Source organism: Condylura cristata, unplaced genomic scaffold (genome assembly GCF_000260355.1).
Source record: "Condylura cristata isolate star-nosed mole 26May11 unplaced genomic scaffold, ConCri1.0 scaffold00017, whole genome shotgun sequence".
Classification (NCBI taxonomy): domain Eukaryota; kingdom Metazoa; phylum Chordata; class Mammalia; order Eulipotyphla; family Talpidae; genus Condylura; species Condylura cristata.
In genome coordinates, this window is record NW_004567118.1 from 32,326,789 (window position 1) to 32,398,877 (window position 72,089).

The 72,089-nt window shown below is 37.4% G+C and overlaps 5 protein-coding genes across 5 annotated transcripts; 4 read left to right on the forward strand and 1 right to left on the reverse strand.

Annotated features, from left to right (window-relative positions):
- Positions 1-12,126: 12,126 nt before the first annotated feature.
- Positions 12,127-13,080, reverse strand: LOC101632507 (olfactory receptor 1P1-like). Its single transcript, XM_012726176.1, has one exon. The coding sequence runs from the start codon at positions 13,078-13,080 to the stop codon at positions 12,127-12,129; it is 954 nt and encodes a 317-aa protein (XP_012581630.1).
- A 16,724-nt stretch (positions 13,081-29,804) lies between these two features.
- LOC101620785 (olfactory receptor 1A1-like) lies at positions 29,805-30,734 on the forward strand. The gene has a single exon (XM_004684774.1). It carries the CDS (start codon positions 29,805-29,807, stop codon positions 30,732-30,734), a length of 930 nt encoding a protein of 309 aa, XP_004684831.1.
- A 7,576-nt stretch (positions 30,735-38,310) lies between these two features.
- On the forward strand, positions 38,311-39,299 carry LOC101632738 (olfactory receptor 1A1-like). The gene is given in 2 exon segments (XM_012726095.1): positions 38,311-39,229; positions 39,232-39,299. Coding segments are annotated over 2 exon segments (987 nt in total).
- Positions 39,300-52,620: 13,321 nt separating this feature from the next.
- Positions 52,621-53,550, forward strand: LOC101621020 (olfactory receptor 1A1-like). Its single transcript, XM_004684775.1, has one exon. It carries the CDS (start codon positions 52,621-52,623, stop codon positions 53,548-53,550), a length of 930 nt encoding a protein of 309 aa, XP_004684832.1.
- Positions 53,551-63,864: 10,314 nt separating this feature from the next.
- Positions 63,865-64,794, forward strand: LOC101621258 (olfactory receptor 1A1). Its single transcript, XM_004684776.1, has one exon. It carries the CDS (start codon positions 63,865-63,867, stop codon positions 64,792-64,794), a length of 930 nt encoding a protein of 309 aa, XP_004684833.1.
- Positions 64,795-72,089: the final 7,295 nt, after the last annotated feature.

The following is a 72,089-nucleotide window of genomic DNA, read 5'->3' on the forward strand; positions in this document are numbered from 1 at the left end:
TTTACCAGAATCTAATACTTTTCAATATAAGGGTCCTTCACCACTGTCACTAAGTTTACTCCCAGGGATATCATTCTTTTTGTGTGCTTGTAAACAGGAAAATTCCTTTATATTCCTATCTTTTATACTTTTTTTTTTTCATATTAAAGTGAAGTGGATTCTTGTGTATTGCCTTTATATTAAAAGAGAATAAGGGTACTATCCACCACATCAATTTTCATCCCAGGATGCAAGGTATGTATGTATGTGTGTGTGTGTGTGTGTGTGTGTGTGTGTGTGTATCAATGTCATTTACCAGATCATTAAAGAATGATAAAAATCACAAGATCATTTCAATAAATGCCATAAATATATTTAACATCCATTTACAATAAAAACTCTCAAAGAATTGGGAATAAATGGAACATCTAAACACTATAAGAGATGTATATGCAGGTCCTCCCAAGTGGCACAGTGGGTTAGGATGCAGCACTGCAGGCTGGCTGCAGCCACTTCAGTGCAAGTTCCATCCCTGCCCTGGAGGTGACCCACATGGTGTGTCAGACCTCTCTTGATCCGCCCACTGCTCCCCTCAGCAGTGTACTTCATTGATCTGCCTTTTCTGCTCCCTACTCTGTCTCTGGTGAGGCCTCTCACTGCCCCTGCACCTCTGACTTGTACCCCAGTTCTGTATGCATGAATAAAAAAATCTTTTTTTAAAAAAAAGTTGTACATGCAAACCTAGAGCCAACATCATAATTGTAAAAAACTGGAAGTTTTCCCACTAATAACAGAAACAAAATAAAATCTGTACGAATTGATTGAATTTCAGAAATGTAATGGGTTACACAACCAACTTATAAAAAATCAGTGACATTCCTTTACAGTAATGATGAAGCATCAGAAAAAGAAATAACAAAGCTACTCTATTCACAATACCATTTCAAGCAACTACTTACTAAAGAATAAACAACCAAGGAAGTGAAATATTTGTAAAATGAAAAATAAAGTACTTTATTGATGGGCCAGAAGAATGCTATTGTTAAAACTGTCATACTACCCAAACCCAACTACAAAGTCAAAGCAATTTGTATCAATATTAAATGCATTCTTCACATAAATAGAAGAAACAGTTCTAAAATTTAATGTGGAAATGTAAACTGTCTCACGTAGCCAAAGTGATTCTGAGAAAAAAACAAAAACAAAAACAATAGTATCTTTTTTCCTGGTTTCAAAACATGGCACAAAAATAATAGGAATAAAAGTAGTGTGGTTTCAGCACAAAAGTAGAAGATACTGACTAAAGTAACAGAACAGAGTCCAGAATTAAGTCCTAGCACATATGATCAGCTAAAATTCAACAAATTCAGTAACATCCAATGAGGAAATCAACAAGTCTTACTGGGGAAACTGGGTAGAAACATGTTGAACAAAGAAACTAGATTCCTACCTCACAATATGCACAGACATTACTTGAAATGGAGAAAGACTAAACATAAGACATGATGCCATAAAACACTTAAAAGAAAACTAAAGGTACTTCACTGATAGTGAGCAGTCTTGGCAAGTTTTTGGATGTAATGATAAAAGCAAATCGATAGATTAAAAAAATAGTACTCTATCAATAAACGTGGCTACATCAAACAAAAAACTGAACAGGGAAAGAAATAACTGGCAAAATATCACTCTACAGAATGGGGGGAAAATTTGTGAACCACTTAGTATAAGGAGGTACTATGCAAAATATATAAAGAACCTACAACTAATAATCAAAAAGCAAACTATTCCATAAAAATAAACAGGAAAAAAGACATCTTCTCCCATAAAGGTCATTCAAAGTCACCAACAGGCACATAGAAAGATCTCAACACAGTAACCACCTGGGAAATGCAAACCAACACTACAATAAAATATCACGTCAAGATGGTTAGAATAGTTGTCATCAAGAGGACAGAAAAAGGGTGCTGGCAAGAATGTGGTGAAAAAAGAACCCTCACACACAACATGGGAGAATATAAATTAGTTCAACCACTATGAAAAACAAGAAATTGAAAATAGATCTATCAAATAATCTAGCAATTTCACTTCTGGGTATATACTCAAAGAAAGTGAAAATAGAATTTTCTATCTTTATAACAACAAAGTTCACATTAGTCAAGATACGGAAATAACCCCAGTGCCCATCAAAGGATAAAAAAGATATGACATCTAGACACAATGGAATATTCACCTATGAGAGAGGAGGCTATCCTGCTATTTGTAACAATATAGACAGACCTTGAACACATTATAATAAGAAGTAAGTCACAAGAAGACAAGTACCATACAATAAAGTTTATATGTGAAATCTAACAAAGTCAACATGGAAACTGGTTGATAACCAAGGGTTTGGGGTGGTATAAACAAATGGCATTTAAAGGTACAACTTATAATAAATATTAAATAAGTCACAGAGATCTAATGTATAATATTATGAAGAGAGCCAAAAATATTGGTCTGTAATGATGAAATATAATAGCTATTTCTTCAATGGCAATCATTTTATGATATGTAAATATATCAAAGTTATATGTTCTACATGTTGAATTTATGAAATGTAACATCAATTTTATCAAATAAAAAATAAAATCACAAGACTACACAGTATGTGGGAAAAGATGTTTAGAGATGGATGCTAGATATTTAGCATAGGATGTTTAGAGTTTACTTTAAAATATTTCAGCATGGAGAAGATCATGCTTAGTGAGATAAGCCAGAAAGAAAAGGAAAAATACCAGATGGTTTCACTCATAGCAGGAGTACAGTAGACCAGGCGAGAAAATAATAATAATAATAATGAACAGCTATATACCAGGGACATTTTATGGGGGTGGAGTGGGGAATGGGATCAAAAACTGGGGGGAGGGAAATGCACTGGACTATGGTGATGGCACAGGGTGATTTAGTGATGGGAAGCCCATGGGGATTACAACTGAGATGAAAAAAATGCACAAAATGATGTAAAAATAAACTATTATATATAATAAAAAAACTAATAAATATTAAAAAAGATTGAGAACAAAATTCATATTTCAGTATAAAATATGAATTTATAAAATCTGCATAGGAAGTGATAACATTAACATGGAGACTACAAAAATGATGAGCCATTTTCTAAAGCAATTTACTATTTCCTTCAAAAAATTCAGATAAAATTCAAAGAGATAAAAATAGTGAGAAAAGCAATGATAGGAGTGGAGAACTGAGATCTAATTCAAGATTTTAAAAATTCCCAAAGAGATGCAGCATAATATATGTCTGATGCAAACTGTACTGAAATTGAAAATCTAAACCGTCTCTGAATTTTGCACATAATTATTGAAAGATAAATAATCCATGAATTATCATGATCTGGAATATTTATATTTCAAAAGTAAACATTTATCAATCAATTTTAAATAGCAATCAACATACATTGAGGACGTTCTCTCCAGAACAATACACAAAGCTAGTTGTATTATTTAAATCTCACATTATAGGATGAAGTAGAAACTACAAGCTTGTTTACAGGTCTGGATATATATATAGAAACAAATTAAGTAAAACTATAATACGAAATGTTCAGTTTTAAGTGGTAGAACCAAGTCTTAAGTCCAATTCTCTCAAAATGTAAAACTTTGACTCATATCAAGTTGACTCTGCCTCTGTTCTGGGTGATCTCTACATTTTCTCCCTTCAGGGAGGAACTCCTCATATTCTTTGTCCCCCTACAGAGGAGGATGGGATCTTGAGATGCTGATAAGAGCATGAGAATTGAAAGAAAGGCTGAGCCAGGCTCTATGTCCATGCTCTTAAGAAATTACAGGTCAGTAGTCATGGAGGGACAAACTCATGCTCACAGCGGTGAGCAGTAGACAGGACAGCTAGAAGAGCTTTGTGTCAGCTACAAAGTCTCCATATGACAGAGGTACACAGATGCCAGAAAGAGCTTGGTTCACAGGGCTATCCAGAAATATGGGATTCACAGCTCTTGGTGAGGGCAGGTCCCAGCATCCTGGACTGCATGCCAGGCTCTGCTTGAACTAAGAATACAGACTCAGAAGATACCAACTATTGGGCACTCCAGTGTGGCACAGTGGGTTAAAGCACAGCACTATGAAGCTATGGACAGGAGTTTGATCCCCAGCCAGGGAGGTGATCCACATGGCACAGCAGACCTTCCTTTAAGCAGAAGTAGCTCAACATTTATTTATAAGTGTTTATAGGAGTATAAAAGATTTGTTGTATACAAGTGCCCATATTTGTATACCAGCATAAAAAAAACAGGAGTTAAGGGCCCTCCCTAGTGGCGCAGTGGGTTAAAGCACAGCACTGAGAGCTAAAGCCACTTCCACATGAGTTCGATTCCCGCTTGCCCCGGAGGTGACCACATGGCGTGGCAGACCTCTCCTGACCCGCCCGCTGCTCCCTCAGCAGTGTACTTCATCGATCTGCCTGTTCTGCTCCCCACTCTGTCTCTGGTGAATCCTCTCACCCTCCACATCTTTGGCCTGTACCCCAGTTCCATATGAATAAATACATAAATCTTAAAAAAAAAAAAAACAGGAGTTAAAATCTAAAAACATGTCCCACCTCCCCTAAACCTAATCTGAAAATTACTTAAGATTTAGCTGTCTGGAGAGAGGAGCAGGCAGCACCCACAGCTCTCACTAACCTGAATGCATCAAATGACTCCCTCCTTTTCTATCTTACTAATATCACTGTAATTAAACTTCCAATAAGAAGTGAAACCAATTAGAAAAATAAGATTTCACTAGCAGTAGAGATTACTCTCCTCTCAGCAGTGTATTTCAGTTAATCTGCTGTTCTGCTCCCCACTCTGTCTCTGAAGCCTCTCACACCCTTCCCCCCGGCCTGTACCCAGTTCTTGTATGCATAAATAAATAAATCTTTAAAAAAAAAAAAAAGAAGACGACACCCACTACAAGTAAGAGCATCATCTGAAAAGTAAAGTACGTTCCCCAGTTTCCATAATAAGAAGAGAAAGATATTAGAGGTTTGTACAGAAGGGAACTTGCATTCATTCAGTGAGACCCCGACTCAGGAACTTCAAAATCCCCTCCAGAGAAATGAAGAAGTAGACATTGCTGTCTTCCAGTGGTAAATGTGGAAAGGGAGGTACACTGAGGCTGAGCACATTACCCCAAGGTCAGATATTGATAGTAGCAGGGTCTGGATCTCACTTTATCCTAGTATCTGCTCATGTCAGAATCTGGTATCATGTGCTGTAGGTCAGAAAGACTGGGCAGAGCTACTATAGGGTGTCAAATAGCTTTCTAATAGACAACTGCCTTTCCACTCTCCTGTAGTCTCTGCTGGTGACTCCGCAGAGGCCAGGCCAGTCTCCTGAGAACCCTCCAGCAGTGCCTACCTGACATTAACAGTCCCCCACTAACCAAACCCCCCCAATCACAATGATTATAAACCTGACACTGTGCTGTTCTGTTAGCTCCAAATGTGATATTTACTTGAGCACACATTTCCCCCAACTCTCCTGCTCTTGCTCCCCCACTCTGGATGGTGTCAATTAAACCTGCTATCTAAACCACTGTCTGTACCTCACCACCACCCACATCTGTCTTTCATGAAGTCCTGCACAAAATTATCACCATAAATGTTCCTAAGAGGATGCTGCAAACTTTCTGCATCATTTCAAGTATTCTGATGTTAATGGTAACAACTAGTTTTACACACCACTATGACAAAGAATACTCACTTCACTAAGTCCAGTTTCTCCACCTGAAAGAAAGCACTTGACACAAAGTGTTGTTCAATAAACACATGGTAACTAAGTGATGAAGGCAGGAACACTGGAAAATACACAATTGAGTGACTCCATTCTGCCTTCAGAATCAGAGACCCATAAACATAAGAGGAACAACAAGGCAAGGTCATGAATGTGTGGATGTGTAGGGAAGGGGTACTTTCCACTGACCCCACAAATTGTCCTGAACCTTTTAAGTCTGAAACTGGTGAAACCACCCTGTTTTATAGAAACAGTTTGGAGGCACACCTGCTGCAGAATGAGAGACCAGTTGACATGTTCCATTTCTACCCAAAGTGAGACTACTTAGTATCAAGGGTCCATCCCCCAGGAAGGGCTCTCCCAGTGAAAACAGAGACTCCCTAGTTTAGCGTGCCCAAATTTTTAAGCCCCACAATGGGGGCTAGAATATGAAATCCACAGCCAGTCCCAAATATCCACCCTAGGATTCTTCTGTGTATGAAAAAAAACCCACTTCTCTCACCAGTCCAGTCCCTCTCCTCTCCCCTTCCCAGCCCAGTGGGCTGGCTCTAGTCCTTCCTGTCTTTCGTGATTATGAAGCCTTCCTGGACACACCAGCCTATGTCCATCTCCGCGGTCCTCCATCACCTGTCTTCTGTGCCCCTTGTTTTCCTCCAGATCTTCCCTGCATTAGGGCATGCTTGGTCTGTGTCTGCTGTGCCCACAGGGTCTGTGTTGGGCTTGTCCCATCCCAGCTGTGGAGCTTACCTTCTTACTTGTATCTGGTCCATTCATGATCACCAAAGACCTAATGCTTCCTAGTTAGTCCTCTACATGAAATTATTGTGAAAATTCTGCTGAGTACTCAGAGCACCAAAGACCTAATGCTTCCTAGTCAATCCTCTACATGAAATTATTGTGAAAATTCTGCTGAGTACTCAGAGGCTGCCCCACTGTAAGCAGGGAACATAGTAACAGCCTCACTACAGGCTTCCTGCAAGTTTTCTGCACCCCCATGCAGCAGACTGCAGAGAAGGTGTTTCTGGTCATTAACATCAGAAATAGCTTAAGTGTTCTCAGCTCTGTGCTATAAGGGAACTTGTGCTATTCATTTATTTCCCAAGTAACCTCAGTATAAGTCTCTCCTGTGAGAGACAAAAGCTCAGTAATTGCCCCATACACTATAAATTCCCTCAGGAGCAGTTTCTGGGAATACGGTCCAGCAGTAATGGGATTTTCTCTAAGAACCTTACTATTTTTCTGTGTCTTAGGCTGAACTATATAGAAGTCTCCTCCATCCAAAAAATACCCCCTTTATCACTGATATCTGAAATGACACTCTAAGCCACCAAAGAACTTTGCAAAAATTAGTATTTTTTATGAGTAGACAATAGAACATATATGAGTCCAAGGTCATTGCTGGTCCAAATTGCATTTTGTTTCTTATCTTTTTGCATTAACACGACACTGTGATCTATTATCCTTGCTTTGTGGATATTCTGCTTCTCTTGTCTCTTTCCTTCCAATTGTCTACATAGTAATTTAATTTTCTTAAAGTCTGAATCTATCATCTTCTTGCTTAAATCATTTCAAGAAAAAGGCAAGTATCATAATACATGTTGGATGACACCATTGAAGTAAAAATTAAAACATGCAAAACAATGCTAAATATTGTATGAGTGCTGCTTAGTGAAGTAAGAAAGGAAAAGGAAAAATATCAAATGGTTTCACTCATAGCAGGAGTATAAAGGACCAGGCGAGCAAATAATAATAATGAACAACTATATAAGAGGGAAATTTTACAGGAGTGGAGTGGGGAATGGGATCAAAAAAAGTGGGGGGAGGGAAGTGCACTGGACTATGGTGATGGCACACAGGTGATGTGGTGATGGGAAGCCCATGGCGATTACAACTGAGATGGAAAAAGGCACAAAATGATGTAAAAATAAACTATGATATTATTATTTAAAAAAAAAAAAACAGTACCACACTTAAAAATAGGACTGCTGGAAAGATCAAAGAGAATTAAATACATATAAAAACACTTAGACTAGAACCTGACATATAGCAAGTGTTCTATTAAAAAAAGTGCACAATTTTGACCTAAATTATAAAAGTATACATAAAAATGAAACAACAAAGGTTATATCATAGTTAATTCCAGAGAAGAAGAATTAACAGTTCAACTATCTCAAGTTTAAAAAACTTTAAAATTTTTTGTGGTCTTAAGTCCCAATAAAAGTGCATTGAGAATTTTTTCCTCATTCCTTTTTTGGAACTTCATGGCGTCTTCATCCTGAATTTACTCATATACTGTGTTTCTGGAAAATCAATTACTTCTTGAAATTATCATTACTTCATGAAATATATTTCATTTGTTTCTCTTTCTTCATTGTTCTTATTTTCTCGATTTTGCCACTTTTATTTATTATCCTCTCTCATATCATACTGCTTTCCCACCATACTTGTCTTTCTCTGACTTACTTCACTTAGTAATAATATCCTCCTGTTCCATCAATAGTTGCAAAAATCAAGATTTCTTTTTTTTATGACTTGTAGCATTTCAACATCCAGATAACATATTATATTATATTGTGTTATATTATATTGTGAGTATGATCTCACATCTTCGTTAGGCATGCATGTCTCAAGGGATAGTTTGGTTTTTCCTGTATCTTAACATTTGTAAATAATGCTTTGATAAATATAGGAATACAAATATCTTTTCCAATTAAGTTTTTGAGGTTTTTTTAAAAAATTGGTTTTTTTCTTTACTTTTTTTTTTTGAAGAACCCCACCATATTTTCTACCATGGATGTAACAATTTACATTCCCAACAACAGCATAAAAGAGTTCCCTTTTCTCCACATCCTTGCCAGCACTTATTATTTCTAGCTTTTTGATGTAGCCATCTGACAGTGTGAAACTATATTGAGTAATGGTATTTATTTTCATTTCATCAATATTAGTGACTTGATCACCTTTTTATATACCTGTTGGCCTTCTGTATGTCTTTTTTAGGAAAGTAGTTATTCAGATTCTCTGCCTATTTGTTAACTGGATTACTAGCTTTATGGTTACTGAGCTGCATGCGTTTTATACATTTGGATATCAAAGGCTTATTGGATGTATAATTTGTGAGTATCTTTTCCCAATGCCTTTTCATTTTCTTGATGTTTTCCTTCACTGTATAGTTTTCTGTTTGCTTTTCTGATATAGAACATTTGTTCATTTCTGATTTTGTTTCTTTCATCTCAGGAGTCAGATCCAAAATATCTGGCTAAAAACTGTGTCAAAATGGTGATCATCTTTTTTTTTTTTCTAGAAGTTTTGTGATTTCTAGGCTTATGTTCAAGTATTTAACCATTTCAAGTTTTTTTTTGTTAAGTGTAAAAGAGTGGTCTGATTTCATTCTTTTGTGTGTGGCTGTCTAGTTTTCCCAATACCGTTTATTGAAGAAAGCATCCTTTCCCTACTTTCTTTCTCTTTTTTGTCCCTTGTCATAAATTAATCAGCCATATATGGCTTATTGCTAGGTCATTTCCTGTCCCATTGAATTATGTCTCTGTTTGTTTTTATGCCAAATACCATATTATTTTGGTTATTATATCTTTGTAGTATAGTTTGAAATCAGAGTGTGTGATACCCTGGCTTAGTTGTTTTTTTTTTTTTCTTTCTTTCTTTCTTGCTTTCTTTCGCTTCAGTTATTTGCTTCAGTTATTTATGATGTTTGTGGCTCCATACAAATACTAGGATTTTTTTGTTCACTTTACATCATTGGACTTTTGCTAGGATCACACTGAATGCTTTGGGTAAAATGAACATGAACTATTTCTTTTCCTTATGTCCTCTTTGATTTCTTTCATCAATGTCTCATAATTTTCAGTGTACAGGTTATTGACCTACCTGGTTAACTGCATTACTATTCCCCTTTGGTTAAGGTTAACTTTATTCCTAAATGTATTTGGTTAATTTTATTCTTTTTTATACAGTGTAGATAGGATTGTTTTATTAATTTCTTTTTTTGATATTTCATTGTGTATAAAATGAAAGATTTTTATATATTGATTTTTGTAGCCAGCAAACTTACTGAATTCATTTGTAGTTTTTAGAGTTTCCCATATGTAGAATCTGCAAATAGTGATGTTTTATTTCTTCCTTTCCAACCCTATCCAAATTCCAATTGGATGTTTCTTATATTTTGTCCCACCTAATCCTCTCATAAGGATTTTCAACACTACATTGAATAAAAGTGGCAAGTGGATATTGTCTTGTTTCTAAGAAAGAAGGTATTTCACCATTGAGTGAAATATTATCCATGGGTTTTTAATAAATGGCCTTTATTATGTTAAGGTGTGTTGTTTCAAAACCCACTGTGCTGAGAGTTTTCTTTTAACATATATGAATGACAAATTTTTCTATTATTTTTAGAGCATTATTGAAATGATCATATGACTTTTTTGTTTCTTTATGTCAATCTGGTATGTCACACTGACTGTTTTGCAAATGTTAAACGATCCTTTCAACACTAGAATAAATCTCAGAGATGATCATTTTAAATATTAAATTGATCATGGTAGATGATCATTTTAAATATTACATTGGTTTGCCAATATTTGTTGAATTTTTCCATCTATAGTAACCAGGTGCAGAGCTGTAATTTTCTTTTTTCATGTGTTATATCATATGGTTTAATTATCAGGTTGATGTTGACCTCATAAAATAAATTTAGAACCATCCCATGTTTAAATTTTTTATGGAGTTCGATAAGGGCGGTATTAGGTCTTCTTTGAATATTTAGAAGCTACCCCTCTTGAAGCCATCTAACATTGGAATTTTACTCTTAGGGAGGTTTTGGTTGTGAATTCAATCTCTTTATTAGAAGTTGGGTCATTCAAACCTTTCATTTCTTCATGGAAGAATGCATTGTTTTCTAGATATTTGTCTATTTCTTCTAGATTATAGATTTTGTTGGTATAAATGTTTTATGATTCTTTGTATTTCTGTGATATCTGTTGTATTATCTCATTAATCACTCTAATTTTATTTATTTTGAGCCTCTTTTTTTTCTTGGGGAGTCCAGGTAAGACTTCATCAATTTTATTTATCTTTTCAAAGAAACAGCTCTTATTTTCATTGACATTTTCTGTGATCTTTCCAGTCTCTTTCATTTATTTCTGCTCCAATCGTTAGTATTCCCTTTCTTCTACTAACTTTGGGCTTCATTCATTCTTTTTCTCATTCCTTCGGGTGACTTTTCTTGTTTTTTTTCCTGAGGTGTGCCTCTTTTGCTATGAACTTCCTGCTTAGAACTGCTTCTGCTGCAACCCATACATTAAGTTTGTTGCCATTTCATTTTCATTTGACTCAAGGAATTTTTTGTATCAATTGCTTCCTTGAATATCCAACTTTTTAAAATTAGATTTGTTGTTAATACCTAAACCATAGATATTTTTCCCTACAAAATCCAGTTATATAGTCAAGACAAATACCTATAATTTCAATTCCCAAAGGAAAAGTTTGGACTTACACAAAAAATGGAAACAACTACATTAGAGTCTGGACTCCTGGTAACTAATCCCTGAAGCTCTTTAGTGGGTTTGTTCCATGTACCCATTTTACACCATCATTTTTCATCCACTGTGCCTTGGCATAGAATTGTAAATTTTACACTGAAGAGATAAACATCATAAACCCTAATTATATTTTATTTTGTCTTGGCTGAGGCAAAATATCACAAATGTTAACAAAAGAATCTTGAGAAGACAGAAAATTCTTTTACTGTTTACATAATCAGTCATAACTGGCAGCTAAGGAAGACAATTAGTGACAAATTTATTGAATTTCAATTATTCATATTACAGAAAATAACAAATCATTCCAGGTTGTTGAGTATTTTGTTAATAATTACAAAGAATTCTGACTCATAATCTTCAGGCAATAAGTGTTTAAGGAAAAAATTTAATAGTTTAGGTATGTTTGCACTCAACATGTTTACAGTTAAATTTGTAAACTCTCATTCATTATTGAACTTACTTGCTAATATTTTTATCATCTACTCACTTTCAATGACTCCAGTGATAGAGTTTTTGATAACCTAGATGAAAGATTATGCATACTTTTGAAACGATGAACATTACAAAAAAAACATTTCCCCTTTTAAAAAGTTGTAAGTAAAATGAATGGGTAAAAAATCAACTCTTAGTAGATTAAATTAAAGCATGAAGCAAAATCTTGACTTTTTTTTTAAATACTTCCCAACTGATAGTAGGTATTCAGACAGAGAATGATGATAAGGCACGTATAGGATTTAGAAATGAGGCATTTGAGGTAGCAATTTCGCTGAAGTTCCTCAAAAGACAACTATAGTTTCTCTGAAGAAGTTACTGGCCCCTCAAAAAGGAGACTTGTCCCCTGAGAAGCTTCCCCAGAGCTCCCTTCATGTCCTTGTTCCGTAGGCTGTAAATGAAGGGGTTTAGCAGGGGAGTCACCACTGTGTACATCACAGCAGCTGCTGTATTCTTTTCAACTGAGTTGGAGGAAGAGGATGAGGGGCACAGATAAGCCCTGATGACTGTTCCAAAGAATAGGGCAACAACAGCAAGATGGGACCCACAGGTAGAGAAGGCCTTGCACCTCCCCTGGGCAGAGGGAAGTCTGAGAATGGCTGTAACAATACGGATATAAGAGATCAGGATGAGTATACAAGGTACTAAAATGACTGTGCCTCCCAGAAAGAGCATCACAAGCTCATTGACCTGAGTGTCAGAGCAAGACACCTTCATGAGAGGTCCCAGGTCACAGTAGAAGTCCAGAATGATTTTTTTAGAGCAGAAGGAAAGTCGGAATATGAGGAAGGTGTGGGTCATGGCAACAAGATTTGTGAGGGTCCAGCAGGCAGTGATCAGAAGGGTACAGCGGCGGGGACTCATGATCATCGTATAGTGGAGAGGGTGGCAGATGGCCACATAGCGGTCATAGGCCATTGTGGCCAACAGAAAGCTGTCCATGTCCCCAAAGGTCAAGAAGAAATAGAGCTGGGTCATGCACCCCGCATAGGATATAGACCTGCTCTGGGTCTGGGTGTTCATGAGGGCCTTGGGCACAGTGGTAGAGACCCAAAGGATGTCTGCACAGGACAGGCTAGCAAGGAAGAAGTACATGGGAGTGTGTAGATGGGCATCAGTGGCAATGGCCAGGATGATGAGCAGGTTGCCGGCCACAGTGACCAGGTACATGCACAGGAACACTAGGAAGAGGGCACCTTGCTGCTCTGGCCGTTCTGAGAGTCCCCAGAGTAAGAACTCAAAGCTGCTGGTCTGGTTTCCTCCTTCCATGACCCTAAGTTCAGGGAAAGAATTTGGTTGAAAGGCACCAAAATTCTCTAAATGTATTTGACTCTAATGATTGATGAATGTGACATTCTCTAGAGAAAGATAAATGACCTTAGTATGTTGATATGATCACATCCTATATGTACTTATATTTTTATTGTAACCTACTAAATGTGATGCACTAGTAAGTAGAATTCAATAATATATATTTTCCCCAAATTTCCTTAATTTTAGTTTCTTCTCCCTCTTCCTTTCCCTCTTCCCTGATTCAGGTTCTCTACCCTTTCAGCCATCTTCAATTACCTTCGTTTATATATGAGGAAATTGATGTTTAGACAAACTATATAGTAAGGACTTGACAAATTCACATAGTTTAGTGGTAGAATCAAACTAAAACCTCAACTCTAATCTTCAATCTCCATTTTGGGGGTGAGTTCAAAATTTTTTTCTTCCTGCAAAGAGTATCTTGGCAAAAAGAGATATTGTTCATACTTAAAAACCAAAAATAACTCTTAGATTCTGATAAATATGATGATTATTAGGGGGATAAAGGGGGGAATATAATAACATAGTGCCCTGGTAACATATCAGCCCAGGACCTTCGTGGTGAGTGAATGATGTGCACTTTCAAAGTGTTAAATGGTATTCATGAAATTACATAGTCATGCAAGAAAATGGTGAATCATTAAACCCTGATTAATAAAACTACTAGGTCTCAATTCAAACTGTTCTCCACAGAGAGGTATCTTTTGACTTCCTTACTGAAAACACACCCACACACTGACACCCCAGTTACTTTCCAACATGTCATGGTTATTAATTCCATGACACAATATAACATTTTCTTTTATAGGTTTACATTGCTTTGATGGGGGGAGAGGATCCTTATTGTCATCAGTTCATAACAAAGGAAGGATGACATCCTTGGACACTGGGGAGAAGATTCCTGAATGAAAGGAAGATGGGCTAGACAGCCTTCACAGCACTGCAACTTCTCATGTTCATCCCACTGACAAAGTAGCAGGAAGGAAAACTGAGTGACCACTGAAGAGTTAAGGCCAGTAGTCAAGGAGGTACAGACTCATGCACTGGGGAAGACTCTAGGCGCAGAGTCTCAGTGAATTTGCAGAGATGAGCAGGGGAGAGGAGGTCGTGGAAGGGGCTCTGCTCTGTACTCTGTAAGCAATTCTGCCCCCCCCCACCCCCAAGTGATAGGAACAGAAAGAGGGGAGGAGAATAAACTGCTTTGGTACAGAAACAGAGCCTAGACACACTCACTACAAGTAAAATGCATTATCTGAAAAGTAAGTTCCTGACCGAATATCCCTGTCCAGGTAGGGATGATGGGGAGGGCAGCTCAAAAGGGAGGGAACTTACTTCAATGAATTCTTCTAAGCACCCTGACCCAGGAACTTCCTAAATACCCCCTAGAAATACTGGGAGTGGGCACTGCTACCATCTGGTTCTAAGTGCGGACACTGAGACTCAAACTGTGTAAACTGGCCCAAGGCCACACAATGCTATCAGCAGGATCTAGATCAGCTCTTTACTTTTGTGACTGCTAATGCTGACCACTGGTGTCTGGTGCTTTATAAGAGAGAAAGGTGAAGAGACCTGATATTGGCATCAAATAGCTTCCTACTGGACAACTGGTTGACCATGCTGATCCAGGTCTCCCCAGTTGTGGACTCTATACATGCCATCCTGTGTCTCTTGAGTTCCCTCCATCAGTTCCAGCCTGACAGTACTTTCTCTCTATGATCTGTCAATTCATCAACATCATCAGTCTGAAACTGTAGCTGCTATGTTTGCATCAAATGTGATACTAGATTTTGAATATACAGGAACCCCTAGTTCTCATCTGTGGATATACTGCCTGGAACACTGTACTGTATCTAATCACCTCCTACACCAGCCCACCCCAATCTTTCATTGAGTCCTGATCATCCTAGAGGTTTCAGTGCAGTGAGGATCTCTCAAACTTTCAGCTCCTTGCTAGTTCTTTTGATATTAATGTTCACTAGCCCCTTTGATCACCACTATAATTTGTACTACTTAAGTCTAGTTTTACCCTCAGGATCAAAACTCCAGGAAGTCAGTGCCCCTGTGTGTTATTTTCCTCATGTGGTACCCAATTAACAGAGGGGGACTGAGTAGAGGCAGAAACACTAGAAGATTTGTAATCTTACTCCTCTATTTTGTCTTCAGGACACTGATGCCATAAACATGAGAAATAAAAGGTGATTTCCCTGAATTTGTGTAAGTGGATAGAGGGGTGCTTTTCACAGATCCAATATTACCAAAGTTCTGAAGCTTAGATATCTTCAATTGTATGTCTCCAACTATAGGCTTGCCTTATTTCAGAACAAGTAATAGTAGACGTTCTCCATATCTACCCTAACCTAAGCCCACATAATGACAACGATCAGTCTCAGAGGAGTGAGTTTCTCAGTCCAAACCCAGACTCCCTTTTCTCCCAACTTATTGAATCTTCCAAAAGGGGCTGGAAAATGAAATCCACAGCCATCCTAAAAGTCTGGATCCATCTCCTCTATTTTCTTTTCTTTTTAGCATTGTGGCTTTATTTTTTATTTTATATTGTTGTTCATTTTTGTGCAATATGTGATTTCTCTTCTCAGGTGTAACTCTCTAACCTTCCACCACCACATCTTCCATGAACTGAACCATCATCCCTTGCATCACCTATTTTCTGTGCCTCTCATTTGGTGACTCCCATAAACTGCCTAGGGGATCATTTGTCTTCTGGTGACATCATCTTTCCTCCCGAACAGTGCAAGTGTCAAGACTTCATTATACTTGCATTATCAAACTGTTAGGTCTTTTACCTCCTGTTTGATTCCTATACCTCAGAGGTGGAGAGCTTATTCGATTTACCTTCATATCCTCATAACATCAGGATATGTTTTATCCTTGTATTCTATTGCACATGGAACAATACTAGGACTTGTGTTATGTAGCTATGAAGCTTACCTTCTGTCCGTGTCTGTCTTGTTCACTGTAATCAGTGACATATTGCTTTTCTTCAATCCTCTAGGTAAGTGGAAAGTAACATAATAATTAAACTTGTGTACTCAAAGTCTGTCCTGTCCTTCTGTCGAGTAATGAACATAATTAACAGGCTCTGTCAAAGTGGTATGATGTCCAAGTGGTATGATATTAGATATCTATCATGTCCAAGGGTATGCCTTAACTGCAGGAACTGTTCCTATACCACAATTCCAGGATGGCAGACAGGGTTTTTCTTCATTAACATCAGCTATAACCCTAGTGATCTCAGTGTCAGGCTATAAGGGAACTTGTGCTGTCTATTTATTTCCCAAGTATCCTCAGCAAGAGCACACCAAGGGGTCCTGTGGGAGAGTGAAGCTCAGTAATTGTCCTTTGTCCTACACATTCCCTTAGGAGCAGCTTCTGGGAAGGGGGAAGGATGTGGTCCAGCACTATTAGGATTTCCTCTAAGAAAGGTTATCATTAGCTGCTTGTCTCTTGGATTGAACTAGAAAGTCAACTATCTACCCAATCATAGCTCATTTGGCCCTGATACCTGAAATGGCACTCTTTAAAATCACAAAAGATCTGTGAGTATTAGGATTTTTCACAAGGAAGAAGATAAGAGAACTGTATGAAGTCTGGTCATCCCCACATTTTTTCAGCAGTTCTGTGAGAATTTCACTATAAGTTTGCTGGAGGAGTGACAGAGGGATAATAATTGGGATGTAAATGTGAACCTCCAGGCATAAAAAAAACATTGAGGACTAGGGCATGAGTCACACTGAGCACCAAAAGTAAGTGCCGAAGACTGATAGAAGTATGCCAACATACAGGGAAACCAACCTGATAGGTCTGGCAAACCAAACTGCTGGCCAAGTGTGTATAATCAAGCAACAAAACTTAGTGTTTACTATAATTCATAGAACGACATTAAATTAAGTAGATCAGTTAAATTAAGTAAATGGCTGGACAAATGAATGAGTGACAAAAAGGAAAGCCTTTCTTAAGGTCGAAGTTCAATTAATAAATGTAGAACATACTATGAAATTAGACATAAAAATGTGATAACTACTGCAGCAATAATTGTTGCAGGATATTTATTAATTACAAAGTAACTCTAGTATCCCATCAATGAACAATTTCGTATAATCACCTTAGCCAAGGGATCTAGTTTACATCACTAATGTTGGGACAAATTGTGTGCATCTGAGATGAGACCCTGAGGAGGAAATATTATACATTATTCCATAGTATTCCTAATAAAATTCCATCACTTGAATCTACCTATGAGAAAATAACAGACAAAATTCAAACTGAGAGAAATTTGATAAAATTTTAAATGGGCAAAAGATAAGAAGCCTCACCATAAAAGATGATGCACAAATTATCAGTTGGCTTGTGCAAATGTGTGCAGTCTCATTATTTACAGAGAAAAGCAAATGAAACTCACAATGGGTACTGCTATGCACTTATTCCAAAGGCTAAAAATGAAAATGCTGACAATATCAAGTGTTGATAAGAATGTAGACTAACCAGATTTTCATATATTGCAAGTGCAAAGGTACATTAGTTCAACCATTTTTTGAAAAGAGCTGGGCAGCACTGATGTACATTGAATGGGTACAGAGCATAGCAACTCTATATAACCAAGAAAATGACTTAAATATCATTAAAAATGTACAAAAATGTTCATAGCAACTTTACTGTTAATTTCCCAAACTGAAACAATCCCAATAATGAGAAATGAACATGAAATTTTCAGTTCATTCATACTATGGAACTCACCTCTTGAATTTACATAAAATAAGTCTGGAGATGAATATCTTATGACAGGATTTGTTGTGATAATTTCTTTATTCCTACTTATGGCTTTTCTTTTTTTACTCTATTAATCATATACTTTTATGAATAAAGTTATTTTTTGACAGGACCCAATTTGTCATGCTGTGATTAGTTGTATATACATGTTCTATTTAAAAATGTTTGTACCTGAAGACCAACAGACACAAGAAAAAATATTATCACTTTTTAAAATAAGATTTATTTGTTTATACATAAAAGAAAAGCCAGAGGGTGGGGGCCAGAGTATTCACCAGAGACAGAGCAGGCAGATCTACTGAAATATATTGGTGAGGAAAGCAGCAAGTGAGGCAGGAGAGGTCTGCTGTGCCATGTGGGTCACCTGTCTGGCTGAGGATTGAACTCATGTTGGAGTGGCGGCTGACAGCTTGATAGTGCTGTGCCTTGAACCCTGCACCACCACAGAGGCCCTAATTACCACTTTTAATAAGGGAGCTATAGATCAAAACCACTGTGAACTTTCAACTCACATCTATAGAAATGGCACACATTAAAAGGACTCCCAAGAGCAAGTTCTGGAGAAATTCAGAGAAAGAGGAACTATATTAGAGGATAGGTGGGAATGTAAATTGGTGCAGATGCTTTGGAAAGTGACCTGGGTTTACCTTAAAAACTAAAAATGGAAATACTGTTTGATTCAGCAACCTCACTGTTGGGCAACCATCCAAAGAACATGAAATCGTTAATTCAAAAAATTACATTACCAGATTTACTGCAGCACTATTTAAAATAATGGAAATAAATCCCAATAACTATTTTCAAGGAAATTAAACAAATAATTATAAAATTTGTACAGAACTACAAAAGGTTCCATATTGACAAAGCAATCCACAAAGAAGAAAAATGGAGATCTCACACTCCCTGACTTCAAAGCATAATACACAGAAATAATAATGAAAATGAATGAATAGTACTTTAATAAAAACAGAAATTCTAGCCAATGGAATAGACTAGAAAGCCCAGACATAAACTCACACTAATAGAGACAGTCAGCCTTTGACAAAGGAGCCACAACCACATAAAACAGAAAGGAAAGATTTCTTAAGGCTTGACAAACCTAGCTTCATACTTAACTTCATACACAAAAACTAATTCAAAATGTTTTAAAGATGGGTTTGAAAACCAAAACCATTAAAAGAAAAGATGGGGATACACTACAGGATGTACATGGCAAAAGATTTTGGGGAGTATATTTATTGCTACTTTATTTACCAGTGGAAAGACATGGAAACAACCCAAATGCCCAAAAGTGGATGATTGGATTAAAAATATATGGTACATATACATAATGAAATATTACTCAGCAACCAAAAAGAAAAAGAAAAAGAAAAAAAGAAACACATGCCTTTTGCAGCAACATGAATGGAGCTGGAAAAGATCATGCTTAGTGAAATAAGCCAGAAAGAAAAGGAAAAATACTGGATGGTTTCACTCATAGCAGGAGTATAAAGGACCAGGCGAGTAAATAATAATAATAATGATGAACAACTATATACCAGAGACATTTTATGGGGGTGGAGTGGGGAATGGGATCAAAAACAGTGGCGGAAGGGAAGTGCACTGGACTATGGTGATGACACATGGGTGACTTTGTGATGGGAAGCCCATAGGGATGGAAAACAACCGAGATGGGGAAAAAGGCACAAAATGATGTAAAAATAACTATTATAAGGGCCCTCCCTGGTGGTGCAGTGGGTTAAAGAACAGCACTAAGAAACTAAAGCCACTTTAGCATGAGTTTGATACCTGCCCGCCCTGGAGGTGACCCATGTGGTGTGGCAGATCTCTCCTGACCCTCCCACTGCTCCCTCAGCAGTGTTTTTCATCAATCTGCCTGTTCTGCTCCCCACTCTGTCTCTGGTGAAGCCTCTCACCGCCCCTGCAACTCTGGCCTCTACCCCAGTCCCAGTTCTGTATGCACAAATAAATAAATCTTTTTTAAAAAATAAAATAAAATATTATATTTTTAAGGAAATAAAAATATAAAAGATTTTAAAAAAGAAATATTATGCAAAAAAAAATTGGGGGGGGTACTCAAATCCAATAGCCAGGGAAACAAAAGTAAAATAAACAAGTATGATGACATCAAATTAAGAAGTTTTTCTACCTCAAAAGAAACCATCAGAAAAGCAAAAGGCAACCTATAAACTGAAAAAAAGTATTTACCAGTAACATGTAACAAGAGGCTAATTTCCAAAATATACAAGGTACTGATATAATACAACATTCAAAAAAACAGACAATCTAATGAAAAAGAAAAAGCCAAAAGACCTAAATAGACATTTTTCTATAGAAGACATTCAGGTGGCCTACAGACATGAAAACTTGTTCAGCGTCATGATTAGAAGAGCAATGCAAGTCAAAAAGCACAATGAGATCATCACTTCACCCTATTAGAATGGCCTATATCCCGTGGGGATTACAATTGAGATGAAAAAAAAAATGTGAAAAATGATGTAAAAATAAACTTTTTAATAAAAAAAAAGCAAAGATAGAATGGCCTATATCAAAAAGAATGGAAATAACAAATGTCAGTGAAGGTGTAGAGAAAAAACTCTCTTCCACTGTTAAGGAGATTACAAGTTGATGCAGCCTTGATGGGAAATAGCATGGACTTTTCTGAAGAAAATGAAAATGGAAAGTCCATATGATCCAGAAATAGATCTGCTGCCTATCTATTTTAAAAAATAATATGAGGGGCCTCCTTGGTGGCACAGGGGCTAAGTCTCAGTACTATCACCGAAAGGACCTGAGTTTGATCCTCGGCCATGGAGCTGACCCACATGACACAGCAGGCCTCTCCTGTCTCACCTGCTGCTCTCCTCAGTAGTGTGTTTCAGTGGGCCCACCTGTTCTGTCTCTGGTGACTCCTCTCACCCTCTGCATCTCTGGCCTACAACCCAGTTCTTGTACGCAAAATTAAAATAAAAACAAATGTTAAAAAAAAATAATAATGTATAAGCCTATGTACAACTCTGTTCACAGCAGCACTGCTCACAATTGCCAAGTTGTGGAAGCAAACTAAGTGTTCATCAACAAATGAGTGAACAATGAAATTGTGGAATATACACTCAATGGAATACTACTTGGACATTTTTAAAAAATGAAATAATGTCTTCCAGCGGAAATGGCTAGCCCTCCAAGAAATGGTTATGTTAAGAAGATTCAGTCACAATGTGTAAAACAGATGTTGTATGGTTTCACTCCTCTTTTCACAAAAATATATAGGCAGAATACACCAGGAATCAGTCTTGGACTTACTGAAATAATTTACTGGTTACCACAGGAAACAAGAGGAAAGTCACTTACAGCGATAAGAGGCAGAGCCTGGACTGGAACCCAGGCAGAGCTCAGTCTTCACCTGTAGAAGCATGATGAGCTCTCTACCAGGGGTGGTGCTAAGTCACAAACTAGTGAGTCATAGATTAATCAGGATTACTATAAGGTGACACATATGTAAAGTAAATTGATAATAATACTAAGGCCTTTTTCTGCTCTAGCTTCCACCATAACCCTCCTCAAGTCTAATGCTAGAGAAAAGATGAAATGTAATTCCTTTTCTTTGTAGAATTAAACCAAAAGATTTCAGTATTGCCTAGAAGACTGGCCAGCACTCAGCATAATCTTGGTGTCCCCAGGGGTGAGTCTAAGTTTGGCTTGCATGGAATCAGAGAGTGGCTACATTCCAACAGAGGCAGAATAGGTCAGCTCAGGTCTTGGACCCTGGAGACACGATTGTCTGGAAATGCCCTCACCTTCTGAAAAATAACTGTGGGAACTATTCCTCCTGAGAGCCACTGTGTGTCCACAGGGCACAACCGTAGGAGCGCATCACAGGTCTCAAAAATTGCTCTGAATTTGGCCTGAATGAAGATATGGGAGAGTCATTTCTCAGGACATTATAACCTGGTGAATAACTCAGTTTTCTCTTTGCCTTATCACATTCTACTTCCTTGCTGAGGAAACCAGAGTTCACACTTTAGGCTCTGGCCAGGACAGTTCCTGCAGTCCCTGTTCTTACAGCACTGGGAAACTCAAGCTGCCTTTTCTAAACCATCCAAGCCCAGTCTCTTCTGTTCTAGGAACAGACAACCCACAGATCGGCTCTCCGAACCTAGAGCTGTTACTTTTCTCTGGCATAACTGCCTCCAAAGGAAAATTTAACAGATGCTAAAACTTTGTATCTGTGCAAAAGGAGTGAAGGACATAGGACCGGGATTCTTTTTCTGAAAACATCAGAGCTGATTCCTTAGCTAGGGACTGTAGACACTGGAGAACTATTTAATGACTGTGGCATCAAGGGACAGATGACCAGCAATTGCCCTACATGCATTATCTCCTTTGACACTCACAAAACTCCCCCAGAGGTAAGTAGAAATATTTTGTCATTTATCGCATGGAAAATGATGAATTCCGTTGCCTAGAGTCACATAGAGAGGTAACGGCAAAACTAGGACTCAAGCCTTGGCTTGACTCCAAAAACCGAGGGCCCAATATCCAATAGGAAAAAGGCAGAGACAGAGGTAAACAGAGGCAGAGAGAGAACCACCTCTAATAGACGGTTACCCTTTTGCAAGGTTCTCCTGACTCAAAAACAGGATCAGAAAGGGGTAGTTCTGATTTGGTTTTCTCAGGTCTGAACTCCACCTCCTAAAGTTGTGTGTGTGTGTGTGTGTGTGTGTGTGTGTGTGTGTGTACTCACACAAGCTTATTTTTGAGGGAGGAGTGACAAACCTACCTTCCCTCAACGTGTACTCCCACATTCAGTGGTGCATGCTAACAGGCCCTTCAAAAAATTATGTTATTTCTTTGTCAAAGCACTGATGGCTTAGACTGGCAGGGAATCCTGTAAAACCTGACATTTCTTTGACCTTGTCTGTTGCCCTCATGCCGGGAGAAGATATTTTTGACTTTTATGACTGAGCAACTGTAATCAGCACTTCACACTTGTGTGATGGATGCCTCAGAACAAACTTCCTGAGAAGAGAATTTTCGTGGCCCAGCATTGCCTAGGAACCCTGGCTTCTTCCAAGAGCACTGCAGGCCCTTGCCCCGCTTAGCAGCCCCACTGATGTACCTCCTGCTTCTCTTCCTAGGAGTGTGCTTTTTGCCCCCTCTCTTCCAGCAGAGTTTCTACAGAATTCATTTCTCCCTAATGAACCTCAATTCCTCACTTTGTCTTTATCCTCAAGTCCCTGAACTCACGAACTTCTCACCCCCAGTTCCCTGTTTCTTAATTCTGCTGCGAGAATACTAACATATTATCCTTCCCTGGTACTTCTTTTCTTACATTCTTTAACCTTTTATTTTATCTCTTGTGGTTGTTCATAGACCAGATGGTTGCTACAAATTGTCTTCCGATTGATTAGTCCTTTTACTTATATGTACAAATATCTACATTTGCATTACATAAAAGAATGCGTATGCCTATTACCAGAAAAGGTTAGTGCAACTCACATCCATTATCCTAATACATAGCACTCAATAGCTATAGAGCAAGTCTTGCTTTGGTTCAAAACTCTCCACATATAAACACAAACTTTTTTCCAGATAGTTTTCTTCCCACTGTTATCCCATACAGTAGACTCCCTTATCCACAATGTATACTTTCCAGTACCTCCAGTGGCTGAAACCAAACCCTATATAGACAGATATGTAGATACATACCAATAGTAAAGTTTATTTTACAAATTAGGCATAGTAAGAGATTAACCACAATAACTAATAAACAAGAACAACATTCAGTAATAAAAGTTAAGTGAATGTGGCTTCTCTCTTAGTATCTTCTTTGAATGCAATATGTTCAGATTGCAGTTGACTGTGGGTAACTGAAAACATGGAAAGCTAAACCATGGATCAAGTAGAAGCTATTCCTCAATAAAGATATAAACCTATATTTTGCCTGAGTTATAACCCATTTTATAAATTTCTTATCCTTAAGATTTTCTACATCATAAAAATATGGACTTCATCTATTAGGTGACAGTGTGTGGTTTAATTTTACTTATTTTTTTTACCATTTTGATATTTAGTTTAGTAACTCCATAATATAATTCTCTGTAGGAAATGGAAGTCAGTCATTCAGAGCAGGGGTAAACCTGGTGATAGATTTTGAACAAGAACTCAAGGGCAAGGTGCACATATATTGTGTCCTTGGACTCAGGAGTATGAGATGAGAGACGGCATGGGGCATCTGTTTCCACCCTGGTCTAGGGTAGTTTCGTCAAGCAGCCACTCAATTTCCATATTCTGTTTATCCCCCACACACTATTTCTCTCTTCAAAAACCACAAAAGTAATTAATGTAGAGTCATCAACAGTCTTGGAAAGTCACATGAGTGATTTTAAAGAGCTATACATGATCACACTTCCATATTCATAATACACCTCTGAGTTCAGTAAACACATGTCTCTATAAGGAAGCCTGCCTCAGAAAGAGAACAAGGGCAAGAAGTGAAGACAGCTAGAAATAATGACAAGATTGAAGGACATTCACTGAATGTCTAAAAAGGGCATATGGTGGCAGAGGACTATGGAGACGATCTGAGAGCTGAAACCAATTACTATATAAAAATGAGTAACACTGCAGGCCCTCCCTGGTGACACAATGGGTTAAAGCACAGCACTATGAAGCTAAAAACAGCCACTTCACAAGTTTGATCCCTGGCCACGGGGGTGTCCCACATGGCATGGTAGACCTCTCCTGACCCGCCCACTGCTCCCCTCAGCAGTGTATTTCATCGATCTGCCTGTTCTGCTCCCCACTCTGCCTCTGGTGAATCCTTTCACCGTCCTGTACCTCTGGCCTGTACCCCAGTTCTGTATGCTTAAATAATCTTTAAAAAAATGAACAACACTGCAAGAAATTGAAAAATAGACAATAAATTAGAAAACACATAGATAACAATATTTATTGGTTAATGGGAAAGAGCTTATGTTGAAGAAGATAGTGAAGAAAGAAAATACTGCAACTGATGGGCCTTCCTGGTGGTACAGGGGTTAAGGTCTCAGAACTACCAAGCTATCACCAGCCACTGCAGTTTGAGTTTGATCCCTGGCAGGTGCTGACCCACATGGCGCAGCAGACCTCTCCTGTCTCACCCCCTGCTCTCCTCACGGCGTATTTCAATACATCTGTCTGTTCTGCTCCTCACTCCAGTGAATCCTTTCATCCCCTGAACCTCTGGCCTATACCCCAGTTCTTACATGCATAAACAAAAATAATTTTTTTAAATACTGCAGCTTAAAGACTGGTGGAAACAAGACAATAAGAATGAGAAGATATTGGATGCTTCTATAGTTCTCTTCTAATCTTTAGAGAAAAAGAAAACAGAAATGGTGTGCAGTAGAAAATATGTTTTATTACTGTAAAATACTTGTATTTTTACCATTTTATTTATATTTATATTTACATTATTGTTTTATTTATATTTACATTATTGTTAGAAAATATTAAGTAAAATATTCCCTCGTGGGTTTAGCTTTCTCCATGAAGAGTAACATGACACCTAGGTTTCTGGGACCTAGGTTTCTGATGTAGGTGGCATGGGTGGTTTGATGAGAATGCTACATAGGTTTGGATTATGAAATGCTACCCTTCCAGCTTATTCCTTGTGTGTATACCTGCTCTGTGACCAATCATGATCTCCAGCCTCTCAACCTCTGTATTGTGTATCTGGTAGTTAACCCTGTTCTGGCACTTTCATCAATACTATGATGGAGGATTCTAGAAATATTGAGGATCCAAGTGGAAGTTAGCGTCATAAATTCTAGATGTGTTTTGTGTGATTTCTCTACTGTGCGTCAGCCACATAGAAAGAACGAAGTGTAAATATGGATATTATGTCTCAGGCTATGGTTTTGTTGGAAAGGTGCATGACCATGAATTAAAGACTGAGGAGGGATAAATGTGCCAGAACTTGGTTGACTACCTGACAGGGTTTCAGAGGCTGGAGATCATGATTGGGTCACAAAGCAGGTATCCACAAAAGGGAATAAACTAAAAGGGTAGCATTTCACAATTAAATAACATTAGCAAATAGTGCCAAAACCAAAACCCACTTGCATCTACTTAATACTTTGCTTCTTTTAACCTGTCTTTCCCATTGTGCCTCTTTTCCATGTGACACAAAGACCAAGGACCCCTCTACCCTCTTGAATTATTTCACATGAACACGATATAGCTTAACTTCAGTCAAGTAATGTCACAGTCTGGATCTACTCATCATCAAGCTAATACAACCTTCATATTAAATTAATTTTTTATTGTTGCTAAAAGCAAAAAGACAGAGTAACAACAAAAACTCACCACCTAAATGCAAAAGATTGAATATTAGGTCATATTTACTCCAACTTTCTTTATAAATTAAGTTATTGAGGTAATGGTGACTTACAAACTGTATGTACTATAGGGGTTCAGTTGCATAGACCCTCAACTGTCTGTTACCGTATCATGCCTACCACCAAAGTACCAACAACTTGCCTCTTTGTTTAAAAATCAAGCCCTACCATGATATCGTAAACATTTTGTTCTACAGTTTTGTCTTCTATAATTAAGAATGATTTTGTTTGTTATTTTTATTTATGGGTATCCAGTTTTTCTGGTATTCTTTACCAATAAGTCCAACTGCTCCTACATCTAAACCAAATTACATCAACTGCCAATTTTGAATAAACAACTGAACTGCTTTAAGCTTGCTGGTCTGTTACATAGATATATGTGTCCACCCTTGTGCCAGTATTAATCCATAATATAACCCATAATATAAAATATGAGAAAAGTCATTTTCATACTTGATAGGGTATTTTCCTCAAGTTATCTTAGTTTTTTTTCCCCCCTGGTTCTTTATTCTCCTACATGAATTTTTGGGTTAGTTTACTAATTTCCATGTTTCAAAGGAACATGGCACTTTTGATTTGATTTACAACGAATTTGTAGGTTAATTGGAAGAGAACTGAAAGTTTTTCAACATTAAGTGTCCACTAACATTGTTGCCACCACATCTTATCGATGTTTTCTGTGTCACTGTATAAAGTTTAATAATATTTGGATCTAGGCTTATACCTCATCCTCAGTTTTTAGACTTATTTCCAGATTCCTTTCATTTCTGGTATCAGTGGGACTGGAAAGTTTTTTCTAAAATAGAGTTTGCAAATTATTTTTACTTAAGTGTAAAAAAATACTAATTTACATATATATCAAGCTTTCTGAAACCTCTTAGTTCATTTAAAAAGTCTCTTGAATTTTCTTTGTAGACATATGTTCTGCATATTCTGTTATCTTTTTCTTTCCAAATCTTACATACTGTAATTCTTTTCTACAGTTCTTTTCATCAACAGGACAAAACTTCTGTTATCTTATACAGAAGGCACAAATTAAATTCCCTGCTTCATGTGATCTGTGGCTCTATCTCTTTTACAAACATATTAATACCTCCAACCTTAAGGTCTTTTAGCTTTGTTGTAGTTGAAACCATACGGGTTTATCATAGCATCAAGTTCTGGCTTTTCAATCTGAGTTTTCTTCCCCCCCCCTCCCCCCCCGATACCTACATATTCTCAATTCTTTCTTTAGGTTTGGCTATGTGTAATTTTTGGTTACTTTCATAATTTATCTAGTATTTTTGTATTTTAATTTTTAATTACTTTTATAACTTATCTATAGTGTTTTAATTGAAATGGAATCAGTTCATCTGCCATGTTGCTGACAATCCCACCTCTTAACCTTAACTTACTTAACAAATTATCAAATCAAGTTCTCTGAATCTTCCAATTTCATGGAACCCTATTAATTATAAGATATTGTAATTCTGTGTGAATATAGAGGAAGGTATTTCAAGAAAGAAAGTCATTTAGGGTCAAAGATGAAAAAACACACCAGATCTGGGGAAAAGGTCATTTTATCTGCATCACCTGTGCCTAGCACATTAATTACAGTATGTTCTATAGAAGGAGCTGAGAATTGTTAGTTAAATTAATTGTAGATTGAATTAATCATTGGTAGAGGTCTCTTTAGAAAAATTATTGAATTATTTAGGTTTTACTGCTCTATAGTAACAAATACATGGAAAAATATATGATGGTTTTCAAAAATAAAAGTTTATTTCTCTCTTACTTAATAACTTGACTTGGTGAATGGTAACTCTCCTGGATGGGGAAAACTTGTGAGACAAACTTAATTTTAATGTTATTAAAGTAATTAAAAATTAAAATACATAGAAACTCTAGGTAAATTTAAAAAGTTAAAAAATGCATACATACTGTGTGATCACCATCTATTCCATTAAGCCTCCTGACTATTAGGGACAATAGAGAAAGAGACCGTGGAGAAAGCTTAGAACTAGAACACACAGAGGGATGGCTGTAACGCAGTCTTAAGACCACTTCAGAGCATGGAGGATGAGAAATGTAGTCTACCTGAGTGTCCATATAAGATTCGGAAAGGAAAAAAATTAGATGGATAGAACTTGTAGAATATCTGATTGTTTACAAAGAAAAAAGCAATGTGTATATGGGTAAGCAGCCAGTAGTCACTACCACAATTAGTATGCGTCAGGATGGATAAAAGAGGAGTGACCTGCAATCAGCAGTTAAGGGAGCATTATAATATTTCACATAGAAAATGCGGTGATCAAAGCTAAAACTCTTGAAAATAAGTAGAAAATTATGTACAAATTAAGTAAAGGATCAATGAAATCAGATATAGAGATCAGGGGTAAATCAAGTAAGGGTGCTTGTGAACATCTCACATGTGATGTGAACCAGAAAATAAACCTGGATATATTCAAAAGCCTGAATGCAAAGTGTTGGGACATAAAATGAACATTACTTCAAATAATCTCTAAATGTTAAACATAATGTAATTCTTTTAAAAAAATATACACAATGTAATAAAATTAATACAATGTAATTCTTTTCAAAAAATGTTTAAACTCTATTTAGTTTGATGTGCAGAATATACAGTTTGGCCACACATGTTATAGAATGTCTGAGTGTGTAATACAGGGGAGAGGTTAAGCACAGATTCAAGAGTCTATTAAACAACAGATGAAACCACTGTGGGCTTCTACGAGTCAAAACAGAATTAATAAGCAATGGTGAGAGATGGTCAGAGAGAATGTCATTATGACTAGAAATATTAAGGATTTGGAATAGAGCTAAAACCTTTCACAGGTGAATAGCTACTTTAAAACTAAGATATTTGGATAATAATTAATTTTGTTTTGCAATGATTTAACCCAGGAGTCATTATAACTTACAACTTTCGAATGCCAATGTAGATACTTGTTAACTCCTATGTTCTAGCTCATCCTGTATTTGATCAGTAATACAATCTGTAATTGCCTAAGGTATATTGATCATCCTTTGAACTGGAATGCTTTCAAAAGAGAGCCTGTTCTTTCCTTTAATGTCTAACAAAATAGTGTGGAATTCTGGAATTTTATTACATTGTAAAGCCCCTGAGCATTGAGAGTCTATAATACATTTAATAAATGGATGAATAAACTATATTTCCCCAATATTTATAATTTTATACAATGTCTGTCAAAGTACATAACACACCATAAGAAATTTAATTATTTGTTAAATGATTAAAGCTTAGGTATTAGGCTGATGGTGTTGGGATCTGGAATAGACTGCTCTCATTTCTTAGACATCAATGGGTGAGGTTAAAAATAATTGGTGTCTCTGACCAAAAGAATTATCTTCCCCTCCATATTGGCTATCTCTGGAATTTTAAACCCAAGTATAGACAGCTAACCACTGAGGCAAACTGGTTTTTAAGTAAGATTAGTAAACACAGTAACTTTACTAATAATTCTGGATTTCTCTCTCCCCTTTCTTGATGAAGGATCTATGAGAGAAGGCAACCAGTCTTCTAATGTGGAGTTCATTCTCCTTGGAATTAGTGGTCAGCAAGAACAAGAATATGTCTTCTTTATCTTCTTCCTGTTCATTTATCCCATCACGTTAATTGGGAACCTGCTCATCATCTTGGCTATTCGCTCTGACACTCGCCTTCACAACCCGATGTATTTTCTCCTTGCCAACCTCTCCTTTGTTGACATCTTCTTCTCCTCTGTAACTATCCCTAAGATGTTGGTCAACCATATTTTGGACAGCAAGACCATCTCCTTTGAGGGATGTCTAACGCAGATGTGCTTCATGTTAGCCTTGGGTAACACAGACAGTTATATCTTGGCAGCTATGGCATATGATCGTGCTGTGGCCATCAGCCGCCCACTTCATTACACAACAATTATGAGCCCAAGGTCTTGTGTCCTGCTAGTTGTTGGTTCTTGGGTGATTGGAAACTCCAATGCCATCCCCCACACTCTGCTTACAGCTAGGCTGTCTTTCTGTGGAAATCGTGAAGTAGCCAACTTCTACTGTGACATTGCTTCTTTGCTCAAGTTGTCCTGTTCTGACATTCAATATAATGTGAAGATGATGCACCTAGGGGTTGGTGTTTTCTCTGTGCCATTAATATGCATCACCATTTCCTATATTCGGGTCTTTTCCACAGTCTTGAAGGTTCCATCCACAAAGGGTGTGCGCAAAGCTTTCTCCACCTGTGGCTCCCACCTCACAGTTGTTTCTCTGTATTATGGGACAGTCATGGGCATGTATTTCCGCCCTCTGACCAGTTATACCCTAAAGGATGCAGTGATAACTGTGATGTACATTGCAGTGACCCCGATGTTAAATCCTTTTATCTATAGTCTGAGAAATAAAGATATGAAGGCTGCCCTGGGGAAGCTGTTCAGCAAGAGAATCTCCTCATAATCAGTGTGAAAGTATATGGAGCCCGCAGTCACCAAATTAGATGCATTTGAGATCCATTGAAATGTCCTCCTTATAGGCCTCCTCTGGTGGTGTAATGGGTTAGAACACAGCACTGTTAAGCTGTCTGCAGCCACTTCAGGATAAGTTCAATCCCTGGCCAAGGAGATTCCACATGGCGAGGCAGTCCTCTCCTGTTTCACCATTGTTCCCTTCAGCAGTGTACTTTGTTGATCTGTCTCTTCTGCTCCCTACTCTGTCTCTGGTGAATCCTCTCACTGCCCTTGCCCCTCTGGCCTATGCTCCAGTTCTGTATGCATAAATAAATAAAATTTTAAAAAAGAAATGTCCTCCCCAGAACACCCCAAGAAGCCACCCTTTCTTTTAACATCAATAGATTCCTCTTCTTATAATATTATGATGAGGCACCACCTGAAGGCCTATTTGTTCACAAGATGCTACTTGGGACAGAAAAGGTTAATGTGCATCAATGTGTACATCAATGCAGCTGACTTGCAGAGTAAAGTTGAGAATGTCTGAATATTGGCTTCCCATCTACATAGCAGGAATAATTTTTGCTTTGTCTGTGTCAGAGGCTGTGAGGACCATAGGTCTTCATCTTATTATCAATTATTAATATTAATTATGGCCAATTTTTTGACTCAAGTTTAATCACACCTACTTCACTTGCCAAACTTGGAGGCAAGAGTTAATATATTGGTCTTAACAATATGTTGGTCTCCTGATATTGGTCATTAAAGTGCAAACCATAACCACTGGGAGAGGAACAATTTATTAATGTGAATGAATAAAAGTAATTATACATGATCAGAGTCAACATTATTTCTCATCCATCATATACCTGGTATGTCACAGGGTCACTATGGATTCATCCAGGAGACAGAAATCATACCTATTATTTTTTAATTAGTTAGTTTTAAATTAAGTTTTAACACAAAAATTAGAGGTATTGGCATATTCTGAAAATGACTAAAGGAGAAAAATGTGGATGCCAATGCAAAATGTATTTATTGCAAGAAGATATATCCCTGGCAACATGGGAGTTAAAGACAAAGAGCTATTAAGCTATTAGCAGCCACTGTAGCATGGGTTTGATTCCCTGGCCAAGGAGCTGACCCTCACGGCGTGGCAGACCTCTCTTATCTCACCCACTGCTCCCCTCAGCAGTGTGTTTCAGAGGGTCTGCCTGTTCTGCTCCCCACTCAGTCTCTGGTGAATGCTCTCACACCCTACACCTCGGCTTACACTCCAGTTCTTGTATGCACAACTTAAAGTGAAAAGTTCTTGAAGAATGTAAGAAAAAAATAGCACTCAAAAAAAGTGATCGCTAAAGTAAGTAGGAACTAAAGAAAGTGGTTACCAGAATGAGTAGTTTTTGAGCATAGGGATTGAGGGCAGTGAACTGCATGCCAGATAACAAGGCTGAGGGTGTCTTCATGGGGAGAAATAATTTCGGTAGGGTCCCAGAAATAAAGCTAAAGGAATTATATGCTCCTAGGGAGAGGAACCAAGAGAATTCAGCAGCATGAATGTTATAGGCAGAATAAGGGCCTTGATTTTATCAGAAACATGCCACTGTCCCAGATAATGCTACTCCACTAAAATCTGTCTTCTGTATGGTACCCAGATGAGGACAGTTTTGCTTCCTCTTGTCTATGGGCAGCACAAATGGCAATAGTGAATCCATTGAGTGCTTTAGGGTTCCCTGATAATTTTAGCTCATCATGATAATGAAATATAATTCCCCGAAAGAACTTAATAGCATGCGAAACTGATTGTGAGCATGAAAGGATGGTTAGTGCACCTGTGTCACTATTAATGTGTATGCATACACATACAACATGTGCATATTCACGGCTATATATACACACACAGTATCGTATTATGATATGGTTAGACAACAAAATCAGAACTATTCTTCTTTTTTTTTTCTTAAAGATTTATTTTTGCATACAGAACTGGGGTACAGGCCAGAGGTTGAGGGGCAATGAAAGGTTTCACCAAACACAGAACAGGGAGCAGGACAGGCAGATCAATGAAGTACACTGCTGAGGGGAGCAGCAGGTGAGACAAGGAGGTCTGCTGTGCTATGTGGATCACCTCTGGGCTGGGGATCGAACTCACACTGAAGCGGCTACTGCTAGCCTGCAGTGCTGAGTCCTAACCCTTTGCGCCACCAGAGAGGGCCCTGCAGTCCTTTAATTTTCTTTTCATTTGTCCATGTGAATTCACTCACTGTTACTCTCTATTAAAATCATTAATAGGAAAATGGAAAATTTACTTATTATTCCTCCAAATGTAGTTTTCTCTGTGAACAATATACAGCTTTGTGAATGTCTTCAGAAACACAAATGCTAGAATTTCATAGAGTCTACCCAGAAGCAAAATTGCTGCTTTATAGGTATATGAATTCTAGCTTTCCTAGAGATGGGCAAATCTCTTCAAGTAGCAGTGCTAATTTTCCCTTTCTTCCCAACATTACTTGAACACAATGCAAGATGATGAAACCTTGACTCATATGTATTTTAATATGGTAGAACACATTATAACCTTTTTATGGCCACACCGGCTTACTTTTCTGTGACTTGCCCATTCTCCCTTATGTCCACAATTTCCTTCTAGAACTGGCCCTTTTCTCTTCAGTGTTTAGGAACAAGTAATCCAAGTACTAATCCTCTATTGTGAGTGTACATAGCAGATACACCGTTCCCAGTTCATGACTTGTCTTCACGTTTATGAAGTTTCTTATTTCTTAATATTTTATGTTTGTGTAGAAGAACTGGGGAGTAGGGCAGAGGTGCAGATGGATAAGAGGATTTACCAGAGACGGAGTGGGGAGCAGAACAGGTGGATTTAAGAAACACAATGCTAAGGGAAGCAGTAGGAGAGACAGGAGAGGTCTGCTATGCCATATGTGAGTCAGCACCATGGCTAGGCACAGAACACACGCCACAGTGGTGATAGAGCTGAGATATAACCCCCAATTAAGTTTTACAAGCTTTCCCTTGTGTTTTGTACATTTTGATTTGTGTGCCTGATATAAGAAATACATTTCCAATATCATTAATATCAACATTTAATATCTAATTTCTACAATCAATAAATTTCTAATATTGAACATCTTTTTTATTCTAAGATTTAGTTTTTCCTTTTAGTCCTTGAGATAATAGTTTAAAGTGTTATCTATTAAAAATATTCAATTGCCCATAATTTTTCGGAACATAAATTTCATCCTTTTCCTGCCTATACCCAAACCAATCTTTGTTATATATCAGTTTCTCATTAGTTATTGCTTTGTTCTGACCTGCACAGTCTGTTACATAGGACTATTTGTCCCCATACTCATTTAAACTCAGTTTGAATTACCATAAGTCATGATACAAAAATGACTGATGATTTTAAAAACATATAGAAACAAATATTAAATAATAACAACAATAAATTACCATAACATAAGCTTTTTGAGGGCCTTCCCTGATGGTGCAGCAGGTTGGAATGCAGAACTGTGAAGCTGGCCATGGGCTTCAGTGTGAGTATAATTCCCACCCCCCCCAAGGTGACCCACATGGCATGGCAGACCTCTCCTGACCCGCCCGATGCTCCCCCCTTGCAGGGTACTTCATTGATCTTCCCATTCTATTCCCCACTCTGTCTCTGGTGAATTCTCACAGCCCCTGCACCTCTGGCCTGTACCCCAGTTCTGTATGCATAAAAAAATAAAAACTTTAAAAAAAAAAGCTTTTACTAGGTAACATAATTGCTTTTTTCATTACTCACTTGTTGTTTCTAATATTGACTTAGCTCCTCACTCTTCTACATGTATTTTGTCATTGTTAAAAACTAGTATTGCAGGGCCCTCCCTGGTGGCACAGCGGGTTAAAGCACAGCACTAAGAAGCTAAAGCCACTTCCCTATGAGTCCGATTCCGCCTGCCCCGGAAGTGACCACATGGCGTGGCAGACCTCTCCTGACCCGCCCACTGCTCCCCTCAGCAGAACAGATCTGCCTGTTCTGCTCCCCACACTGTCTCTGGTGAAGCCTCTTGCCACCCCTGCGCTTCTGACCTGTACCCCAGTTCTGTATGCACAAATAAATAAAATCTTTTTTTAAAAAAAAAAAACTAGTATTGCAAATAGGTTTCAGCAAATTCATTGGTTAGTTAAAGGAACATTGACATTTTTGACATATTGAGGTTTTCCACTAATCATGCCTTAATCTATATTATTTTAGATATTACATTTTGTCTGTAAGTGAAGTTTAAATATTTGATACATCCAAACTTCCTTTATTAGAATTTTTTTTAATTGTCAAAATTTCTATTGCTACCATAAGTGGGATTGTTGAATTATAATTTCTAATTCATTGTTACTTAAGTACAGAGATAGTTTTGATTTAAATCCTGATTTATATCCAACAAACTTCCTGAAATTATTATATTTTCACTGTATGCAGCCAAGATTTCTTTGCGTTGGCTCCACTTTCCTTACATTTTCAAATATTTTTTGTAGTGGTCTTTTCACATAAAGAGCAACACTTCAAGAATTTCTGCAGAGTGACTTAAGAAGCTTCCTGCTCCATGCAGATCTGTGGTCACCTCTCCTGTACCAGAGGCATTAACATGCCAAACTCCAGCCCTTCGGAACTCACAAGCCACAGAGTGGGTTACAGCTCTTACTCTGTATTTTACTTTTGTTTCTCATACATAGGTTTCCCCAGGTCTTTCTTTTAAGCCTGGCCAATGTAATTTTTTTACTGCTATAACTTATCAAGAACTTTGTGTTTTAATAGGAACACGACCTATCAACCTCAGCTTATACTGCTATGCTACTGACAGCCCTTCTCCAAAATCTTAACTTCTCTACCATCTCAATAACTATAGCTTCTGAATCCTCCAACTTTATTGAGATATCATGACATCCATCCTGAGGAATACAACTCTGTAGGAAGACAGGAAAGGACATGTCAATGAAAAAAATTAATTCCTTTGGTGAAGAGATAAGAAAGCCCATCATACTGGGGGAACCATAATTAGATATGTATCCCCAGAGCCTAGTGTATAATTCACATATAAGTTATAGGTGAAAGGTCACCAAGAACCGCATATAAGGTCTCAGAGAAGAGAGGTTTTATTAATGTCCAGTTGCCAGGTGAGGTTCTGAGCTGAGGGGTAGCAGAGTCGCATTGAGGGAGTTTTTGTAGGCTTAAGTAGCAGGGACAAATGGCCAGGTAGAAAATTTTGGCATGGAACAGAAGCTTATTTTTTTGCCTTGGCTTGCATTAATAAGAGGTACAAGTCATGAGATTATCACTTCTGAATATCTGCTCCTTCAAGCAACTGCTCCTTCCTTTGCCTAGGTTTGCCTAATGACTGATCGTGACAATAGGACATACTGAGAACTTGTGGTTTAAATAGTTATAGTTGACAATAATTTTGAGAAGAGGTCTCTTTAGAAAATTAGTGAATTCATTAGGATAGCCTGCACTACAGTAACAAATACATGGCAAATGTATATGTTTAACAGATTTAAAGAGATTTAAAATTCATTTTCCTGCTTTTACAGGTCCAGTGTGTGTTCTTGGTGGGTGTTGGCTCTCCTATGTGTGGAGAACTAGAGACACAGGCTCATTCCACCATGTGACTGCCAATGCATTCAGCTGTCCATCCATTTGCATTCATCAGGCACAAGGGGAAAGAGAGCCTGAATGCAGCCCAGAACCAGAACATACATGGATAGCAGGCATGTCACATGGCCACACCTCTTTGCAAAAGAGTCTGGGAAATGTAGTCTAGATGAGTGACCAAGAGAACAACTTCTGTTTGGGTATACAGCCAGACTCTCTATAAAAATAGTATGATCACAAAATGCAAGATAAACAAAGAGAAGGAAGCCATCTTATAGCTGTTAAGTAAGTGTTAACAATATCTTACATAGAAAATGTGAGCTAAAGATGAAAGTTGTAAGTTAAAGAACTTAGAAAGTAAGTAGACAAATGAGTTAGTAAAAAAATTTTTTAACAAGGCCAGATGCAGAGGAAAAGGGCAAATTGGATGGTTGTGCCCATGAGCATCCCACACGTGAGGAACCTATAAGATACCCAGATACAACTCAGAAATATTAAATTCAAATGTATGGTGCATACAGTAAAGAGAAAATCATAAGCAACACTCCTTTCTAGGAGCTAAAAGTAAACAGGGTATAGTTTCTCTCCTCAAAACAGCCTGTAATTGACATTGGTTGTATGTGTAGCATTTGGGTTTTATGTGGACAGGTTATCAGGATGGCAAATGTGGAAATATAGGAAAGTAAGTTTACAGATATAGACCAAAGAGGCTACTAACAGTAGATGAAAAACTCAAAAGAGTAGCATGAGTCACCAAATAAATTATAAAACAAAGGAGGGGAAACAAACAGAAAAGTATAGTGATTATATATATTTAAAGGTTTGGAAAAGAGATAAAATCTCTCAGAATAAAAATATATTCTAGAAAATGGGATAGTGCTTCACTGGACTTGCTTTCCTAAGAGCTATTCTCAGCTATCTTTCTGATTTATTATCTTCCAGCACCAATGTCGATACCTGATGTCCCATTTCTCTGGGACCACACTGAGATTGTTTACTGTATTAATTTTCTACTTGCCCATGATGCTCTTGTAGGAAACACTTTCGTTGTAACAAAGTGTTGTCCTTTTATTATCATGTATAATGAAATTAGTGTGCAAACCTAGCCTGTTCATTTAGTTATAAGGACTCTGAGAACACAGACTATGTCTTTTTTTGTTAAATATGAGTAAACTGTATTTTTCCCAACATGTCGCCTCGCAAGGCAGCAATCTTGTGAGCAGTATGGAGCCAAGTAAAAAATGACTCAAAGTCTAAATAGTGAGAGAGACCCACATCTAGAGGGTTCACATTTCTGGAGATGTGACCACTTCCCCCAAGACAAGACTCATTTTTATTTGGGGATCAGATTTTATTTGGGAGTTTAAATTTTTTATAAGGTGGGCAAGTCACTGGAGGAACGTTAGCAATATTAGGCCTGGGGATGCAGAATAGTCTAGCACAGGCTAAGGGGGTAAATAGAGTTATCGTTTGGGGGAGGCACTATTGCTGCTGATGAAAACGGCCTATCTCTGTAACACTTAACTTCCTGTCAGAGTGGCCTAGGGTGATGGTGATGCTACTCTGGCTCTCATGTCTGCCTGCTGTTTTTAGCAGAAAACCTCAAAACAAAACTTTTGTACTGAGAGAGTCCCTTGACTGACCCTACATTATCTTAATAATCAGAAACAAATCTGTATCCCAAGCAACATCCTGAGTACCAGAGATGAGTGGGATTCTGCACCCCCCAATATCCATGATTTTTCATGTGACCAATCAAAATACATAACTTGAGTAAATCCAAGATGTTCCCATAAACAGTATCATATTACATTGCTTGCTTCTTAGAGTTAATGCTAAGCTATGTGATAATTATCCAACGGATGTGCAGGGGTTATTCTCCTGTAACTGACCACCCCTAGATTTAGCAAACCCACCTACATGTACTGGTAATCAAATGAAGAAGGTATTATACACAGTAACTTCATTAATAATTCTGATTCCTTTCCCCTTTCTTAATAAAGGGGAAGAAAACCAGTCCTCTACCCTGGACTTCATCCTTCTGGGGATGAGTGGTCAGCAAGAACAGAAAGAAGTCTTCATCCTTTTCCTGTTCATTTACCCCATCACCTTGATTGGGAACCTGCTCATCATCTTGGCTATTCACTTTGACACTTGCTTTCACAGTCCCATGTATTTTCTCCTTGCCAACCTTTCCCTTGTTGACATCATCTTCACCTCTGTAATTATTTCGAAGGCACTAGCCAACTTTATCTTGCACAGCAAAGCCATCTCCTTAAAGGGATGCCTAACACAGATGTATTTCATGATTTCCATGGCTAACGCAGCCAGTTCTATCTTGGCAGCTATGGCATATGATTGTGCTGTGGCCATCAGCTGCCTGCTTCATTATACAACAATTACGAGTTGAAGATAGTGTGTCCTGCTAGCTGTCGGTTCCTGGCTGATCGGCAGCTGCAATTCTTTTCCCCACACTCTGCTCACAGCAAGGCTATCCTACTGTAGAAACCGGGAAGTAGCGAACTTCTACTGTGACATTGCTTCTTTGCTCAAGTTGTCCTGTACTGATATTCATTTTAATGTGAAGATGATGTACCTAGGGGTTGGTGTTTTCTCTGTGCCATTAATATGCATTGCCATTTCCTATATTCAGGTCTTTTCCACAGTCTTGAAGTTTCCGTCCACAAAGGGTGTGCGCAAAGCTTTCTTCATCTGTGGCTCCCACCTCACAGTTCTTTCTCTATATCATGGCACAGTCAAGGGCATGTATTTCTGCCCTCTAATGACTTGCAGTATAAGGGATGCTATAGTAACAGTGATATACATTGCAGTGACCCGATATATGTTAAATACTTTCAGAGTCTGAGAAATTGGGACATGAAGGTTGCCCTGGGGAAGCTTTTCAGTAAGAGAATCTCCTCATAACATGTGTGAGCTTCTGTGGAAACCAAAGTCACCAAATTAAGATGCATTTGAAATCCATCCAAATGTCCTCCCCACAACACTCCAAGAAGCCACCCTTTTATAGACTAGATACCTCTTCTCAGAAATCCTATAACTATGATGAGATACCACCTGAAGGTAGCCTCACAGGAGGCTACTATTGACACACTCACAGCAAAGGTTCATGTCATATCAATGCAGCTGACTTGCAGAGTAAAGTTGGGAAGGTCTGAGGCATGGCTTCCACATCTGCATGTCAGACTCAGACACCAGCCAAACACAGGCATATGGAAGGAGCAGCTGCCCCAAGCAGTAGAGGATATTCAGGAGCAATAACCTCATGACTTGTTTGTCACCATTTGTTAATGCAAGCCCGGGAAAAAAAATAAGTTCCAGTTCCTTGTCAAAATTTTCCACCTTGCCATTTCTCCCCACTAGCTAGGCCTATAAAAACCCCTCCAACCCTTCCCTCAGTGCACTTCTCTGACCTCAACTCTCTCTGGGGTCAGTGAACCTCACCTGGGAGCACAGAAATAAACCTACTTTTGGTTTTACTGGCCTCGCAGTGTTTTTGCGTCCTCCCTACTGTGCTGAACCTTTCACATAACAGGAATAATCTCTGCTTTGTGACAGAGGGTATGAGGAACAAGTACTTCATGTTCTGAAGTTTATACCTTGTTACTGTAACAGGGTGGTCCGCAGGAATAGGGGAGGTTCCAGGTTCCCTGCCCCACGCAGAAGGAGGGTGGAGCTGAGCAGAAAGGAAAAGAATCTGGAAAGGAGACAAAGGAGGAAGGAAGCAAGATAGAGAGCTAGAAGGAGACCTGAGGGAGCCACATGGAGCAGAGACATGTGAAAAAACTACACTTGCTTCTTGTTACTGAACTGGTTAAAACAGATGTGGGTTAGAGACCTGTGGGGAAGTTAACTATGGCAGCATTTATATTGATTTTGATTTTGCTCTTTTCCTCCCAGACTTGTCTGGCCATTTCTGACCCTTTTCTATGGGTCCCTGCCCGAAGTTGCTCTAGAGGTGTGGCGGGCTTTCAGGCCTTGCTTTGGGCCCATGCCTTTTGGGTAGACTTTCACCCAGGAAGGGATGGGTAACTTTGGGTATTTGATTTAGAAACTCTTATTTTTTATGTTTGCTGTATTGCATGCTGATTGTATTAAAGTTCCTTTCCATTAAAGTTCTTATATGTCTTATCTTGATATGGTGGGTGACAGAACCATTTAAAGCAGACAGGTTTGGGGGTTCAGAGTGTTTCTGTGTCCTTACCCTGTGACATTACCAAATGGCAAATTTGGACTCATGTTTAATTACACCTATGTTACTTGCCAAACTGAATGGCGAGAACTGTTTTACTTAATATTGGTCTCCTGGCCCTCCCTGGTGGTGCAGTGGGTTAAAGCACAGCACTAAGAAGCTAGCCACTTCCGCATGAGTTCGATTCCCGCCTGCCCCGGAGATGACCACATGGCGTGGCAGACCTCTTCTGACCCGCCCGCTGCTCCCCTCAGCAGTGCACTCATCAATCTGCCTGTTCTGCTCCCCACTCTGTCTCTGGTGAAGCCTCTCGTCGCCCCTGAGCCTCTGGCCTATACCCCAGTTCTGTATGCACAAATAAATAAATCTTAAAAAATATATATATATATTGGTCTCCTAATATTGATCATTAAAGTGCAAGCATAATCACTGGGAGAGAGGCAAATTATTAATCTGAATGAATAAATGTAGTCTGATAATAATTATACACGATCAGAATCAATATTATTTCTCACTCACCAGATACCTAATATGTCATATGGTCACTACGGATTCAGCAGAATATAGAATGGGAAAAAATCTTACATTATTTTATGAAGTAAATGTAAGTTTGATTGCAAGCTTGATAAATATTATACAAAACCACAGAAGAATCCCATTTATTAATATTAATGCAAAAATTATAAGGATCCAATAAACTATTAAAAAAGAACAGTGTGTCTTCACTACATAGGTGGGTTTATCAGGAGCGCAAGCTTGGTTAAATATTAGGAAAGCTATGTTACCATCTATGGAAATAGTAATAATTATATCTAACAATATTCAAAACCTATTTCTCCACTGAAAATAATTATTAATTGGGAAGCCAACTAATGGACCTTCCTTAATAATAATCATTTTAATGTGATTATTAAATGGCCAACTACTTAGGAAGGTTGTTGGGTATAGTAACACATTAATATTAGTCAAAAATAAGAATACTCATTGTTAAAATTACCATTTAAATTGTATTTAAGGGAAAAAATTATATTTAAGGATACACCCAAGATCATAGAACATATACGATCATAGGCATAAAAATTGGGAAGTAGGAGGTACAATTATCTCATTTACAAATGAAAATATTCCTGTGTACCCCAGAAAATCGATGAATAAACATAAGACAATTTAGAGGAATAAACAATAAAGATTCATCACACATAAATAAATTATATTTGTGTAGACAAAAAACTCCACCCAATTAAAAGATGTCATGAAAGGAAAGAACCAATTTTCTTACAAATAAAAAGACAAAATAAATGGGGAGAAAAAAGTGAAAAGGACTGTTCAAGATCTATAGAAGAACACTTCAAAACCTGATTAAAGCATCAGTTCAGGCAAGGATAAAAGGATATCAAATAATATTATAACCAGAGGGCATATGAATAATGGAGAAATAAATATTTACATGATGCCAAACTAACATCACACCAATTAAATTCTGCTCACAGAAAGGAGAATGTGACTTTTCAAAAGGAGGATTTGTCACTTCACAACTATCGTAGTAAAACTTACCATTGAGCAGTTGTCATACATGGATTAGAGTGATGTACTTTAAACCAAAAATACTCCATTTAAATGTAGCATTACTGCTAGCACTACCAGTTATAAGAATCCCAAGAAGCAATTTAGCTTCACCAAGAGAAATAGTAACTATCAGATACATCATAAATATACTCTACAGGTGTACCCCCTAAATAACTCACTGTATATAACTCACTGCATATAACTCACTGTAAGCCCCAAATCAATGCATATGTACATTTAGTGGGTCTGGGACGGAACCCAAGAATTTGCATGTGTGACAGGCCCAGGAGATGTTGATGCTGCTGTTAGTGAGAACTTTGAAGCAAAGGAGATTGGAGCAATATCTATATTCAGTCCCTATTGTGGAAAAAAAAAAAAAAGAATCATTAGATTTATAAAAAGAACCAAGAATCATAAAAAAAAATAAATTTTGCAACATAATGTCCTGGAATGGATTCCTATTTTGACAAACCAACTGAAACAGAACAGTTTTGACAATAAACAGAACATCTTAATACCAAATAGTTAAACTTAAAACAAGAAATTATTAATTTCCCAGCTCAGCCACCGGGGCCTCAAAAGCAGGCCCAAGTCCCACACCAGGCTGCACAAGGTCCCATACTTCAGCAGCAACCCCACCAATGCTTGCAGATTTCTCTCAACCCTCTGCGCAGCCACTAGTGCCTAGAGACGCTCATATCTCTGGAAATGCTGTACCTTACCCCAGCCAGACTCACATTTATTTGGTACCAGATTCAGGGAGGGTGGGCAAGTATGTGGAAGAATGTGCCAGATGGGGATGTATATCAGGGATGCATAACCACCTGGCACAAGCTAGGGGGTTGTGAATAGGGGCTGTTGCCTGGAGGCTCTATTGTTGCTGCTGATCAAAACAGCCTATCTTTAATCCCTGTTTACACTTAACTTCCTGTCAAGATAGTCTACCTGGTTACGGTCTAATCTGACCATAATGTCTTCCTGATGTTTTTAGTAGATATCCTCATACTAGACTTTTGTCCTGGTGAGAGGCCCCCCTCCCTGATTCTACATTTTAGCTTGACCAGCAGCAACTTTGGTTTCCAAGCAAAATCCTAAGAACAAGGAGGACCTGGAAATCTACAACCTGAGTTTGATCCCTGGTCAGAGATCTAGCCCCACATGACACAGCTGACTTCTCCTGTTTCAACCAGCTGCTCACTTAGCAGTATATTTTACGTCTGTTCTACTACCCAGTCCGGCTCTCACAAACCCTCTCAAACACCTCCTCCCAAACACACCTCTGGCCTACACCCAAGTTCTATGCAAAACTGATGTTTAAAAAAATCTAAAAAAGATTAAAAGAGATGAAAAATGCTACAGAAAGTAATAAAAGTAGAAAAAAACAAATGGAGAAGCAAATCAGTGAACTTGAAGATAAAGACTTATAAAGAATCCAAATGGAAGATGACAAAGAGAAAAAAGGTAAGGGAATTTTTTCAGCAAGGGAAAAATAGAGAATATAAACAACTGAGATTCCATCCAAGAGCTTCTGCACAATGAAAAAAAAGCTATTACTATGACAAAACTACCCTACTGAATGGAGAAAATATTTGTACATCAGACATCTAACAAGGCTTTGATATCTAAGACCTACAAAGGTCTCATTCAACTCAAGTGAAACAAATAACCCATTTGCAAGATTGCCAGAGGAACTAAATAAAAACTTCTACAAAGAAGATACATAGGTGGCCAATAGGCATATGAAAAAATGCTCATCATCATTTATTATTAGAGAAATTCAAATCAAAACCACAATAGTATACCATTTCACACCTGGGCAAATGACCTCTATCAAAAAGCCCAGAAATAAGTGTTGGAGAGGATGTGTAGAAAAAGGAGGCCTCATCCATTGTGGTAGAAATGTTGACTGGCTCATTCCTATTGAAAAACAGCATGTATGTGTCTCAAAAAAATAAATAAATAAATAAAGATATACCACATGCCACATGATGTAGCAATTCTACTAACAAGTACCTACACAAAGAGTGCAAGAACACTAATTGGAAGAGATGTATGCACTCGTATTCATTGCAGCACTATTTACAATTTACTATTTATGGAAGCAACCCAAGGACAGAGGAGTGCACTAGGAAGATGCAGTATTATATAAATATATAAAATATTATATAAATATATACTCGCAATGAAATACTTTTAAGCTATTTGAAATTGTACTCTTTCCATTGTAACAACATGGGTGGAGCTGGAGGAGTTAACACTAAATGAAGTCAGATGCAGAAAGACGCATGCCAGATGATTTCATTTATGTATGGAATGTAGAGAAACAAAACAGTATCAGACAAAAACACAAACCAATAACCAACTCTAGAAATCTGATGGTAGAACTGAGTTTATTACAGAAAGGTAGGGAGCATTCCTAATGAAATATCATGGAGAACTATGTATACTTTGGTAGTCAGTTTGAAGTGGTAACATACATGGAAATGTGTGATCTATTTCTATGAATCAAATACAGTGTTGTAAACCAATATCACATCAATTTAAAAAGGGATGGTGGAGAGAAAATAGAGTCATCATTATCAAATATACAGGAATAATAAAGATTATGAGAGTATTGTGAACAAATATCCTGAAACACAAGACCCCAGTGGGTTTCTAAAGTGAGGTTTCTAAAGTGGGTTTCTACACTGGAGGGGAGAGTAGAATGATATTGCCAGTGTTTAAAGAAAAACATGGCCAGGGGAGTTACCCTTCAGAAAAGAAGGCGTAAAAAACTTTACCAAGGAAAAGTTGATGGAATGTACCACCACTACATCTGCTTTCTAAGAAATGCTGAAAGGGGTTTTACAAGTTGAACGGATTCTTATTAGATGTCCTTTCTCTAAATTTGAGGAGTTCAAGTACTGGACACTGGAGCATGATTGAACTTGGCCAACTTACAGCACAGAAAATAGGGCAGTGATCCTTGAAACATATCTACATGAAAATGTAAGTAAAAATATGTTGTTACAACACCATGAACAGAATTCAATAGAAGACTCTGGAGGCTAGTACAGGTATATGTGTAGAGTAGAATAGAATAGGAATTACTTAAATGGCAGTTAACTAATAGCTCTGTCCTTAAAAACATTTCAAATATTAATTCATTTGATCTGTTTAACAACTGTATGTTTTAGTCCTAATATCACAATTTAGGAAAAGCATAATAATCCATGTGAACATTGGCAGCCTATTAGAGGCAGAACCTGGACTGAAACCCAGTTAGAGTTCACAGTCTTCACATAATCCTCTCAGAAAGCCAGTGACCTCTCTGACACAGGAGTTCCTAATTCACAGGATAAGGACCACTAACAAGTACAATTACAAATGTGACATATAATATGAAGTGAACAAAGTAACAGGTGCATTTAGCTCTATGAATCCAGAAAAGGAAAAGTGCTCATCATTGGCACACTTTGAAACATTGTATAGCACATATCAAAATTTCCCATATGTCTCACCATAGAGAAGTGTGCAATTAAATTATTTGTAGTATCCACATTTAATACTAGAAAGGCTTCAGTATAGAGTTGAATAGAAGTGGTATTTGCTGCACCACAGTATCCAAAGGGATGGTCCCAATTTCTGCTGAGCATCAAGGAGAGGGGGGCACACCAACAAGTAGGGTAGAATAAGTCAGTTCAGAGATTGAGCCCTGGAGATATGCCACCTAAGAAATGACTTTTCCCATTCTTCCTTCTACAAAAGATCTCTGAGAACAATTACACTGTGCCCCACAGGACTTGGCTGTAGATTTCTAATGAATCTCAATAATTACTCTGACTATGACCAGAATGAAGACCTGAGGGAGTCATGTTTCAAGTGACTTTATAAACTAGCGGATGATTCACAATTTTCTTTACACTATAACTGATTTGCTTTCATAAAGAGGACCCTAGAATCTTTGTCTACTGGCTCCATCCAGGAAATCATCTTCATCCCTACTACTCCTTTCATGAAAATCTCAGGGTTCTTTTCAAATCACTTCAGCCCACAGCCTTCACTTCAGGGACAGAAGACCCAATTCCCAGGTCTGCTTCTGGCACTTTCTTCAGCATGCTGACATCCAAGGATGGATGCTAACAAGTGATAGACCTCTTGGCTGTAAACTTCCCATTCGTGGAGGAGTGAAGGCCACGGGGCTAGGACACTCTTTTGACAACATCTGAGCTGTATCTCCAGGGAGGGGCTATGAACTCTGAACAGACCTTATGGCCTTGACATCAAGGGATAGATAGACAGCAATTGCCCTACATGCATTATCTCATTTAACCTTCACAAAACTCTGACAGGTAAGTAGAATTGTAAGTCATGTTTTAAGATGAAAAAACAAGGAATTGAATTGTGTAAACTCAGATAGAGGTAGGACTCAAAACTTGACTCCAGATGCTAAGATCCTAAGTCTCAAGATTGGATAGGATTGGATCCCATAGAAGAGAAAAAGACAGGGGCCTTTTCTGATAATGCTTCTCCACAGACTTTGTCTAAAAACAGGAGAAAGGGTATTTCTGATGTTGTTGAATCTGAGCAGAGCTCATCCCACCTCCTACTTTTTATAACGCTGTATGTGTAGATACATTTGTGTCACACACTAACACTCACAAAATTAAATTACCTTGACAAGTGGCCAAAATCCCTCTTTCCATTTTACAGTCAATGTTGCATACTCAGGACATTCTATCTCACTGTCAAAGCACTGATGAGCTGAATGATCAGGGAATCTTAAAGCACAGTAAGTTCCTCTTTGTTACACATGCTGCCTGTAGATGACAAGGAGATGCATTTGGACTGTCCCTTCCAAACTATACTCAGCACCATCACATTCATGTGATGGAGTCTCAAAGCAGAAGGCAGATTTTAGTGGCCCAGCACTGCGTGGGAGAGTGCTAAGATTCTGGGAACATCGAGGCTCTTGCTCTACCTCTAGCATTAATGCTGCAATCTCCTGGTTCCTCTCCCAGTCGCACATACTACAGAAATCACTTCTCCCAGTGAAGACACCCTCACCTTTGTCATGTGGCTGGTGGTTCCCTGTCCTCAATCTCTGTGCTCACAAACCTCTCACTCTAATTACCTCTTTCTTTAGTTCCCATGTTTATTTTAACAACCACTTCTTTTCTAGTGCTATTTTTTCCCTATGTTCTTCGATTACTTTTCATTTGATGGTGGTGGTGGTGGTGTCTTTATGCTGGATTATCATTCCAAGTGTTATTAATCAGTCACTCATGTATGTACCCAGATATCTGTGTATTGAAATGAAACACTGTGGGTAGTGCAACCATACCCACTATACTAAGTCTTAGTACTCAATGGATAAGAGTTAAATTCCTTGCATTGCTCAAAATACTTCACAATATAAATTCAAATGTCTTTCCTGATTGAATTCTTCCCATTACCATGTTTGGAGTCCCAACTCCTAATAAAATACATAGCACATTTCTACATTAACAATTTGTCCTTGAATTTTTCTCCTTGGTAAGGAGCTTGGATTTCATGTTTCAATGATAGTTAGACAATGAGTGGATTTAAAAGTCAGATATAATCACATTTGCATTGTATAAATATAGTTGTGGGCCCAGTAAGCAGATGTCTGTGGAAATAATCTTGGACAAACATTATATGTGGCCCCTGAACCCACTCCCCAGTGGAAATAACTTCCATCTGGTCTTTGTCTTTCACAAAAGCCAGTCTCTTTCACAAAACTCTATTGACTGAAATACTGATTTGAACCACCAGGCTCCATGCCACGCTCTGAAACAATTATTATACAAATTTTGAAATCCCTACTCTCAATAAGTAGTACATTGTTAATATATCAGAATGACGAAAAGAATAGAATAAAAAATTATCAAACATATTTAACAATAGTAGTAATTTGGTCATATTTGCTCCAAGGTTCTTAAATAAAATAAATATTAGATATACATCAAACATCCTTTGTTCCTATCAAAAAATACATTTTTCTCCTTCTCACTCCACAGATCTAACAGTAGTTCTTGAGTTGATAGTGTGTTTATAGTCAAGATATATCCTTTTACGATATACATGTTTATTATTTTGTCTTAAATGTGCATTTATTTTATGGTATGGTATGGAATATATTTTCCACGAACTTGTTTTATTCCATCCTTTCATGTTCTTTAAATTTGTCCATATGAATTTATGCAGTTCCTCTTAGACAAAATCATTAATAAGAAAATAGCAAAATTTACATATTATTCCACTATGAGTAGTTTTCTTTGTGAAAATACACATCCTTGTGAATGTCTTCATGAACACATATGCTAGAGTTTTTTTAGTCTAAACTGGAAGTGGAATTCCTACATCACAGGTGTATGAATTGCAGCCTTCCTAGACTGGCAAATTATTCTTAAAATGGCAATGCTAATTTTACCTATTATTCTCAATAATCATCAGACTTTTATACTTTAACACACTGTAAAGTGAAGAATGTTTAACAAATTTTTTATTTGAGTTGAACATATTTTAATTTCTCTATTGGCTACCCCAGTTACTTTTTTATGACTTGACTATTCTCCTTTTGTCCACTACTGCCTACTGTTACTTTGGCTCTTTTCTGCTTGGTGTTTAGGAAACAAGTACTCTGAGTACTAATCCTCTATTGTGTGTACACATAGCATATACTCCTTCCAGCTTATGAATTGTTTTTCCCTGTTTTTATGGTATTTCTCACACCATATTTTGTTATAGATTTTTCATTTTATTATAATTCAACATAGCCATTTTTTAGTGTGTTGTTAGTTTTGATTTATGTGACTGAATTTAAAAGAAACTTATAATATCAAAAACATAGTTTCTTTTTTATTATAAAATTAAGTTTCTCTTTTTCAATGACTCCACTAGATATTATCCTCCAGCATTGCTACTATATATAGGTATTCAATTGCCTGTCACTTATTGCAAATATCAAATTCACCGTTTTCCTGCCTATATCTAAACCAATCTATGTCATATATCAAGCTGATATTTGACTATTTATTTGACTATTTATAGTCAAGCTGATATTTGACTATTTTACCTGTGTAAATTCAACTCCACTGCTTAAATTACTATATAAAGCCTTTTAATAGCTTATAAAGTATTTTCTTTCACCTTATGCTATTTTTCTAAAGTTGACTTAGCTGAGTATTCTATCTATCCATGCAATTTAAGATTAGTTACTAAGTTCCATGTGTAAAATAAAACTTGAACTCATTGATTAAATGAATCAATTTGCCAAATTCATTGATTAATTGAAGAATTGGCATTTTAAATTTTTGAAATTTCCCACTAACCATGCTTATACCCACAGAATTTTAGATATCCATATTTAGTTCTTAAGCTTTTAAATATTTGATATACCTAGAGCATCCTTATTAGAATTATTCTAGTCTGACAAATATTTTTTTGTTGCTATCAAAATAGGAACTTTTTTTTTAAGATTTATGTATTTATACATACGGAACTGTAGGCCAGAGATGCAGGGATGGTGAGAGGATTCACCAGAGACAAAGTGAGGAGCAAACAGGCGGATTGACTGAAATACACTGCTGAGGGGAGCAGCAGGTGAGACAGGAGAGGTCTGCTGTGCCATGTGGCTCACCTCCCTGGCCAGGGATCAAATTCATGCTGAAGAAGCTGCAGCTAGCTAGCTTCATAGTGCTTTGCTTTTAACCCACTGTGCCACCAGGGAGGGCCCATAAATGGGAAGTTTTTAAACTATAATTTCTAATTAATTATATTTAGTATAGATTTTAATACTGATTTGTAGCCAACAAATTCCCTGAAATCTATTAGATTTTCACTTACACAACCAAAATTTCTTTCAATTGGCTCCACTAGGATTTCAATTTCTGCATGGCAAAATCTTTTGTAGTTGTCTTTTCACAAAGAAAACTCTTCCACTGTTTATGCAGAGTCCTAAGTTAAGCTGCTCCATGCAGATCTGTGGCTACCTCTTGGGTCCCAGAGGCATTAACATGCCAGACTCCAGCCCTCAGAGCCTAGTGCCTGGACTGGAACTCCAAGACACCCACCAAGCCACAGAGTGGATTACTGCCCTTGCTCTGAATTTTCCTTTTGTTTCTCATATATTTGTTTCCCCATCTTTCTTAAGTTAGCCCCATGTATTCTTTTATTGCAACAATTCATCAAGGATTTGTGTTTTAATATGAACAGGACCTGTCAACATCAGTTTACACTGATATGTTTCTAGGAGTCCTTCTCAAAACTCTTAACTTCTCTACCATTTCAACTAACTATAGCCTTGGATCCCCCCAACTTAACTGAGTCAATCAACCCCTGTGATATTATGCCTCTGTATGAAGACAGGAAAGGACATGTCAATGAAAAAAGTTAATTCCTTAGGTACGAGAGGAGAAAGCACATCATGCTTAGGGGAATGATAATTAAATCTGTATCCCCAGAGCCTAGCATATAATTCACATAAAAATTAAAGAAGACACTGAGAATTTGTGGTTAAATAATTATAGTTGACATTAATTTTTGAGTAGAAGTCTCTTTAGAAAATTAGTGAATTCATTAGGATGGCCTGTACTACAGTAACAAATACATGACAAATATAATGTAATGTAAATGTGTTTAACAGATTTAAGGTTGCTTTTCCTGCTCCAAAAGGCCCAGTGTGTGTTCTTAGTGGATGGTGGCTACCCTATGTGTGGAGAACTAGAGACACAAGCTCATTCTACCATGTGACTCTGCCAACACATTCAGCTGTCTGGCCATTTGCATTCAGCAGGCACAGGGGAAAGAGAGTCTGAATGTAGCCCAGAACCAGAACACACATGGATAGCAGACAATGCCTCAGTCACATGGCCACACCTCTTTGCAAAAGACTCTGGGAAATGTAGTTCTAGATGAGTGGGTGACCAAGAGAACAGCTTCAGTTTGGGTGTACAGCCAATATCTCTACTACTATGATCACAAAGTACAAGATAAACTAAAAAGGACACTAGTCAAGCCGTTAAATGAGTGTTACAATGCTTCAAGTAGAGAACAACGATGTTGTAAATTAAAGAACAGAGAAAGCAGACAACTTGAGTTAAAACAACAACAACAATATCAGGTGCAGAAGAAAGGGGCAAACTGATGGGTGTTCCCGTGAGCATCCCACATGTGGAGAACCTATGATATATCCAGATATAACTCAGAAATATTAAATTCAAACAAATTGTTACATAGAATAAACACAAAATAATAAGCAACAGTATTCTTTAAGAACTGAAAGTAAAGGAGGTATACTTTTTCTCCTCAAAACAGTTTGTAAATCCCATTGTTCGTATATTTAGAGTTTGGGGTCTGTTTAGACGGGTTAGCTGCATAACAAATGGGAAATATAGGAGAGATCAAATATATAGATGTAGAACAGAGTCTCCCAACAGTAGATTAACACCACTGAGATGTTGCATGAGTCACCAAATAAATAAAATAAAGATAAAATATAGTGATTATATCATTTTTTAAAGATTTATTTTATTTTTGCATACAAGAACTGAGGTACAGGCCAGAGATACAGGGGGATGAGAGAATTCACCAGAGACAGAGTGGGGAGCAGAACAGGCTGATTGATTGAAACACACTCCTGAGGGGAGCAGCAGCAGACAAGAGAGGTCTGCTGTGCCATGTGGGTCACCTCCCAGACTGGGGATCGAACTCATGCTGCAGTGGCTACCGACAGATTTGCAGCACTTCACTTTAACCTGCTGTACCACCAGGAAGGGCCTGATTATATATGTGTGTATGTGTGTGTGTGTGTATGTACATATGTGTATATGTGTGTGTATATATATGTGTGTGTGTGTGTAAGGTTTGGAAAGAGATGAAACCTGTGCCTAGAAATAGGATGCCTGGGGAGGTGCTCACTGGGCTTGCTTTCTGAAGACCTATTCTCAGCTGTCTTTCTTCTAATTATTTTCTGATTGCCCATGATGTTCTTGTAGGAAACACTTTTTTCTACTCAAGTACTTCCTTCAAATACTCTAAAACGCTGTCCTTTTATTCTTTTATGTAACAAAATTAGTACATAAAACTAACTTTTTTTCTTTAAATATTAAGGTACCTGAGAACAGAGACTGTTATGCATGGTGAATATATGGATGAACTGAATTTTTCCAAATACCCATATTTTTTTCACAGAGCTTAAGAAAATTTATAACATGTGCAATACAAAATTTTATTTTCAAGAAAGTAAATCCAGCATCACAGTGCTGCACAGGGTAAAGAGCATGTCATCTTCACACTACTTACCTGATAATTATCCAACTGATAAACATGGCTTTTTCACCTAAGTACTGGCAACCTCTGCATTGAAGTACACCTACATATAGACGCAGGTAGATGTGAATAAATAAGGTAGTAAACACAGTAACTTCACTAATAATTCTGGATTCCTCTCTTTTTAACAAAGGAAACATGCAGGAAGAAAACCAATCCTCTACCCTGGATTTCATCCTCCTGGGAGTTAGCGGTGAAGAGGAACAGGAAAAAATCTTCTTCATCCTCTTCTTGTTCATTTATCCCATCACATTCATTGGAAACCTTCTCATCATCTTGGCTATTCGCTCCGACACTCGCCTTCACAGTCCCATGTATTTTCTCCTTGCCAACCTCTCCTTTATTGACATCTTCTTCTCTTCTGTAACTATCCCTAAGACACTGGCCAACTACATCTTGGACAGCAAAGTCATCTCCTTTGAGGGATGCCTAACACAAATGTACTTCATGATTTCCTTGGCTAACACAGATAGTTATATTTTGGCAGCTATGGCATATGATCGTGCTGTGGCCATCAGCCGCCCACTTCATTACACAACAATTATGAGCCCAAGGTCTTGTGTCCTGCTAGTTGTCGGTTCTTGGGTGATTGCCAATTCCAATGCTCTCATCCACACTCTGCTCACATCAAGGCTGTCTTTCTGTCGAAACCGGGAAGTAGCCAACTTCTATTGTGACATTGTCCCTTTGCTCAAGTTGTCCTGTTCTGATATTCAATTTAATGTGAAGATGATGTACCTAGGGGTTGGTGTTTTCTCTGTGCCATTAATATGCATCACCATTTCCTATATTAGGGTCTTTTCTACAGTCTTAAAAGTTCCATCCACAAAGGGTGTGCGCAAAGCTTTCTCCACCTGTGGCTCCCACCTCACAGTTGTTTCTCTATATTACGGGACAGTCATGGGCATGTATTTCCGCCCTCTGATGAGTTATAGCCTAAAGGATGCAGTGATGACTGTGATGTACATGATAGTGACCCCAATGTTAAATCCTTTCATCTATAGTCTGAGAAATAAGGATATGAAGGTTGCACTTAAGAAATTGTTCAGCAAGAAAATCTCTTTGTGATCATGTAAGCTCATAGATTTGAGACTGCTGTCACCAATTAGGATGGTCTTGGTAATTCATCTCCAGTGTCAACCCAAGAAGTTGCCTGTTATCTTTTGAGTTAAAAATTACTCAGACATATTGCTGAAGTTATCACCTTGGACACATTTCTACTCCTTTTGTCAAAATTGCAGCACAAAATATTGGACTCATGTTATGGTACCAATTGTCAGAGTAAAGTTGAGAAAAACTGTAGCTCAGTTACTACATCTACCTATTAAGAATAATATCTGTCCTGCTACTATCATAAAATGTGATATTTCATGCTTTGAAAGTTATGATTTACTATTCAGGTATCATTTTATGGACCATTATATTTAATACTACCTACTATGCTCATAAGCCTATTAAGGCAGATGCTTCCTCAGTTCAATATACAGTTTACAGATTTGGTCATTTAAAATGCCTCCAAGAATACTGATGGAAAGTGGTGTATAAAAATATTAATCTATGAAATACAATCTGTTAAAGTGCCCATCCACTATATGCCTAGTGTATCTATTAAAGTTATTTTAAAAACAGAAATCACACCAGATATGTTGAAACCAAGAAGATAATACAAGAAATCAAACATATAACTGTATATTGAAAGAAAATAAAGGCTTTAAAAGGCAAATGCTGCAGTAACCCCGTGGCTATAAGCTGAAGGAAGATGTAATTTCCTCTATGTCTCAGGGAAAAAAAGCAAAAGGTGGTGTTACTAGAACATCAGTTCTCAGAAGAAGCTCTGACCATCTTTCTACTGCTCAGATCTCTGAAGGAGCTGTCAAATGGCTCTGGCACATGGTCATTACCAAATTTTGTTCCTGGGGAGTCTGAGTCCTCAATGGCATTGCCTCTTCTCATTGTTGTTGTCACCATAGTTTTTGGATGAGGAAATACCAATTTCACGCCATACATAGGTTTAAATCAATTTTCCTTGCCCTTCGTTATGCATCAGCAACACCATGCCCCTACTAATCAGAATCTATGCCTTCAGTCAATAGAGAATTTCCTTCTTGTGAATGGCCCACAGAGACATGCTACAATTTGGATGCATCTTAGCAACATAATGTTAATTATAAAAATGTAAATCCCAAAAGGTTATTTGTACCCTTTTTATGAGGTAATAAACAACATAAACTATATTTCTTAGAAATACACATAGATGTAATAGAAGTGCATCAAAAATAAGAGACAAAAAATGAACCTAGGATTAAAGATGAAGAATTTAATATGGAAGACTAAGGGAATGTAAGTGAAGTAGCATATGGTTAGAAAAAAAGGATATTACTAAAACCCTAAATTTTAGATCAGGCAGTCAATATGTGCTTATGAGATTGCATAGATAGATGATAGATGGATAGCTAGATAGACAGACAGAATAAAAGCTCTGCCTGATACAATAGTGAGCATTTGCTTGAATCAAAGATTGGATACAGAGGAGGAAAGGGTAATGGTGAGAGCAGGAATTGAATTAGGCAATCCTCTGAACATTCTTGAGAAGAAACAGAAGGTCTAGATAAAGAATCTAGATGCAATGGTTATATGGCAATAGCAAGATGTAATAATTTTTATGATAGTAACAAAGATGATGTCTTTAAGTGTTTTAGGTTGATCTACAAAAGGAAAAAGATGGCTTTAGTGAAAACTGTAAATAAGAGTGTAAGAAAACTAATTATTTTAAAATGTAAATTAATTACAAGCAATTAATTATAAAAAGAATATAAATTAGAGCAAGAGGGCCCTCCCTGGTGGTGCAATGTTTAGGATATAGCACTGCAAGCTGGCCACAGTCGCTTCAGTGCAAGTTTGATTACCTGCCCCAGAGGTGACCCACATGGTGTGGCAGACCTCTCCTGGCCCACCTGCTGCTCCTCTCAGCAGTGTACTTCTTCTATCTGCCTGTTCTGCTCCCCACTCTGCCTCTGGTGAATCCTCTCACTGCCCCTGCACCTCTGGCCTATACCTCAGTTCTATATAAGTAAATAAGTATATCTTTAAAAAAATATATATTAGAGCAAGATAGCAGGCTTGAAAACCCTAATCCTTCTTTCCCTAGAACAAACATATTGATTCCACAACACTTGATGGACAGATTTCCTTTGTGAGAAATACTGAAAGGAATGTTTGTCCAGGTAAAAACAAAAACAGACTCAGTAAAGATAATAGGGAACTTAGGATACTCTCTCACTATGCCATACAATTAGGAAGAAACACTCTCACTCAGTTTTTCCCCTAAGGTAGGAAAGGAAGATGAAATCACAAAAATCCATATTGAATTATAATTAAGTTGTCAAAAGTCAAAAAACAAAGAGAAAATATTGAAAGCAAGAAAGAAGATGTCACATACAAGAGAGCCAACTTAAAACTATATAAGGATTTATTAAATATAAAATACTAACTTTATATTTAAAAAGAAATATAGACTTTCTCAGACAAATAAAAGCTGGAGGACTTCATCACCAATAAAGCTACTTTACAAGAAAAGCTAAAGGGAATTCATCAAGTTAAAACTAAAGACAATAAAGACAACACAGTAGCATAAAAAAGTATAATACTCATTGATAAAAATGAATATATAAACAAATACAAAATGCTATATTATTATAAAGGTATTGAGTAAATCATTTAATACTAATATGAAAGTTAAGATAAATAGTGTTTCAATATCTATTATTAAATATATGTTGGAGTTAAGGAAGAGACATACATGGGAGAATAGTTGACTAGAGGCAGGGCTCTCCCTTAATCACAACTAGGAATCAACTATTATCTACATATAAGCTCATCACCTTCATTGCTCAGATATTATTTTTCCCTGAGTTAGGGGCTTAGTCATTTGTTAAAGTGCAAGGGAGGGGAGCTGTGGCCTTGGCACTGGCCATTCCTAGAGGAGTAACTGGGGGAAGGCAAATACTCTGTTGTGCCCAGATGGCACAGGTGAGCTCCATGGTAAGTGTGAAGTACAATGCTGCTTTCTGACTGAGCCCTGGACAGAACTTTCAGTACCAGATTTTCTAAATGGTGATAGTGCCCCTGAGTAGTGGAAGCCCATCCCTTAGCCCCTTGGGATGTGAGAGATTCTGAGGCTGGAGATAAATCTACTATGAACTTCAGAGACACAGGATACTGAGGCAAAGGCCTGGGAAGCAGGTTTGGGCATGGACTGAAGCCTTGTCTGATGAAGGAAGCAGCAGCAGCATAGTTTTCCCAGCCTGGGCTTGCCCTCCTTATATCAAGGCTATGACAAGGCATTTGGAATCCCACTGCCCACACTCCTCACTGACACCACATGGATCCCCACACTGAAACATCAGAACCACCAACAGTGCTCAAGGGTCCTTTGTCAACACTTTTACTTTTGACTTTTTCCTAAAAGTCATTCTAACTGGTGTGAGGTAAAGTTCCACTGAAATTTTGATTTGCATTTCCCTAATAATAAGCGATGTAGAATATCTTTTCAAGAGTCCACTGATCATCTATATGTCTTTTTGATGAAATGCCTATTAGCTCCTCTACTCATTATTCTATTTAGTTGTAGGGTTTTCAGTTTTGGGGTTGTATGGTTGCCTCTATCTATACATATTCACCCCTAATCTGACACATGGCTTGCAAATATCTTCTTCCACTCAACAGGCTGCCTTTTTTTTTTTTTTAAGATTTATTTATTTATGCATACAGAACTGGGGTACAGGCCAGAGGTGCAGGGGCGGTGAGAGGATTCACCAGACAGAGTGGAGAGCAGAACAGGCAGATTAACGAATACAATGCTGAGGGGAGCAGCGGGTGGGTCAGGAGAGGTCTGCCACACCAAGTGGTCACCTCCAGGGCAGGTGGGGATTGACCTCATGCTGAAGTGGCTTTCAATTCTTAATGCTGTGTTTTAACCCGCTGTGCCACCAGGGAGGACCCTGCCTTTTAATTTTAACAATGGTTTCTTTTTTGCTGTGCAGAAGCTTTTTAGTTTGATGTAGTCCATTTACTTTGCATTTTCTGCTTTTCTTGCTGTTGAAAAGGAATTCACAAAGAAATCACTAAGATCAATGTCAAATGCTTACCAACTATGTTACCTTCTATGGATTTCTGTTTTCAGGTCATACATTCACTTTAATCCATTTTTAATTAATTTTCAGATATGATGTAAGATAGTGGTCTAGTTTCACTCTTTCCCATATGACTGTGAAAACAATTACTCTTGAGAGTCACTTGTGTCCCCTCAGGGCAGAACAATAGGATTGTAATGAAATTCAACAATTACTTTGACAATGGCCAAAATGAAGACCCAAGGGATTCATGTTTGTAGAGGCTTTATAAACTGGTGAATAATTCAGTTTTCTCTGTGCTATGACCCATCCTGCTTCTTTGAGTCCTCACTTTAGCCTTCATCTACGATTGCTTCCTCTACCCCTTCTAATCCAGGATTGAGAAGTCAGTTCCCTCTTTGCAAACCACCCCAGTCCTGCCTCTGGAACAGACGCCCCACTCTCCAGCCTGCTTCCTCAACCCCAGAACGGATGCTAACAGGTGGTCGACCAGTAGCTATAAACTTCCCATTTGTTGGGGAGGAGTGAAGGCCACATGACTGGGACCTTTCATGACATCTGAGTTGACTCCTTGGGTACAACTGTGGATGTTGGAGAGAGAGGTTTTATGACAGAGTTATCAAGGAATATATAGCCAGCAACTACACAAAACCCCAAGAGGTAAGTAGAATAATACGTCATTTTATCAAATGAAAAAACAAAAGGTGAATTGTATTACTTAGAATCAAAACAGAGGTAGTGGCAAAAGGGAAATTCAGACTTGGTCTGAAGACAGTGAGAAAGAGAGAAAGAATCCTGAGAATACTCTCCCTTCTAATAATGGTTATCCTTGGATTCTTACGCAGAAAGACAATGAGGAAAACACAGTGTTGGTCTTGTTATTTCAGGTTTGAGTTTTCCACCTCTGAAGAGTGTGTGTGCTTGCGCACATACACTGGCAGAAGCCTATTATCTTAGGAACTACAACTCACCTGTACTCCCACATTCAACAGTGCGTAGTAACAAGCCCCATCGGAAAATTTCATTATTTCACTGTCAAAGCACTGGTGAAACACAGCACTCAGAGCACATTTCTTTGACCTTTTCTGCTACCCTTTAAGCTGAAGGGAAGCACTGGACCTCTTCTGTCCCCCTCTGCATCACTCATGTATAACAGATATCTCCAAGTACAAACACTATCCAGGAAAATAAATTTTAGTGGCTTAACATTGCTTGGCACTCTGGCATAATTCCAATGAAACCAAGGTTCTTCTCTGCCTCTAGCATTCATGCATCCTGGGTCCATGTGGTTCTTTTACTTCTCTCTCCAAGGCTTCAATAAAAGCCACCTCTCTCCTACACCTCTTACATTGCAAATCCTGAAGTTTCTGTACTTGAAAATTTCTCTTGTCTGGTTCCCATTGTCTTTAGTTCCGACACTGATTATATTAACCTCTTAGTCTTTGTTTTTCTTACATTCTTTGACTCATCCCCTTGTGGTTGGCCATGCAACAGATTATCATTTAAAATGCTGCCTTATTCATCAGTCATTCTATATGCTCAAATGCCTATGTCTGTATTAGACAAATGGTTACATAACTGTCTCAAAACGAGCAGTACAACACCTGTATTAATTTTTACTATGTCATGAATAAAGTGCTACAGCCTTATGTTCACTCAATGTTCTTGACAAAATAAACAAAACTTCTCTTCTAGACAGATCTCTCACTTTTATGTGATTTCTCCATTGTCCTGTGACAAGATGAAAGAAGTGAAGATTTAGAAGACTGTTTTAGGATTGAAATTTTAAAGAGTGCAGGACCACAGGTAGCATACTGGTGAGAGATCAAGTGGCAGGGCTGGTCCTATGATGCTGTTAAAATATAATAATGACAAAGAGAATAAAATAATAAAAATCATCTTCTAGACTTAGAAACTTCTGCCCTTTCCTTTTTTAAAGAAAGAAGTATCATAGGTACTTGAAATTTCCTTTCTTCCCATTCAAAATCTTATTTTTCCCTTTCAGACCAGACATAACCAAATTTCTAGACTTGGCATTCAGTATTTATAGTTTTACTGCATACATATATATTCTTTTATGTATTAAAGTACATATATTGTGTATGTATCTTCCAGTAATTTACTTTCTTCTATCACATTATGTTTTATATTTGTCTGTGTCAATTCATTCACTTTTACTGTTGTGTTGAATTCATTAATAAGTAAATGACAAGATTTATATATTACTCCTCCATGAACAGGCCATTTCTAAGTTTTCTGTATGATAATATACATCCTTGTCAATGTCTTCATAGCACATACACTAGAGTTTCTCTAACTCCTAACACAGAAATAGAATTGCTGATTAAAGGTGGTATGAATTCAATTTTCCTAGAGACAGGCTAATTGTTCTTCAAATAATACTAAACTCTACCACGTCTTCCAACATTTAAATTGTGAGACTTTTATAATTTTATATGCTCCAAGATAAGAATATTAAATAAAATTTTGATTTAACTTGAACATCCTTTCTTTGCTGGCCATACCAGTTATTCTATGACTTGCCTATTATAGAATTTTGTTCATTATTTCCTAATGTAATTATAGTCCTTTTATTATCAATTTGTAGGACTCTCATATATTCTGAATTCTGATCCTTTTTGGATCATGTATATAGCCGGCACCTCTTTACACCTGACTCCATGACTTGTCTTTTCCCTTCCTTTTTATTGCCTTTTTCATACAAATGTTTTAAATTTAAAGTAGCCAAGGTTTAATGCATTTTTCTTATATTTTGCTTTTTTAAAATCCTGGTTTGAGAAGCCAATTTCTTCTCTGCTATCATAACATATTTTCCTCTACCTCTTTTCCAGCTTCATTAAGTTGTAATTGACATACTATGTGTAACTTGAAGGTATACTACCTCTAGATTTTTTGAAGTTTTTATTTTCACAGTCTTTTAGGAATTATTTTTTGTGTCATTATTCATTTGAGGCATCCCACTGTTACATTCTTTAATAAACAGTCAGTTCATCCTTTCCCTGCCAATTTCTAAACCAACCTATGTTATATACCAACTTCTGTAACTGTTTGATTTGTGGCTAGATTCTGTATTCTATTCTATTCTATGTCATTCCCTGTCCCAGTGCTACTCCACTGTTTTAATTACTGTAATAAATCATTTTGGTACATAAAGGGATGTAATCCCTTCCTCCTGTTTGCTGTCCTTCCATTATCTAGCTCTTTGATAGCTCCTACTTTTCTACATGCAAGATTCTATGTTTAAGAGACCTGTGATTTTTTTTTATTGAGTCAAATCCATAGATTAATTCAAGGAGAACTGACACTGTTAACACATTGATCTTTCCATTAAGCTTGTTTATATTTTCATTTTTTTTTTAGATATTCCTTCTCTGTCCTTCAGTAAGTTTTGATATTTTTAAACCATTTGGGCCTACTTTGTTAGGATTATTTCTCTTAATATTATTGGTAATTTCTTCTACTATTTTAAGTGAGTTTTTTTAAATTATATTTTCTAATTTATTTAAATCCAAGAACAATGCTGACTGTTTTCAATAGTGGTTTATATCAAACAAACTTGCTGATATCCTTAGAGATTCCCTTGGGAATTCGTGATTGAGCTAAAAGACTCCCTTGGGTTTTACTTTGTAGACAATCACATTTTTCATGAATTCTATCCTTTTGTTTTATCCTTTACAATTCTAAGGTGACAAAAAAAGTTAGTGTCTACTTTACAAATAGGGCAACACATTTTTTATTCAGAAAAACTCAAATTAGTTTTTTTCATGAAGATTTGTTACACATTTCCAGAACAAAAAGACCCCAGCCTTTAGGGTTTTATTTGTTATCAGAGAGCCGCCCCAGGGGCCAAAACAACATCAACTATAGCTTATAACTCTTACACTGAGATTTCTGTCTATTATTTACACCAAGGTTTTCCCACTTCTTCTCTGAGGTTTACTTATGTTCATTTTTTATTTATTGTTAACTTGATCTAGAATTTTGTGTTATAATTGGAATGAGAACTGTTGATATTAACTTAGTCCTCCTTGCTGCAAAGAACCCCACCTCTAAAATATTATACTTCCATCTCATGTAAACTAACCATAGTCTCAGCCCTTTAGTTTTATCTAGCCCCCTCACCCCTGAGATATTGTGATTTTGTGTGATAGGAAAAGGTATTTCAAGACAGAAAAACCAATTCCTAGGTACAGAGACAAAAATGCACATCACATTTGGAAGAAGCATAATGAAAAATGCATCCCCTATCCTACCATATAATTCACCATATATAATTGGAGACACTAAAAATTGATTATAGATTAATATAATCATTAGGTAGTCTCTTTAGAAAACTTAGTGAATTATTTAATTTATTCAGGACTGTACTAAAAATATGACAAAATGAATAATGTTTTAAAGAAAACAAAACTTTCTCTTCTCCGTAACAGTCCTAGTTTAATGGTGGTTGGCCCTGCTAGATGTAGAAAAAGAGTGACACAGGCTCATTCTACCACATGATTCTACCACCATCCCATTAAGACCTATTGCTTGACAAAAGAAGAAAAGAGTGTGAAAGCACCCGAAAATAAAACACAGAGATGGAATGGCTAACACTAAGTCATGTAATCATATCTCAGTGCAAGCGAGCATGGGGAACGTATTCTGTTCACATGCACCACAAGGATAGTGGGATTTGGACGAGCAGCTAGTAGTCGCTGCCATCATTAGTATGCCTCAGTATAAGTGGAATAAAGAGGAGGGAACCTAGGGCCAAGTAGTTAGTTCTACATTTCAGTTAGACGGTAACAGTGATCTAAGCTACTGTTCTGAAACAACAGAACAGAGCAAAAAAGGTAAATTAGGTAACAATGATTTTAAATGAAGAATCAATACAATCAGCTGTAGAAATGGAAGATAACCAGGGTGAATATGCCTGTGTGGATCCCATATGGGGGAATCAAGAGATAAACCTTGACTTAATTAAAAAAATATTAAATACAAACTTACTGATTTGTATGATAAATATTATTCCACAGTGACTCCTCTGGGGAATGAAAAAATAAACAAGATACGGTTCTACTCTTCAAGAAAAACTTGTATGTGTATAGAGTAAACAGACATGTTGGCAGGTTGGCTGAATATATAAATATGAGAAATCAGAAGTCAAACTTTTATATATAAACCAAGAGTTTTCTTTTTTTTTTCTTAAATATTTATTTATGTATGCATACATGTAATACACTGCCGAATAGAGCAGCGGGTGAGACAGGAGAGGTCTGCCATGCCATGTGGGTCACTTCCATGGCCAGGGATTCAACTAGTGCTGCGGTGGCTGTGGACAGCTTTATAGTGCTGGGACTTAACCCCTTGCAATACCAAGGCAGGCCCAAAACAGAGTTTTCTAAGCAGAATCTCAAGTAACTATAGTTGAATGAGTCACCAAAATAATAATAATAATAATAATAATAATAATAATAATAATAATAATGATAAATGAAAGAGAAGACTGGAGGAAAAAAAACTTTGTGATTACCTATATTAGAGAGCTTTCCAAAGAGATAAAACCTATCCAACGTGTGGTAAAAGTCTTCTTTGGAGAGGGAAGACTTGGGGAGGAAACTCAGTAAACTTATATTTGTTTGTATCTAAACCAAATGGTCCCTGTGATTTACAATCTTCCAGTGTCAGTGTAGACACCTATTGCTTCTGGGCTCTTGGATTAATATGAGTTCAGTCGTTGGAACAATCCCTAATTTTCTGGCTAGTCTTTGTATTAATGTATTTGCAAGGAATTATTTTTATAGCCAACTAAAAGTTGCCTTTTTCTTATTATGTGTAGTAGAACTAACATATAATTCTGGCTTCTACATTAAATTATAAGGTTCCTGAGAGTAAATACTATTTCATATATGCTGAATATTGGATTTTACACATTAGTGATTTTTTCTTGGGCCTAGTAAAGCACCTAACATATACAATATAAAAATATTAAGTATTTTTAATTGACTCAATCCAAGATATGTGATAATGTTGGAATATGTGAAAATGGGCACCTCTGATTACCAGCTGACTTCTTAGACTTGAACAATTGTCACTTAGCTGCACTGTTCAACAAGGATATCTCAAGATTTAATAAGATAAGTTTTAGAGATCACTTGATTCAAAACTGGTGGACAAAGAACATCATCACACAAAATAAATTCACTAATTATTTTGGATTCCTCTTCCCTTTCTCAATAAAGGAGCCATGAGAGAAGAAAACCAGTCCACTAGCCTGGGCTTCATCCTCCTAGGAGTTACAGGTCAGCAGGAACAGGAAGAAGTCTTCTTCATTCTCTTCCTGTTCATTTACCCCATCACCTTGATTGGGAACCTGCTCATCATCTTGGCTATTCACTCTGACACTCGCCTTCACAATCCCATGTATTTTTTTCTTGCCAATCTCTCCTTTGTCGACATCTTCTTCTCTTCTGTAACTATCCCTAAGATGTTGATCAATCATATCTTGGGCAACAAAGCCATCTCTTTTGGTGGATGCCTAACACAGATGTATTTCATGATTTCCTTGGGTAACACAGACAGTTATATCTTGGCAGCTATGGCATATGATCGTGCTGTGGCTATCAGCCGCCCACTTCATTACACAACAATTATGAGCCCAAGATCTTGTGTCCTGCTTGTTGTTGGTTCCTGGGTGATTGCCAATTCCAATGCTCTTCCCCATACTCTGCTCACAGCAAGGCTGTCTTTCTGTCAAAACCGGGAAGTAGCCAATTTCTACTGTGACATTACCCCTCTCCTCAAGTTGTCCTGTTCTGATATTCAATTTAATGTGAAGATGATGTACCTAGGGGTTGGCGTTTTCTCTGTGCCATTAATATGCATCACCATTTCCTATGTTCGGGTCTTTTCCACCGTCTTGAAGGTTCCATCAACTAAAGGTGTGCTCAAAGCTTTCTCCACCTGTGGCTCCCATCTCACAGTTGTTTCTCTGTATTATGGGACAGTTATGGGCATGTATTTCCGGCCTCTGACAAGTTATAGCCTAAAGGATGCAGTGATAACTGTGATGTACATGGCAGTGACCCCAATGTTAAATCCTTTCATCTATAGTCTGAGAAATCGAGACATGAAGGCTGCCCTGGGGAAGCTGTTCAGCAAGAGAATCTCCTCATAACAAATGTCAACTTTTATGGAGACTGCAATTATCAATTAGGATGCACTTGGAAATTCATCTCCAATGTAAACCCTCTCCAAGATGCTGTTTTTGATGTTTTTAGCTAGAAATTCCTCAACAAAAATCTTGCAGTAACTTGATACAACTGGTAGAAATTATCACTTTGTACCCATTATTATCCTTTGGCAGAATGACAGCTCAGGAATATTAAGTCCATGTTCCAACTTAGTTACAATTCAAAATAAAGTTGAGAAGGGTGAAGTTCAACTTCTACATCTACATGTTAGGAATAATAATATCTCTCCCCGACACTGTCATAAGATGTGAGGATCACAATAGTTCATAATTAATAAACAATTCAAATGTTAATTTTATTGAGCTATAATTTCAATTCTATGCTTGCAATCCTCTGAAGCTAGGTACTGTCTTAACACAATACTACTTTTTACAGTCTATAAAGTATATCCAATAATTTTTGGTGGAAAGTGGGATAAACAAATGATATCAGTCTTTCAGTGTAATATCACAATGATCAGACATAATCAGACTCTAGTCTAATTATTTACCCTCCATTAATTCTTTAAAGTAAATGCCCTGGGTAGATATTTTGTTTTTACTATATTGTTAATTAAAATAAACTGTTTCTAAAAAACATAAGACCCTCTCTAAAATCTTACCAACACTCATTTTTAGTTATTGCATTTAAAGTCAAATATTGCAATTTAATTAATATAATAAATCAGTGGTCTAATTAGTTTAAATGTGAAATAAAACTATGGTGACAAAACGTCTGAGTGCCAAATAATAAGTAAAGGGAGAAGAACAGTATTGAAAATATAACAATGTTTCTCCAGCATGGTCCAGGGAAGATGAGACATTAATTCTAGATGCCCAAAGGTCATTAAATATCCAATAAGGAATACCACCATTTACAGTTTGATTCTGTTCATGAGAAAACTATGATTTTTTCATACTATTAATATATAAATGACTATCCTTAAATATCATGTTTCCACTCATGATAATGTTTTCAAAAGGTGAATGGAATAAGTTATTTTACTATCTACTATTTTTAACTACTTGTAAAAATGTAAAATTACTCTCTTCTATAGATAGTTCACATTGCCAAGAACTTTTTTGCGGATGGGAAATGACATTATTATTCTTCTAACACTTTCTGTGTCTCTCAAACACCAGAGATGAGAACTATCACAATTATCTTCTGTTTAACCAAAAAGAATTTGATTACAAATGCATATGAGTCTGTGGGAATGAATGACCAAACCATGGCATAAATGAAGGTACTTTAATTAGATGATTTTTAAGGTTGGTTAATAAAAATGTTGTACACATTTATTAGCTGTCTATCTCCACAAGAATATTCAGGTTTGGGATCTGTTTCGTTCATTGCTCTATCATCAGCATTTAGATAGTAATCACTCAATAAATCTATTGAAATGAATATATGAATCTCGTAATATTATGTTTTTTATAAGTTTTTTTAAAATGTATTTATTTATGCATATAAGAACTGAGGAACAGGCCAGAGGTGCAGGGGGTGAGAGGATTCACCAGAGACAGAGTGGGGAGCAGAACAGGCAGAAACACTGAAAAACACTGCTGAGGGGAGCAGAGGGCGGGTCAGAAGAGGTCTGCAGGTCCATGTGGGTCAGCTCCCCCATCTGGCGATCCAAATCACACTGTGCTCTTAACCCACTACATCACCAGATAGGGCCCCTGCAATATTATGCTTAAATAATGAATACAACATTAATTTTCCTATTGTAGGTAAACTTAAGGCCAAATGCCCTAAACATTTCAAATATTTTCCACAGTGAATTATGAAGGGGCAAAGGGACAGGAAAGAGAACTGAAGAAGTGCACACTTAGGAGAATTCTATTGCTATACCAATTAACTGCCTCCTCAACCTAACATTATTCCTTTGTATAAGTTTAGACAAAGGAAGTTGACTTCTCCTACCATATTTCCTTTCCCATAATTATCATAAGAATGTTTGTATGTTTATCACTTTAAATAAAAATGAAAGTCATTGCATTTTTATGTCAGTGTTTTAGCCATCTCTCTTGAATGCTGTCAAAGAAGGTATCATGCAGTAATTTAATACTATAATTAACCAAGTCTATAAAAGACTTATCTGGCTATAATGTAAGGACTCATCAGGTCAGCAAGGGTCCTTTCAGACCCACATCTGGTATTTTTTTAAAACAAGTCTAAATACAGGTAGTTAGAAATATAGGTGTGTCGTGCAAGAGACTAAAGGAGAAAAAACACAGATGCCCAGGCATCCTAGAGATTACTAACTGCTGGATGAAGCTACTTCTCTTAAGATTAAGAAAACAAAAGAGGAGAGTGGTAGTACCAGAACCTAAGATCTCAGAAGTAGGATGACATATCTGATACCCTAGTCTTGTAAGGGAGCTATGAAATAGAGCTCATTCAGCCCTTGCTCCGTGGGGTGACCCAAACTTTCATTCCTGAGGGGGCTGAGTCTTCAGTTCTACTGTCTTTTTTTTTTTTCCCAGTGACTATTAACCTACTATTGAGCATGCAAATACAAAACATACACCAGACATATCTGTAGACAGGTCCTCTATGCCACCATTGTAGAGCAAATAACACAATGTTCTTGGTGACTGGGTGTCACTCCAACAAGTAGGGAAATGCTTTTCTTCCCTAAATGACACAAAAAGACATGCTATAATTTAGTTGAATCTTAGCAATGTAATAGTAATTTCTAAAAATGTAAATACCAAAAGATTCTTACTGATATCCTTATATAATCGCTAATAATCAGTTGTAGCAACCAAAAATTAAACTTTAAGGGAATGGATATATTTGCAACAAAAATGCATTAAAAAGCATGACAAAATGAGCATAGAACTCTACATGAGAGGATGGAGAGTCATGACAGGAGAGTCAGGAACAAGCAACTAGAGGCACTAAGCAGTTCGATTATGCAGTTAGACGGAAGTATTACTAAAGTCTTCATTTTCACCTTCCAATGTGGGTGTAGGGATGTTTACAAGATTATTTAGCTAGATGACGAGGAAAGATAGATCAACTGATCGACTGATAGGTAACATTTTTTTTTTGCATGAACTAATGATGGGATTTGCCTTGAATTAAGAAATTAATACTGAACAGAACAAAGAAAGGGACAAAGAAGGGGTAGTGAAGCCAGGGATTCAATTAGACAACTTTTAGATCTGTCTAAAGAAGATGCCATGAAGATATAAAGGGAAATAGAAACAATAGAGTGTGGTCAAATTATTAAGTTAGATGTTCTCATAGTTTTGAGAAGGAGCCACTAAAAGGAAAAGTATGCCTTTGATGAAAACAGTAAACAAAGGAGTAATTAAAAATTAGTTTTATTTTTTCAAGAATTCCTATGGGACATTCATATGAAGGCATTTAATTAAATGGCATGATGAAGACATGAAAATTTGCAGTAAAATTAACAGGGAATCAGAATGGAGTTTATAAGTAAAGCTAGGATAAATGAAACCATCAAAGCATCTGAGATCCTTGCAGAATGACTAAATGTTGTGAAAGAGAGCCATGGTGCAGAATTAGGATCCTAGTGGAAGAAGTAGATTGTAACTTGTACACTCTGGAATTGATGTCAAGCTACACATCTGTCTCCTTTTTGTATCAGCCAAGGCACATAACAGGATGCATTGTCAGTGTGTTACCACAGTAATTTTAAACAGGTATTCATTATTGTTTAAAAAAAAAAAAACAACCAAATAGCCAACACCAGAAAAAAGTGGTGCTGTAAAGGAAATTCTAAACATTCCATGGGTTTAAAGAAAGTAGATATTTCATGATCAATCAAATACACACGTGTGTGTGGGTATCTACATGTGTATTGCCCCTTAATTTTCAAAGTACTCCTGTGGCATACATGGAAATAGTCCTCCTTCACAGACAAGAGTGTCCTATTTTCGAAGGGTGAAATGCCTTATTCAATGCCTTCCATTAGTAAGATACAGGTCTAGGATTTGAGCCCTGTTTGCTATTGTTAATACTCTCCCTCTGATTCCATAACTAACCCACAGAAAAGACACAAAATACTGAGGGAGGCCCTCCCTGGTGGCACAACGGGTTGGAACACAGCACTGCAAGCCAGCAGCAGCCACTTCAGTGCAGGTTTGATCCCTGGCCCCGGAGATGACCCACATGGCATAGCGGATCTCTCATGGCCCGCCCACTGCTTCCTCAGCAGTGTACTTAGTAGATCTGCCTGTTCTGCTCCCCTCTCTATCTCTGGTGAATCCTCTCGCCACCCCTGCACCTCTGGCTTATACCCCAGGTCTGTATGCACAAATAAGTCTTTTAAAAAACATACTTATAAAAAAGATAACACATTTAAAAAAAATACTGAGGGATACCAAAGCAAGCCATCAGGAGTGCATGGGCAGGTGATATGGCTAGGACTTCAGCAAGCTAGAACACTCCACTCTCAACACAGCATGAGCTATGGGGCAGAGATAAGGAAACACGGGCACATACAGATGTTACCAAATGCTGCCACAGGCAGGAGAAATGAGGTTTTACTGTTTCCATCTTCACCATCTTCCATCAGTCAATCCAAATTTATTCAGTGCACATAAAGGAAATATCCAGGAATTCCATAGCAGCATATGATGATAGCATAAATCACAGCTGCCACAGTCCATTCATGCTTTTGCTTTTCCAGGGAGTCTGGGACTGTTTTTCAATGGTGTGGTATTGGGCTATGGGTTTGGGCAAACATCAAAGCAGAGAAAGCCTTCTTTTTCTAAAAGCACGCTTCCTCTATTTCTGACAGAGAACCTGCTGTCCTCCGAGGACAGTTCCTCATTGTCTAGAATTAATGAGGAGCAGTGGGGCTATACAACAAATGGTCCCATCAAGCCTGGAAAGAACTCCACACGCCGCTTCCCTATCCAATCTCATCTTCCCTATCCCAGGGGCTATAAAAATAGGCTCCTATTCCTGAAGGATCCCAACTTTTTCCACACAAAGACATATTTAACACTGAACTGTATGCCTAGCACTTTACAAATACTAGCTTCCTTTATGAGTTTGATTTTATCATTATCTCAGTGTTACACATGAGGAACTTCAGAAAAGTTAAATAACCTGGCCATGCTCACACAGTAAATGGTGATGCTGTTACTCAAACCCAGTGGCTTCAGATCCCAATCTCAGCCACTACAGTTAGCTGCCTCTCAAGCTCAGAATAAAAAAGAATAGTTCTAGGATCCTTTATCAACTTCTAGCTCTTCATTTTCATTTTCCATCATCTGCAGGTGCAAATAGAAGCATCAGAGCCAGATCTTAGTGACCACCTCAGACAGACACAATAAATGAGTAAGAGCTGGGGCATAGGAAGGACAAAAGGCCCTTTGAGATATACATATCCATTTCTTTTTCCATGGTTTATTCTTAAAAAGTACCAACCGCAAGGTGGAGTAGGGAATGGGATCAAAAACGGGGTGGGGTGGGGAGGGAAGTGCATGGGACTATGGTGATGACACACGGGTGACTTGGTGAAGGGAAACCCGTTGGGATTACAATTGAGATGAAAAAAAATGTACAAAATGATGTAAAAATAAACTGTTATTAAAAAAAAAAGTACCAACCGCAGAAATATGTGATGTTTCTGATTTTTTGATATTTAGAATCTGCCTGATATCAACAGGATTTTATTTATCCAGTGTAGCTCCAGAGGACAGGCTTATAACTAATTCCATTTCAACTAATATTTGTTTGTTATCTATTAGGTATTAAACTGTACTGTAAGGTTTTATCCAGGAAGTCACCAACTGGTAGGAATTAAAATAGTATAGAACTTGGCTCCATATAAGGAGGAAGAGCAGTTTTTAACTATAAGTGTAAAAGCAACATGTTCACCAAGCAGGGATGTCAAAAAATATCTTCTCCAGGCAGGAAAAGTATTCTAAAGCTCTGTTTTTTTGGTGTGAGCTTCATTGCCCAGCAACACCTCATCATGTACGAAGTTGTTAGAAATGCAAATCTCAGATCCCACTCCAGACCTACTGAATCAGAATCTGCATTTCCACAAAATCCCTGGGTGATTTGTATGTCCACTACAGCTCAAGAAGTACTCTTTATGTGATATATTCATCTACCTCCAATTCTGGGTTTTGGCTTCTGTAACCCTGCAAACAGGGTAGGAAAGTAATTCTGCACCAAGGGAGCTGTGTTCAGCTCCCAATTCCTCCTTTAACAAGGGATAATCTGTGACTCTTACTTATATATGATTCAAACAGTGAATTTTTTAAGTGAGTAAGGCAAGTGAGAAATGTAAACCATAACTGGATATTTGATTATATGAACAAGTTAATGTAATTTTTTAGTTAAGATATGGTCTGGTAGATCTGTTTTATATTAAGTCTTCTATCACAGACACACAGAGAAAAATTTACCAATGCAGTAATATGACATATGGGATTTGCTTCAAAGTTATCCAAAGGAACAGGTGGGTGAGATGCAGTAGGAAACAGATAAAATAAGTTTGGTTATGAGTCAGTGATAATGGGAAGGTATGATGGGTATTTAGATTGACATCAAATCAGTTCACATTTTTTTAGCCAGCTCAACAAAGATACCCATGAAATCATTTGATGGTCTAGTTTTATTTTTCTCTTTTTATATATGTTTGAATAAATATGTAACCACTAAAGTAAATTACAATATATGAATTATACAATATAAAATATACAATATAAAATAGTACATGTGATATAAAATACAAGTTAAAAGAGACCATCATTTCATGTTTTCCTCTATTTTTATGTGCTTGAAATACTATATGAAGTTCAATTAAATATAAATTCAGGGGAGAAATAGTTATTTTCCAAGGTAACTGATAAAATTACACCAGGCCTTTCAGCATCACCTTTGACTTTCAGCTCTCCTTCACCTATAACATTTCCATGGGTAAACCACCCTTATCATTTCTGAATCTATCCCTCTGTGTCCACATAGCTGCAGTCTTTACTTGGGCCTACAACAATATTCATTATTCCTTCCTTCCTTCCTTCCTTCCTTCCTATATATACATATATATACACATACATCAGTTTATCAAGGACAACCTTTCCAAAATGCAAATTCGATCCTGTCTCTCTACTCAAAATCCATCAACAATACTCATCATTCCTTCCTTCCTTCCTTCATATATATATATATATATATATACACATACATACATCAGTTTATCAAAATGCAAATCCGATCCTGTCTCTCTACTCAAAATCCATCA

Coding starts and splice junctions, on each gene's coding strand:
- LOC101632507 (XM_012726176.1), bottom strand. CDS start 13,080: ATGGAAGGAGGAAACCAGACCAGCAGCTTTGAGTTCTTACTCTGGGGA.
- LOC101620785 (XM_004684774.1), top strand. CDS start 29,805: ATGAGAGAAGGCAACCAGTCTTCTAATGTGGAGTTCATTCTCCTTGGA.
- LOC101621020 (XM_004684775.1), top strand. CDS start 52,621: ATGCAGGAAGAAAACCAATCCTCTACCCTGGATTTCATCCTCCTGGGA.
- LOC101621258 (XM_004684776.1), top strand. CDS start 63,865: ATGAGAGAAGAAAACCAGTCCACTAGCCTGGGCTTCATCCTCCTAGGA.